This window comes from Mizuhopecten yessoensis, unplaced genomic scaffold, assembly GCF_002113885.1.
Source record: "Mizuhopecten yessoensis strain PY_sf001 unplaced genomic scaffold, ASM211388v2 scaffold716265, whole genome shotgun sequence".
Classification (NCBI taxonomy): Eukaryota; Metazoa; Mollusca; class Bivalvia; order Pectinida; family Pectinidae; genus Mizuhopecten; species Mizuhopecten yessoensis.
This window is the reverse complement of record NW_018480030.1, coordinates 254,980-318,780: the sequence shown is the minus strand read 5'-3', so window position 1 is coordinate 318,780 and position 63,801 is coordinate 254,980. Positions and strand designations below refer to the sequence as shown.

Below are 63,801 nucleotides of genomic sequence, written 5' to 3'. Positions count from 1 at the left end.
AAAAAACAGGCATACAATTTGTATACAGTGATGTAGTGATCAGGGGATGGACAAAACAATATGTGTTAACCTGGAAATAAACAAGTACTCAAATGTTAGTGTGATAAAAAACACAATAACCTAAGGTTGGAATCTAGACCGTTTTAACCAACCTGATTGCAGATATTTTCCTAAATTACACAGCTCTTTTCTGTTATGTACAGCAAGCAGCTGGACAAGTTTGTATGAAGATGGGCGGCTCCAGTAATACTTTTTAATAAACTTTTTACGAATATCAACATAGAGTGGACAAATCAGAACAAAATGGAACTCGTCCTCTACCTGGTTTTGATTACAATAACGGCATAACCTATTCGCCCTCGGAATATTACGATACCGACCTTCTTCTACATATAACTGATGCGATGAAAGTCGTAATTTCGAAATAAGTTTAAGATACGCATCTGGAATAGACTTTGTTAGATAAAATTGTAACGTAAAGTTATCTATCAGGAATTTATACAAATAACATTTGGATGATCTTTCAGCAAATTCATTCCTTGTTTGAATAAAAAAATCTGTCAAACGCTGCTTGAAACAATGTAAAAATACCCTTTCATTATCAACATAATGAGTTAATCAGACATTACCAAAACCAGAAGACAATACTAATTTGGATGGGGGTCGGGCTTCTCCAAAATATGTCTGACCAGTTGGTCGATGTTTCCAACTATTCCCTCCAGTGTCGACATTGCAGTGATGTCATTTCCCGCAATCTGCAGGAAAACTTTGGAGACATCGGTGTCCATAAACTTCTGGAATATATCGTTATGTATGAGTGATAAAGCCGTAGCTCCCCTTTCCTAAAGATCAGGACATCGTCCAGTAATCCAGTCCTGGCCTTCTCCAATCTGGTCACGAAACTATGTCCCAGGATAGCTGAATCCCATCATCAAACTTCTAAGGGACTGGAAAATATCAAATGTTCCCGAGCTGATTCAGCGTTTGGATACCATTCAACAATCGCAGTACTCTGACGTACGTGGATCGTTGCATGGTACCGGAGATTATGAATTGGCCGCGCACGCGCAGCATTTCAAGATGAGCACAGTTGTGTGGCGCGATTTGTCAACGTTTGATAAAGCGCGCAAAGTTGACAAGTTCCTAAAGTATGTGTGGAAGAAAACATACTTTTTAACATCTACGAATGGTATGTTAGCAATACCTAAAACCGCAGCAATCGCCAAAAAGAAACAGGGACGCGAAAACTTGTTCGCGCGAAACGCACGGTCCTGTTAAACAACAAAAGTTGTAACTTAGTTACCTGATGACAATTACGCTAAATGAAGAACTTTTTTACGCTTTCACAACACTTACAAGTGTGCCCGCAGGACGGGATTCAAGATGTGAAAATTATTGACATTTGATTTTTTTATGAGTTTGAACAGAGAAACAGTTATTCTTACGTAGACAAAATGTATTTGATTATATGAAATACCGATATTTACACTTATCCCGCCTCAGGCAAAAATCCTGTAGTCCTATTGGTTAAAACGACGTCACATGATATCCAATATATTTTCATATTAGGTCAGTAGAATCTCGCATTAGGTGAGTATGAAAGAGTTATCGTTCTTCGCCCATAAGAGTCAACTTGTAACAAGATGGCGACCAAGCGGTTTGTGCAGACGACAGCCTATGAAATGTTAACAAAGCGGGTGAAAGTAAATGCTGACAACACTATCAAGGCTAATCAAAAGTCGGCGATAATTTTAACGGAATGTCTGACAGAAATGTGCCAAGATACCGCATTCGAGTCATTTGATGAGGTGAGACTTGCGGAAGTTCTGCGCCATTTTGATATGGACGTGCGTAAACCAGACGGGGAGAAATACAAGTCGTCGTCGTTTGATAATTTGCAGGGGTTTTTTTTATCCAAAGGGCCTTCGACGGGCTAAATTCGTTACACAGTTTGTGAGTGACCTAATACGGAAAAATATTGGGCGTAAAAGAAACTTATATCGGGCGAGGCCAATATTTTTCCGTATTATGTCACTCACAAACTGTGTAACTAATACTGGGTGCCAGATATTTCATAAGAAGTTTAAACCGATTGTATTTTTCAGCTGTACCTTTACAACAATTACCATTAAATTTTAGTGTAGTCTTCATTTAAACTTATGGGTACTAAGGGATTTTTTTAAACACCAACATTAAATCGATCAGTCACACGAACAAATAATGGACCCTGAGTAGAACCACGTCCGTAGGGTAACATGCTCGTTTCAAGAGTGTGGCTGAGAGTTCTACAATATAACCGGTCTAACATGTAGCTTCGTAAAATCGTAAAATTAAATTCACGATTACTCATTCATTTTTCAACAAAACTACCTGAAGTTTGGTATAAAGGTGTATCATAGTTATATGATATATGTTCTGATGTCGCTTACATTATAGGTTAATATTCGTTATATTGTCTTAATACGCTTTAAGATCTGTAGTGTTCGATATTACTTATGATACCTACATTTATAGTATCATATATTTTTTTATCGGGTATAAGATATATTTGATAAAAGAATTGCAAGGAATTAAGAGTATTATATTGATATGGATCGGGCAGGAACGGGCGGTGATTTACAGGAACGGACAGAAACGGGCGACGATTTACAGGAACGGAGAGAAACGGGGGAGGATCGGTCTTATTTATATATATTTATTCTATATATTTAATTATCTTTTTCGGGTATAAGGTATATTTGATAAAAGATTTTCCAATTACATGATCGGAGCATAATCGAACTGAAATATATATATATATATATATATATATATTTATGTCGTCATTACTTCCGATACCTATATTGATATCATTATATAATTTTTATCGGGTATAAGATATATTTGATAAAAAGATTGCAACGAAATAAGAGTATTGTATTGATATGGATCGGGCAGGAACGGGCGACGATTTACAGGAACGGACAGAAACGGGCGACGATTTACAGGAACGGAAAGAAACGGGGGAGGATCGGACTTATTTAAATATATTTGATTATCCTTATCGAGTATAAGGTATATTTGATAAAAGAATTGCAATTACATGATCGGAGCAGAATCGGACTAAATATATATATATATATTTATGTCGTCATTACTTATGATACCTATATTTATATTAATATATATTTTGTATAGGGTACAAGATATATTTGATGAAAAAAATTGCAACGAAATAAGAGTATTGCTTATTGATATGGATCGGGGCAGGATCGGACTCTGTGTTTCCTTCATTCCTTCATTCTCTCTTTCTTTTAACTTTGTGGTTAATCTGTACAGACATAACGGGGAGACGAGATATTTATCTATTTCTGTATCAATTCATTGCATTGATCAACACTAAAATAAACACACCTTGAAACATATTATCGACACTATAAAATGAGACATTCACTATTAAATTATTAGAGTTGAGTTGCATGCAATCATACACCGGTAGAGTATCTCATAATCTATCTGAAATGAAATCTAAAATCATAAAATTAAACATCTCTTTCCTAAAACGTATTCGTTTTTTCATATCAACATATACATGCGACTCAAGCAGTTAGAAATATAATAGTCAGTCTCACTATATTAATTATATTCATGTCACAAAATGGTGTTATTAAGATCACATGTATAAATTTAACAGGAAATATTTAGAAAATTTGAAATTACTTTTCAAAAATGTTAGTTATTCAATTTTGTTAAACATAACAGTATCAATTATATAACAATGCTGGAGAAGAACCTTCAGTTAAATTAGATACTCAAATACTATGAAATTCAAAAAGTATATGGATTGTATATGATTCGAAGCCCTTTCAATTACTTGATTAACTCACAGATAGTCTGTTTTGGACAAGCTAGATATTTTTCCAGATATAGTTCTCTGACCAATCTTATGAAGGATAGACGAGTAGGTTGTCATTAATCAATTCAAAAATTAAATAGATAAATAAAAGGAATTACATTACATCAATTCAGAGACGTATATATTACATATTACGTAATATATACGTATTTGATCATCCGAAAGCTAAATACTAAATGACATGAAAACTTGTTGTCTAATTCCGTGTTCAAACTTGATTCGACTCCCAGAGATACTGTATACATACACTTTTAATAACCATGAGTTTGTGACACTAATTAGGAAATAACAGAAATCTGTTATCTGGAGTACGGCTCCATTCTGGACTCGGGCAAATATCCCGGGTCTGTGCCCCCGGGCACTTAACAATCCAAGTTCCTGAAGGTACACTAATGAGGTGTATACTGGTACCGAATCTAAATCACAGCTACAGGTATATATATATATATTGGTTATGCAATGACGACGAAAACGGAGATAAATTTTGAATAGAATAGAGGATTTTCCCAAAAATTACTTAGTCAACTAAATTAGAACAGATGTTTAAATAATTTTATTATGCAATGAACGTTATAAACGTATTTACGTACATAGTTATAACAACTATCGATATACATGTTTATAATATGTATAAATATAGATTTGTTCCAATATATACTAAAGATACATGCTTGTGAAAAGTAAATCTACTCATACTAAATACTCGTCGAATTTATTTAATCAAATTTAAGTCTTGAAAAACATCAAGTTATATGAATGCATAACCACGGACTTTATCCAATTCCGTGTACAATATCTAATTTTAATTATAAAACATTATATCAACATGTATGTAAGTCCCAGGTATTGTTTATTTAGGTGGATTACAATGTTATAACAGCTTTTTCTCAGAAGTTAATTTAATAAATTGGTTTAGTGATAAAGATACTAAAAATTGTGCAACTGACTGCGATGAGCAACGTTTTACTTTTACGGGAGAAGGTTTTGAAAAGTTTTAACAATTTGTGACCACTACCTTGTACTATATGGTATAAAATGTACATATATGTCTATTGTCGCTATCACATTGTTGTAGTACAATTGTTGAGGAGAGGGCTTTAATAAGTTGTAATAACTTGTGCCCAATCCTCTTGTTTGAATTTAGAAGCAATACAATATGTTTTAATTAAAATGAAATATGTTGAACGAAAAAAGAATCTCAACGATTCCCAACCACTTGTACAGACCAAATCCCGCCTGATATTGAAAGCGAAGTTGATTGGCACACGAGACGTCTCTGACGAGACAGAGCTTACCAGACACATAGGAAATGTTCAAAGGAAATGTGTTCTATTTTGATGCACGTTCATATAAGACCAGAGAATACAAATTTGAAACGTTTTATTGTGGAAAAACGTCTGCGTTGCTGTCCGGTGATATACCATTGAATAATCTGTTCTTGACGTTTTACAGTTTTGAGTTTAGCTGGTGAATTCATTTTCTCAGCTTCATCAGACAAGATAATCATATATGTGTAATTAACCAATCTAAATTGTTCACTCGGCACGCGACGCCAATATTCAAAAGCCAACAAATTAACCATTTAGCTTATGTTATTACAAAGTGTAATCTTAATGACATAGAAGACGAGTGTTATTTTGTTTTAGTTTGCACAAGATATACAGATTTACGACGGAAGTATTTAAAATGTTACTATAGAAATAACCCTAGTGTATATAAGCTTGTTCAATTAGTTAATACACAGAATATTAAAGAATTATGTTATCTTGGAAAGTATCGCAAATAAGCGCCGATCAGATATATGACAGTTTGTATGTGTGTATTGTTCATTCTCCTGTGACCAATGTGGCTTTTTGTACATATGTAAATATCCTGTTTAATATATGTTTACACTGATAAGTCGCAAGACTTAAAGTTAATAAAGAACTAGAACATATGTGTTCACAGGAGGGCGGGGTCACTGATAAGGTGGGGTACTTACCTGTAACGATGATTGGCTTGTGTCGCAAGGTGATTGATGGCTAAGAAATTTGCTGACAGAGTCATCAATGTACGTTTTTGTTAGAACAAGAAGTCTATTGTCTACTATTACGGAATTAGATAATCGGTTTTGACCACACCGGCCTTTGAAAATTGAAACTTAAAGCGTTTCACCGTTTTTCTTTCTACGATACATATACAATTAATATACAGCATTGTTTTTCTATAACAGATAAGGCCTATGTGGCCAAACAATCCAACATATGGACTTCAATATTTATTTACGTAAAACACGTGGACTACACATCCCTGTATTTACATATAGAATAATATTTAATTTTCAGACTGATGTCACTTTTTTGAGTTGGAAAATTGCGTATTTTCTTTGAAAGATACTTAGAAGTTTCATTTGATTGAACTGTTAACCGTCTGCACATCAATAAGTACAAGAACAAAGGATTAATATAATCTTAATGATTATTTTTTTAAGATCGTAGACGTGATTGGATGGTAATCTACACATTAACACCAATTCATTCACTCAAAATATATTCATGCTATTTATTAAGAGTTGAGTATAAGTTATGAAGTTATTAAAATTTGGTTATCATAATGTCATTTCCAATGTTTCATGTGTTATGACATCCCAATAACAATGTCATATATATAAATGAGAAAATAACCCAGATACATATTTATTATATATGTAATATATAATTCTTTGAACAACCTTTTTTGATAGAATAAACCAGAGACATATATTGGAACCTCGGCCTGGCAATTTATAAATATATATAATTTAGTCCGATCCTGCCCCGTTCCTGTAATTGCAATTCTTTTATCAAATATATCTTATACCCGATAAAAAAATACATGATACTAGAAATGTAGGTATCATAAGTAATATTGACATAAATGTATTTATATAATTCAGTCCGATTCTGCCCCGATCATGTAATTGCATGATAAAAGGATAATTAAAAATATACAATAAATATATATAAATAAGTCCGATCCTCCCCCGTTTCTGTCCGTTCCTGTAAATCGTCGCCCGTTCCTGCCCGATCCATATCAATACAATACTCTTATTTCGATGCAATCTTTTTATCAAATATATCTAATACCCGATAAAAATTATATAATAATATCAATATAGGTATCCGTAAGTAATGACGACATAAATATATATATATTTCAGTCCGATTATGCTCCGATCATGTAATTGCAATTATTTTATCAAATATACCTTATACCCGAAAAAGATACTTAAATATATACAACAAATATATATAAATAAGTCCAATCCTCCCCCGTTTCTGTCCGTTCCTGTAAATCGTCGCCCGTTTCTGTCCGTTCCTGTTAATCGTCGCCCGTTCCTGCCCGATCCATATCAAAACAATACTCTTAATTCCTTGCAATTCTTTTATCAAATATATCTTATACCCGATAAAAATTATATAATGATACTATAAATGTAGGTATCATAAGTAATATCGTCATAAATGTATATATATAATTTAGTCCGATTCTGCCCCGATCATGTAATTGCAATCCTTTTATCAAATAGATCTTATACCCGATAATGATACTTAAATGTATCTAATATATATATTCATTAATGTATATAATTATTAATAGATTGCTGCCCGTTCCTGCCCGTTTCTGTCCTTTTCTGCCCGTTCCTGTCCGTTCCTGTAAATCGTCGAACCCCTATAACCCGACTATAAACTCCTACTTTCACTTTCACATACTTCATTTCCGGTTAAGAAATACGAAACCGAGGCTTATTTACTAGCCCGAAAGCAGTTTTTCCCGGGAATCTGGCTCAGTGTGCTAGGTTCTGGCCCCACCACTCGAAATGGCCGCAAACCAGCTTCAGTCACTATTTAAGGACTTCAGAGGATCCGAAGAGGAAGTAAAAGTCAAACGTGTTTTGAAAATTATTACCACTGAAACTGTTTCTCCCATGCCTGCATTCGTCAACTTAGTTATACAAAATAGTAATGCTTCAGATGGAACATCTTTCAGCGATGCATATGTCTCTCTTCGACTAAGCTATGAAAGCCTAGAGGCATTTGAGACAGATTACAGAAGTGGATATCCAAAGAGTGGACTGGTATACATGAAAGACATTTTAAACATATCTATTCTTGAAGAATTTCTGGCACATGGAGTTGACGCTATCGAAAAATGTTCTCGGCCTGACGTTTGTTGGCAAGCATTCTTGACGTTATTGGAGTTTCTGCGTGGTAAGTTTTATTGCAAAATGATCGTGTAGAAGTTTTTTTCCTCTGAGCACATGAAGACTAAGATCCGACATGGTAGAAATCTATAAGCTGATAACCACCTAGTCCGAATTATTCTGACGTTTATCGACTTTTTTCATATCGGTCTGTCGTCGATTAACGTCGTTAATCGACGACAAACCGATATGAAAAAAGTTGATAAAACGTCAGAATAATTCGGACGAATAAACACCATATATAGCTGGCCTGTTTCTGATGTGCATGCATGAAGTCGCACCAAAGGCGTGAAGCCATTCTAGTGGGGTACGGGGGCATGCCCCACCCCCCACCCCCCACCCCGGATTATTTTAAAATCTAGAAGCTCTGTCGTGCCATCTGGTGGTTTTTCAGATAAATATTTGAGTGATTTATTTTATTTTACAGGCAACATTTTTTGGTTGATTCATTCACTTTATTATTGGAAAGCATCGCAAAAATTCAAATGCATTTCAAATGCAAAAGACAGCTCTCCCTTTTTTCTCCAACAAAAATGTGTCAATTGTCGAAATTCCCCGATAATATCCGTTGTGTCGTATCTCTTTTCTGATGAATCTAAATTAACTAGATATTTAAAATGCCTAGAGCCCATATGAACAGATTAATCCCCAAACCCCTTTTAATATCATCGACATTTCTCAGAACATAAGATGACGGTAGCTCCTAACATCGATGTTAACCGTCACAGTACCCAAATCAGGACAGTACCCAAATCGGGACACTTGAAGGAAAAAGTCACAAGAAATTTGCATGCTGTGCAAAGAAGTATTTTCAAATGGAAAATATTGATTTAAAGATGATTATATACAAATAAAACATTATATAAACTTTATTTACTGCCACTTATGGTTACATTCAGTTTTAGTTTAAAAATAATGATGAAAATGTAACGTTCTAAATTGATGCGCCATGCAACGTTATTGATTTTCAATTTTTTAATGTGATTTTTCACATTCCTACTATTTCACAACTAATGGTTGTTTGTAAAAGAAATTCATTCAGAACAACCACTGACTCTTAAATATTCCAAAGATATGCCATGTTCTGCTAAATACTTTTTTTCATCTCCAAATATAATCCAAAACTGGTAGGGGTGTCCCGATTTGGGTACAGCTACATCTGTTTCGCGATTACGTAACCATGATTATATTTCCGGTTCTATTTATAGAACCACGCGCCGGAAATATCAACTTGTTATCAAAATGAAAAGGTAATGATATCTATTTAGGAAAAGTTAAAAAAATATATACTGGGATAGGTACTGTGGTGTTAGATATAGGTTTTGAATATACAGTTAAATTTAATATAATTTTCAATTGAAGCCACACATCATTTAATCACTATTTCTGACTTGAAAAATCATGAAAATATAATCGTACATTTGAATTTTTCATGTGCATGCAACTGCTTATTTGCTTACGTGGCAGCTACGTGCCTGCCAACAAATCATCCCTGCCTTCAACAACCTTAATACGAGGGGAAACTAAATAAAACTGAAAAAAAAGCTATAAGACCAACATTAGGGGAAATGCTTTTAAAAAATAGAATTGTAAATATATTTGGAATCAACTCCCTACAATTGTGGTAGATTCCCCAACCTTAAATGTTTCTAAATCTAGACTCAATGACCATTGGGTCAATCATCCAATCAAATTTTTACCATTGTGCTATTAATATATATAATATCAAATTGTATACGTGTCCTCTGCGCAACCTGTAAATAAGTGAACAACTATGAAGAAGCGTCAACAGAAGCAATGTTTTATGCTTACGAAGACGTCGACCACCATGAACCATGATCAGACCACTGGAGTTTGACGTTCTATCAGTATCAATAAGAATATATATACTGTAATAATCCTGTATACAGGGTATTTTTGTTAAAAATGAGTGAAAAAAAGATGTGTTGTCTGGATCACTGAGGTGGCAATGTTGAAGGCCCCAGTTCAGGCCTGTAGTGATGCATCTTGGTCATAGTGCATTGTATATAAACTTTGTTTAAAAAAACAATATAAATCCTCAGGGTTGATGATAACACACATAGTATGTCCTTAAGGTATAACATATTGAAATTTCACACACTACCAGAAGGAGGGCCTGTATTTGTAGTGGGGGTGTGCTCTCCAATGACGGTTCAGTCTCTCCATAAAACAGTTGATACTAGGCGCTGATATATTACATTTTCCGGAAATGTGTTCCATTAATAGGTCAATAACACGGTTACTAAAGAAGTGGCCAGAACTTTGCAGAAAGGTCTCTTGTACAACTTTTTGGAGTGCCCCCCCCCCCCCCCCTTGTTGCACTATAGCGCGATGGTGTGAATATACTTTCTTTGTCCAGAATATCGTGGTTGCATAGGGATTTTATATTCTTCTACCGCTCTCTCTCTACAAATTTGTCTTTACTCGGGTGTTGGTAATCCCAATGTTTTGAGTCTTTCCTGGTAGGTTTTATTATGGAGAGAGGGTACCCTTCATTTCTGGCAATATCTACAACAAATGATAACCGATTTACTTCAAACTTGGTCACAGGGTTAAATGCCTTAATGGCTCGGCCAAGATTGATGACCACTTTAAGCGGACCCCATTTGGCGGAGTTATGGCCCTTGAATAACGAAAAACGTCATTATCTGCCATTTCTGTTCATTTACTCTCGCAAATATTATCCGATTGTCTTCAAACTTTGTAACAGGGTTCAACGCATTAAGGACTCGGCCAAGTACGATGACCACTTTCAGCGGACCCCATTTGAAAAAAAAAGCTATAAGACCAACATGAGGGGAAATGCTTTAAAAAAATAGAATTGTAAATATATTTGGAATCAACTACCTACAATTGTGGTAGATTCCCCAACCTTAAATGTTTCTAAATCTAGACTCAATGACCATTGGGTCAATCATCCAATCAAATTTTTACCATTGTGCTATTAATATATATAATATCAAATTGTATACGTATCCTCTGTGCAACCTGTAAATAAGTGAACAACTATGAAGAAGCGTCAACAGAAGCAATGTTTTATGCTTACGAAGACGTCGACCACCATGAACCATGATCAGACCACTGGAGTTTGACGTTCTATCAGTATCAATAAGAATATATATACTGTAATAATCCTGTATACAGGGTATTTTTGTTAAAAATGAGTGAAAAAAAGATGTGTTGTCTGGATCACTGAGGTGGCAATGTTGAAGGCCCCAGTTCAGGCCTGTAGTGATGCATCTTGGTTTTTTATCTGCTGGGTTTTGTTTCTAGTAACAGGGTTCAACGCATTAAGGGCTCAGCCAAGTTTGAAAACACTTTAAACAGACTCCATTTGGCCCCTTGATTAATGAAAAAACGCCATTATCTGCAGTTTCCGCTTAATAACTCTAGCAAATATTTGCCAAATTCCTTCAAACTTGATTACAATGTTTGTGTTCCTGTCTTTCCACCCGTCTCGGGCACTCTTTGGTTTTCGTGTGATAATTGCTGTAGATATTATTAGGAAGTTTCAACCAAATTCCTTATTCACATCCAACTCATGCTAAGATTGCTAACCGATGTGATTTGTGCATATTAACGGATAATCAGTGAGGTATAGGGCTTTTTTCTAACCGATGTGATTTGTGCATGTTAACAGATAATCAATGAGGTATAGGGCTTTTTTCTTCTTCAAGTTTCAAGCTATACATTATGTCTCAACAGCACGATTCTCACATGTTTAAACATAACCTCAATAATGTTAACCTACAATATGTCCTGCAAGTTGGGGATATAAATTCCACGAATTTGCTGAGTTTTTTTTTTATTTTCCTTTATTGCGTATGGTTACAATGAACCTCGCATGGATTCGTGGTCAACACAGTATCTTTTATATCGATACTGCTTCATCCAGATCAAATCCTGAATAACATGTAATATATTATGATTGGGGATAATATTTTGCCTTTCAATTTTTAAATTTCGTAGCTGTCTAGAGTGGAATTACTTTGTTCTGTTGTCCGTTAAATGTAATTGGAAAGCATCTAAAACTACATGTATTTCTGATATCTTTCTTACATATCCGTTATAAGTGCGCCGAGATGAGCGAGGCAAAACAAATATAAATGATCAGTAAAGCTATTGTGTTCAGGTTTGTGTTCTTAGAAGAAGAAAAAAGTTGTGAAGTGTATATGTGTGTTCGCCGGTGATGGGGGAGGCATCTGACACGACAGTGTTCTTCATCAGTTCTTTTTCTCATTTTGAAACTCTGTATTCTGTACAGAACGGATCCTAATGAAATTGTACTTTCCTGAAAAATGGTTAAATTACGACAAAAACATATATAAAGCCAGTATGTACGTCTCTGATTACGATAAGAAATAAACTGATCAGATCTCCATATTTGCAATACTTAGTTAGCATATCAGAGTTGTCATAGGTGTTTTTTTCGCGGCATAATACATATTAGGAGATAAATCAGTATTCCTACTAAAAGATCACGATACTTTCTTATAAATCGGTAGATTAAATGTGCACCTTTTTGGGTATAATGTACAACTCTTTGGTGTTTTGATATTTGATCGTTCATCTTATCCTCATATATCTTATTGGTGTAGGTCCAAATATAGCTGTGAGCAATTCTCAGGTCCCTGTGGAGTGGAGAATCGACAAGTACATCAACCAGAGACGTAACAACCAATCAAATGCACGAATATGATCCATACACCAACAAATCTAAGACTAATCCCGATGATTGTGGTATTAATAATACATATTCTTTTTGTTGTGGATTATACTGCGAGTAAAAAATGAAGTAAGTTATAAACAAATTATCTGTTTGAATATAATCTAAATCGGTGTATGTTGTAGATCGTAACATTACTTTGGTGGTGTTCCGTGGAATAACTTGTATGTTCAAAGATGAAATAAATCGTAACATTACTTTTGTGGTGCCAAACTTTCACTTTCGCGTTTTTTGTTAAAACAAGATCGAAATGTATTATATAAGACTGATATAAAGCCGACATTGTGTAGATTCACGGAAATAGATCGCTATTTAAGTCCGTGCTCATATGTAGCGGTAATTTATGACACCCATAGAAAGGAAATGAGAAATACATTTCAGTTAGTTGACAAATACCATTTTAATGTTAGATACGTAAAATACATATCTCTCTTACTTCTGTTTGTATGTTTTGCTTTTCTAGTAATGAAATTGATAAAACATTATTAAAAGAAATGCCACTGACAATAGCTTATCTTCATCTCCTGGCATATCATTTTCCAAGGTAAATAGAGATCGACGTCTCCTCGCCTGAGTGAGCACAGCGAACACGGTGGGTCTTGCTGACGTTTCGTGATCTTTAGCGTACCGATCGCGGAGGAACGCGATGGTTTCCCTTATCATCGCAATCTTTCGTGATTGAATTTTGAAGACCTCCCGGCATAATTGGTGATCATCAAGACTCTTGAAGATCTTTCAAGCATCGTGTATTAGTTACACTTGTTGTGCAGAGATCTGTATACAAGTCATATCTGTCTCAGTGTGTTGTGAACTAGTCATATCTGTCTCAGTGTGTTGTATACAAGTCGTATCTATCTCCGTGTGTTGTATAGAAGTCATATCTGTCTCCGTGTGTTGTATAGAAGTCGTATCTGTCTCAGTGTGGTGTATACAAGTCATAGCTGTCTCAGTGTGTTTTATACAAGTCATATCTTTTTCAGTGTGTTGTATACTTGTCATATCTGTCTCATTGTGTTGTATACAAGACGTATCTGTCTGAGTGTGTTGTATAGAAGTCATATCTGTCTCAGCGTGTTGTATACAAGTAATATCTTTCTCAGTGTGTTGTAAACTAGTCATATCTGTCTCGGTGTGTTGTATACAAGGCATATCTGTCTCAGTGTGTGGTATACAAGTCATATCTGTTTCAGTGTGTTGTATACTTGTCATATCTGTCTCAGTGTGGTGTATACAAGTCATAGCTGTCTCAGTGTGTTTTATACAAGTCATATCAGTCTCAGTGTGTTGTGTACAAGTCATATCTATCTCAGTGTGTTGAATACAAGTCATATCTGTCTCAGTGTGTTGTGTACAAGTCGTATCTATCTCCGTGTGTTGTATACAAGTCGTATCTGTCTCAGTGTGTTGTATACTAGTCATATCTGTCTCAGTGTGTTGTATACAAGTCATATCTGTCTCCGTGTGTTGTATACTAGTCATATCTGTATCAGTGTGTTGTATACAAGTCATATCTGTCTCAGAGTGTTGTATACTAGTCATATCTGTCTCAGTGTGTTGTAAACTAGTCATATCTGTCTCAGTGTGTTGTAAACTAGTCATATCTGTCTCAGTGTGTTGTATACAAGTCATATCTGTCTCTGTGTGTTGTATACAAGTCATATCTGTCTCCGTGTGTTGTATACTAGTCATATCTATATCAGTGTGTTGTATACTAGTCATATCTGTCTCAGTGTGTTGTATACAAGTCATATCTGTCTCTGTGTGTTGTATACAAGTAATATCTGTCTCCGTGTGTTGTATACTAGTCATATCTATATCAGTGTGCTGTATACTAGTCATATCTGTCTCAGTGTGTGGTATACAAGTCGTATCTGTCTCAGTATGTTGTATACAAGTCATATCTGTCTCAGTATGTTGTATACAAGTCGTATCTGTCTCAGTGTGTTGTATACTAGTCATATCTGTCTCAGTGTGTGTATACAAGTCGTATCTGTCTCAGTATGTTGTATCCAAGTCATATCTGTCTCAGTATGTTGCATACAAGTCGTATCTGTCTCAGTCTGTTGTATACAAGTCATATCTGTCTCCGTGTGTTGTATACAAGTCAGATCTGTCTCAGTGTGTTGTAAACAAGTCGTATCTGTCTCAGTATGTTGTATACAAGTCATATCTGTCTCAGTATGTTGTATACAAGTCATATCTGTCTCAGTATGTTGCATACAAGTCGTATCTGTCTCAGTGTGTTGTATGATCGAACAGAGTGTGTTGTATACAAGTCATATTTGTCTCAGTGTGTTGTATACTAGTGATATCTGTCTCAGTGTGTTGTATGATCGAACAGAGTGTGTTGTATACAAGTCATATTTGTCTCAGTGTGTTGTATACAAGTCGTATGTGTCTCAGTATGTTGTATACAAGTCATATCTGTCTCTGTGTGTTGTATACAAGTCGTATCCGTCTCAGTGTGTTGTATACTAGTCATATCTGTCTCAGTGTGTTGTATGATCGAACAGTATGTGAACCAATGGGGGTACAGTATATGTACATTACAATATTTTTACATATCCTACAGTAGAGTAATAGTTCAACACCAAAGTCTGGTTTGATCCGGTTACTGTTCAGTTAGTCCGAGTCTGTTAGTCCGAGTCGGTTAGTCCGGTTGGCATTTTAACTAACCGTTCCAGCACTAGAAACAAGTTCTTTAGATTAACTGAAAGGCAGAGAATTATCAAAGTGAATACCAGGTGAGCGATGCAGGCCTATTGGGACTCTTTTATAGGAAAATGTTTGGCTATATTTTGTTTATATTCAGTTGGAAATTATTCAAGCTTGGATTGAATTATAAGCACAGGATGACAGTTTGAGGATATAGACAAATTGACCTTGATCCATCATCCCCAGGAGCTAAGGGGCGGGGCCAAAAATGGTGAAATTGGCTGAAATTTCAACAATCTTCTTCTTCAGACCCAGATATGTCAGAATCAAGTGCTCTTCAGAAATGGAAAGGTCTTAAGGTGATTTATCAAAATTGTGAAATCCATTACCCTAGGACATCACGTTTCCTCTGGAGAGGGGGTAAAGTATACAGTTTATATAGGGAAATTATATTTTTAGGTCACTAAGTCTCAAGTGATCTATATAGCTATTGCAAAAATTGCCTTTTGTCTTTCGTCGTGCATCGTCCCTCGTGTGTTGTCCGTCCATAAACAATTTACATTTTTGACTTCTTCTCAGAAACCCCTGAACCAATTTCAATGAAATTTCAAACATCTTCTTCTCAAGACCCAGATATGGTAGAATCAATAACTCTTCATAGAATGAAGGGTCTTAAGGTGCTTTACCAAAGTTGTGAATTTCATGACTCTGGGGTCTCACATTTCCCCCTTGGGATGGAGGGGGTAAAATTTACTATATATAGGGAAATCACATTTTTGAGCCTCATTTGTTGAATTGCCATTGGAAATGATTCAAACTTGGTTAGTATTATTCGTTTGGGATTGCAGTTTGATAGTATGCACATATTGGCCCTGACGGACTCCCAGGGGCTGATGAGCAGGGGGCAAAATGGGTAAAATTGACTGAAATTTCAAAAACCTTCTTCTCGAGCCCCAGATACGGTAGAATCAAATACTTTTCAGGTGCTTTACCAGAATTGAGAATTCCATTACCCTGGGGCATCACATGCGCATTCTCCCCTGGGGAGGGGGTAACATTTACTATAGTTTATATAGGAAAATTATATTTTGGCTATATTTTGTTTATATTCAGTTGCAAGTTATTCAAACTTGGATGAAATTATTCCAGTGAGGTAATTGTCCCAAAACTATATTACACGTGTTACTCTCTGAAGGTGCAATGGTGTGATTTGTGTTTCAGAGAAAAGAAAACATGAAGAGTCAATTAAGAAACTTGTAACCACAGCCACTCATTCAACAAATGGAAATAAAGAGACACAAATAATGGCTGGATTGGCACATCACCTATTTTCCCAATTGGTACCAGGCAAGAAGTATGAGGTTGATAAATATGCAAAGCAACTTCCAAAAGAGTGCGTCTGTGGCTGTAAGGCCAAGATATGTGAAGGAGACACTTCAGTAGGTAAGATCAATTTGCATTGTCTATGATTTTATTGTATTGTATGCATAATGAGTCTCGGAAATTCTTGAAGGGACTAATGAAGTTAGGCGACATTATTATGTACACCATTTTATGAAACTGTATTAATTGCGGGTTTTTTAACAACGATTTTAACGTACAGTATATAGGGAGTCTGATTTGTCTCTGTGCGAACGATCATTTCAGATACCAGTGTTCCCATGCATTCTCGCAGTAGAATGAATCATGCACAGACTTGTATACCCTTACATGACTTGCTTGCACATCTTTCTTGTGTTTTTGCATTGAAATTTATCTCAAAATTCAGTTACAATGTAAATATGCTAAACAAGATCTAGATGCTAAAGAAAACAACAACAGATTGCGTGAAAGATCTGTGTTCTTCCATTCCTCTCGCAACAGATTATATGCTTGTAACTATAGTTGATGGCTAATCAGACGTATCAGAAAACAAAATGGCCGAAAGGCTAGCTTTGATAATGTATCAAAATTCCATCCCTGCATGGGACGACATGGTGAACGACGGCCTGCAGGACCCAACAAACACGGTCCACACCCGTAACAGTACTGCCACGTCTCAAACACCCCAAAGCTTGTGTTTCCCCATGTGCACTCAGACACAGAAACTCACAACAATTGGTCTACCCATATCATGTGACTTTCATGTACCTTAGCTAATCATGACTTTGTTTATCGCATAGCTCACAGGGTATAAACTTTATGACTAGAATTAGGCAAAATACATTCCAACACGAATGTTTTGTCACGGGCTGTAACGACCCCCGTATATTTTTAGCCCACCATCTTACTCAAATCGCCCTGCGTCCGTCACGTCCAACGTCCGTCATCTGAAACTTCATATGTAGGTTCCTCTTGATCCCTAGTTGTGCCCATATGATTTTGAGTCTGATCCAGAAAACAAAATGGCTGCCAGGCAGCCATCTTTTATTTTGACAGTCGAAGTTTGCTATCGCTATTTCTTGAGAATTACTGGGAGGATTTTTCTCAACCTTCATACGTAGGTTCCCCTTGGTCCCTAGTTGTGCCCTTTTGATTTTGAGTCTGACCCAGAAAAAAAAATGGCTACCCGCTGGCATCCATCCAAAGCTAGAGGTGCAAAATAACTAAAAGTATTGAAATTCATCAGTATATGTTTTACATAAGGCACCCAGTCGTATATTTTGGACTGTTGTTGACTTCCCTAGGCTGGTGATACGTATCTGAATGATTAAAAAGTAAACAGAAAATCATGTATGTCTTTATTACAATCCTTTAAACTAGATATAAGGATGTAAGTATTTCATTTGTGGATTAATTGATTATCTACTTTCGCCATAACGTGAGACATATTTATGTAGGAATATTCACTGAGAAATGCATTCACTTACCCGTGGCAAACAGTCGAGTACGCCATATCTTAACAAATACCGATCCGTAGAGTCTACGAGTCACACCAGTATCTGGTTCCTGATTTAGTGGTAGATGCGCATGCATATTGGATGCCTCTTGGTTCTGATGGCGGAAATGAATCGTGAGAACGCAAATGCAAACGAAACTGAAAAGAAAACGAACGAAAAACGATCCAAAAAGCAAAAGAAAAATTGTAAATGATTCAGACCGCAAACATTCTCAAACAGTTCAGGGTCTGTAAATGACTGACAGGCGGCCATTTATAATTTTGACAGTTGAAGTCTGTTACTGCTATTTCTCAGAAAGTACTAAATGGATCTTTCTCAAATTTCATATGTAGGTTTCCATTGGTCCTAGTTTTGCATTTTAAATTTTGAGACTAATTGAAAAACAAAACGGCTGACAGGCAGCCATTTTGAATTTTGACAGATGAAGTTTGTTACAGCTATTTCCAGTTGTGCATGTTAAATTTTGAAACTGATCTAGAAACAAAAAGGCCAACAGACCGCCATCTATGATTATTTTTTGACAATTTATGAGAAACAAATCAATGAATATGCCCAATATCATTTGTGAATTCTTCTTTGTCACTAGTTGTACAATATATTGAGACTGAGGAACTAAAAGCACAGTAAATTTTTGTCAATATGACATACATGTCAAGAGATAAATATGAGGAAAAGAGAAAAAAAAAGAGAAAATATCAATCTTACCAAGAACCAATAAAGAACTTTCAATGGTGGGCGCCAATTGCAAAATCCCTCTGGGATATTTTGTTCTCAGATTACATATATGTAGGTTCCACTTCCTTTCAAATGATTCAGAGGAAAGATTAGAAAAGTAGAGAAAATATCAGTCTTTCAATAGACCAAATAAACATCATTCAACGAATGGTGGGCGCTAAGATCCCTCTCTTGTTAAGGTGATCATGATCGGCTCACATGTTTTTCCTGAGCTTTAATAATATGACCTTTTTAAACCTTTCACCACTGTAGACCATAATGGACTCATCCAGATCAATGCATGGTAGAGTCAACTAAAGTAATATAGGGGTGAAAGGGTTAAAGCCTGATAGTTGGCCTCGGCCGTTTACAGTTTATGTCTATATTTATCAAACAGGATCACAAAGAACATGGCATGGCAGAGTAGATGTCATCTTGAACCATACGATTGCTGTGGCATTTGGGAAGGGACAAACTGATGATGCTGAAGAGGATGAAGATGATGATACAGATGAAAGTGAACCACATAGAAAACAGAGAAAGGTAGAAACCCAATTGAAAAACGGTGATATTTGTGAAGAAGTGAAAGTCACCAAGAAACATGAAGGTGAACTCCTGGATCTAAAGGTCTTGCAGCAAATCTTTGCTGAAGCTATAACAAATGGATTTGCTCAAGTTAACCGAAATAGGAATACACTATCACATTTCCTGATTCCAACTTTTGGAACCACATCTGATCATGTTTCTATCTGTCTGTATGATCCTGAAAGTGACTGCTTACTACACATTAGGGAACAGCTCATGTTATGGTGTTCAGATGAGATGCCAGACCGACTAAATCTTTCTACCATAATTGTTATTTGGCTTTTCTTGAACTTCACTATCTTTACCCAGAAAAAACTGGCTGCTGTAGTAGATCTTGACAAGTCAGGATTACATGAGAATTTAAAGCAGCACCTGGACTATTACAGAAAGGCAGAAACAAAGACAAATTTTGTTTCTACAACACCTGTTGGACCGCCATGGAAACATGTGTACCTACAACCCAAAAGTTGAAAGAACCAAGCATGATCCCAGAGTACTAAATACAATGAAATGGTGACTATATTGTTTAATATATAAAACTATATAGAGATACCCATCTTTGTCTCGCCTGCGACTTAAGTTTTCATTTCATGTTTTACAATGCATTAATGTTGATACATAACATATCTGTGGTGTTTACAGATGGTGGGCTGTTCAAATCGCCCTCAGTTCAAGGTCTGTCGCCTATCTGTCCGTCCCTCCATAAATAATCCTTGTTATCGCTATTTCTTGACAGCAAGGATCTTTCTCAACTTTTATAAGTAGCTTCCCCTTTGTTGCTAGTTGTGCACGATGAATTTTGAGACTGATTGGAAAACAAAATGACTGACAAGCGGCCATTTTGAATTTTGACTGTTGAAGTTTGTTATTGCTCTTGCTCAAATTTCATATTTAGGTTCCCCTTGATCTCTAGTTGTGCATATTGAAAAAAAAAATTGAGACTGATCAGAAAAGAAAATGGCCGACAGACCGCCATTTTGAATTTGAACTGTTGAAGTTTGTTATCACTATTTTTCAGAAAGTTCTACCTGGATCTTTCTTACATTTTATATTTAGGCTCCCCTTGGTCTCTAGTTGTGCATATTGAAAAAAAAAATTGAGACTGATCAGAAAAGAAAATGGCCGACAGACCGCCATTTTGAATTTTTATAGTTGAGAGGCGGCCATCTTTGATTTTGACAGTTGAAGTTTGTTATCACTCATTTCTTGAAGTACTTGAACGATAATTCTCAAACTTGATTTGAAGGTTCCCGTTTAGCCCTAGTTGAGCATACATGTTCAATTTTGAGACTGATCAGGAAAACGTCACATACGATGACTAAACATTTTAACGGTGACACATTGTGAAACAAGAGTCGATGTACCTGGGTAATGCCCAAATACCAAAAGTCTTAAACAGTATATATCATAAAAGACTTACTGCAATTTTGATTTAGATGGCATGGACACAACAAGTAAAACACAGGGACATTCAAAGAAAGTATTTTTAAAACGTTGTCGTTTAAAGGAAAGACAACACTTCAGTCTTGTGGAACAGCCATCATCACTTGTGGGTTGCGTGTAGTATTATTACTGTATAACCAACTGCGGTTCTCAACAAAGGGTAAATGAAAGTACTCCGGAGTGAGCTGCCAAACATCATGTAATGTCAAATTATACAAGTTAAATTTGTAGAAAATCCTGGACCCGTGCATCACGATATCGGGAGGCTCAACAGCCCCAACAACATCATCTGCAATCACAGTGTGTAGGATATCCCCATCCAGCCATCCATTATGTACCAGTGAGAAAAAGCGTACAAATGGCCACTCGTGAACCTGTTAAATTAACAAGAAATTGGATATACTTTATAGTTCTGGTGATATTTTTATACACTCAGTAACACATTTATAAATACATTTTCTTGCTCTAATTTAAAGATATGCACAATCACTCAAATCGTCAAACTTATTAAAAAGAATTTTAAAAACATGAATTTGTGTAGACTGGTAAATATATTTTAACAATTTCAAAAGAAGCAAAACAAAACAAAAATAAAACAAAAACAAATATTTTCTGAAACAAAAACAAATAATGAGGCAATTATGCCAAACACAATACAGCCATGTTTTTCCAAACTCAGAAAATATGTTTATAAAATGTACCTGAAACAGACGTTTGGAGATTTTATTTTTAAAAGCCAAGTTGGGAGAAACACAACTATTAAATTAAACTGAAACTATATACTTACAACGGCAGGCAACATTCTTGAACCATGGGCAATTTTTAAAAACTGCCCTTGGTTATAACTGTAATATTGCAGTGTTCAAAATCTTGTTACAGGTATATTTAGAAAGTATAAGTTTTTAATCTATATTTCAGCTCAGAATTATACAAGATGTTTCTAGTACATTCTGTAACAGATATATTCCAAATAACATGGGTACATATTCAATTTAATACCTTTTTTTGCGAACAGACTGATCCTCTGTGATGGGCTGGTCCTCTATCATGGACTGGTCATCTGTAATTGGTTGGTCTACAGGCTGGTCCCGAGTGACGGATTGGTATATGGGCTGGTCCGCTGTGACGGATTGGTCAATGGGCTGGTCCCCTGTGATATGCTGGTCTATGGGCTGGTCCCCTGTGACAGATTGGTCTACGGGCTGGTCTGCTGTGACAGGCTGGTCCCATGTGATGGGCTGGTCCTCTGTGAGGGGCTGGTCCTCTGTGACGGATTGGTCTACGGGCTGGTCTGCTGTGACAGGCTGGTCCCCTGTGATGAGCTGGTCTACGGGCTGGTCCACTGTGATGGGCTGGTCCCCTGTGACATATTGGTCAATGGGCTGGTCCCCTGTGATATGCTGGTCTATGGGCTGGTCCCCTGTGACAGATTGGTCTACGGGCTGGTCTGCTGTGAGGGACTGGTCCCCTGTGATGGACTGATCCTCTGTGAGGGGCTGGTCCTCTGTGACGGATTGGTCTATGGGCTGGTCTGCTGTGACAGGCTGGTCCCCTGTGATGAGCTGGTCTACGAGCTGGTCTACGAGCTGGTCCCCTTTGATGGGCTGGTCCCCTGTGATGGGCTGGTCCCCTGTGACGAGCTGGTCCCCTGTGATATGCTGGTCTACGAGCTGGTCCCCTGTGATATGCTGGTCTAGGAGTTAGTCCACTGTGACGAGCTGGTCCCCTAGGATATGCTGGTCTACGGTCTGGTGCACTGTGACGGGCTGGTCCTCCAGTGTCTGGAAACTTAATTTCAGACACATACATTTAAAATAAATTGTACACATACTTGAAAGCAAATTTCCTATTTTTAAATGCACTTTAAAGGAAATAGGTTTTATCAGTATTGTAGACACTTGCAAGAATGGTTATGACTATAATATATGTTTTAGGTCTACTTTTATATCTAGTTACAAACTCACGTTTGGTATGACAGGAGAGTATGTGATGTCTTCTAGGTCCATGGTGTTCTCTTCCAGTCAAGTGTCATCACTTCAATCTGGCATCTGTAGATATCCCATGCTTATTGTACAAATGTTCAATAGGGAAACAATTCAGACTGACTCACATTTATTGTATATTCACGCTACCCACGACAAATACATTTTGCTTAAATTTCTATTGTGTATCATTAACACTATTCATGAAAAGAAAAATACCATCTACTACTATATATATAAATATTACCAGATAAGATTATTAAAACCTTTTTCGCATAAATGTGAAGATAAGAAAATATCCTGTGTGCATACCTTGTCAAGGTCCCGCAGGATATCGCTTAACCCAGATAACTCACATCAGGTTATATGTATACCCTTCCTCACTAATGTTGGAGGAACTGTCATTCACCACATCAGGATGTGCCAGGATGTGCTACCGGTACCACACAACTCCCCGGTTCTTCCATATGGTCATAAAGGTCTTGGTCAGAATCAGAGTCAGGGTCTTGGTCAGAGTCATCCAGTATGCTACTAGTACTTTGGTTGGAGATTTCAGAATCTGAGGGAGAAAAGTACATTGATATTAAAGACTCTAGACTATAATCTATAAATTTGACTTTAAACCCTTGAATAAGTATGATGTCATAAATATATCGTACACATTAATTATCATATTTACTGTGATATCATTATCTAACAATTGTCACTATGCACCCGAAGATTTGAATACAGGAAAAACGTTTGTGTGCAAATGCAACGCAATGTGTGAAAATACATGTACTAGAACATTTGGGAATGCCAGCTCACCTTCATCAGATTAATCTTGTCCACCCCGAGTTCTCACTCCTCTTCCCCCTCGAGCAATTGATATCCTTCCACCTCTAGTCCTTACTACTCCCCGCTCTGTAGCTCCTCTACCTCTGGCCTGTCCTCTATTTCTTTCTTGTCCTCTTTCTGCAACCTGTCCTCTACCTCTGGCCCTTCCTCTACCTCTGACCTGTCCTCTACCTCTGGCCTGTCCTCTACCTCTGACCTGTCCTCTACCTCTGGCCTGGCCTGTCCTCTACCTCTGGCCTGTCCTTCTTCCTTTTGTCTGTCCTCTACCTCTGGCCTGTCCTCTTTCTGCAACCTGTCCTCTACCTCTTGCCCTTCCTTTACCTCTGGTCCTTCGTCTACCTCTGACCTGTCCTGTACCTCTGGCCTGTCCTCTTTCTGCAACCTGTCCTCTACCTCTGGCCTGTCCTCTTTCTGCAACCTGTCCTCAACCTCTTGTCTGTCCTGTACCTGTGGCCTGTCCTCTTTCTGCAACCTGTCCTCTACCTCTTGCCCTTCCTCTACCTCTGACCTGTCCTCTTTCTCCAATCTGTTTTGTGACCAAGTCCTTTCTCTCCCAATCCTGGACATGTAACTTATTTTCACACTCCAATCCATCCGCATCGTCATGATGGCTTGTACACGAACAACAAAAACAAGACAAATTCCTTGTGAAAAGTGTGAAAGGTCTTGCCCCAGATTTTATGCTTTGGACTTTTCGGGTTCCTGATAAAGTTTTTGTTTTACTTCTTCCAGGTCGGTCTCGACTGATGTTGTTAACCAGAAAGAATGTCCTCTTGTGGTGAAGGTGGTCATTTTTTTTTTTCAGTTTTCTCCAACTTTTCTATTCCAAAATTGAATAAATCTTCTGCATTATTGATTACGCGATTCATTCCCATCACCGACCGTTTTGCTGATGCTTTGACGACTGCCCCTGCACCGTCCGATGGCCCTTTACCATATTGGGAACCGTAGAAGTGATGTTAAACCGGAAATCCGTGGTCATGATCGGCAAAAGAAATGTCCGTAAAGGGCGTCTTACTCTTGTATTGGGCCGGGCAACCATCAGTCAGTTGTCAGACCTCTCACATTTTGCAGGTGTTCATTGGCAAGAGAAGTAAATTTAGCAACAGCGTGAACATCGTGCTGCAAATCATCCGTCTTCACCAGTCCCGAGAATTGAACTTGCTGCCAATTTGCCACAAAGATGTGTTCCGCTAACTTTTCCAACTCATTGGCGAGCTCAAGCACAACCAAATTGGCCCCTTTCTCGTGTGACTTGGACATGACTTTTCTGACTATCGTAACCCTTTCCCATTTTGTATAGGTTATTTTTCTGTCTGAAACTATGGCAATGAGTGGGGTGTAGAATGCTACAATGCCGTCGGTTCCACAGCTTTCACATTGCCTCCTAATACACTGTTCCTTGTGCCATTTTTTGCCTGGTCTGGCACATATTTTTTTTCTTTTGCACTTGATCACCAACTGTGACAGTGACCGTAATTTTAACTCGTCATCGGTGCACGATTCGCAAAGACATGCATTCCATTTTTGTTTTTTTGTTGTTTTTGTGGTTTAGACTAAGCACTAAAGTAGAAATGCATAGAAAGGAGGATCATTCCTTATTTAAGGTCATAGGAGTGTATTGATAAACGGAAATAGGAAGTACATCCCTAGTTGAAAATTCAATGTTGGGAGACAGTATCACAATTTCCGCATATTATAATGTTTAATATTAAACTGATGAATATTGTATGTTTATTATTGACAGAACAGTGAGCACTCTCAATATTAAAGTATTTTACAGCAATCCAGGCATTAATTCAGTTGGTTTTATCAATGAGTCACATGTGTCTATTTTTCTGTACTACCCAAGAAACTGGCTACCTATTTCACTACTGTGAAGTTTTTCAAGAAAAAATTCACAGTAGTGAAATAGGTAGCCGGTTTCTTGGGTAGTACAGAAAAATAGACACATTCACTGATTGCCATTCTGCACGTAAATGCTCATATCACATCCTTCGAGGATGCTAATTAATGAAAATTACAACAATGCGTCACAAAAGAGGGTGAAAAAAGAGGAGAGGGAGAAATGTTTTTAAGGCATCATTTAAGAGGTGATTGATTTTGGAGATTCCAAAGGCAACATCATCACATGACCTGATTTTCAATTACCAGAATACAGAACGCATATCTGAGGTAGTATAGTAGATATTGATGCTCAACGAGTTACTGAAGCAATTAAATTTAAAGTGGTGAGCGGCTTTAATGTCACACGGACATAATTCTATTTTTTTCCAAATTCACTCCTTTTTACATAAATTTTCATTTAAAATTCTGACAACCTATTTTTTTTTGTGGCAGAAAATTGTCTTTACTTCAAAACACTATAACTACAAAATTTGAAGAAATTCTACTGAGAAATGGTGACAAAATCATATTACCTTAAGACACCGATATGGTATAAAAAAAACACCACCATAACTATTGGAATTAATGACATTTTCCACAAAAATTGGTTCAATAAGGGGATTGCGATTATCAATGATTTAGTTAAAGATAGTGTTGTTCGATTAATTGATCCTTGTTTTCCATGATTGATTATAGTTTGACTAATTTAAGTATTAACAAAAAATAAACTCGGATACTGTTGTAATATAAATTAGTCAAACTATAATCGATCATGGAAAACAAGGATCTATTAATCGCTGACAGCAAGCTGTTCGCTCGTGGGCAAAACAACTTGACCGAACGTCTCACACAACGACGACGCTGATTGGCTAGCCGGTCCACCCGACAACCAATAGAAATGATGCATGGCTCAGTCAGTGCGTGACAATATGGCAAACCAGGACATTCCGGAGATTAAACTCTTTGATCATCCGGGGGCTACTGATTTTAACGTTTGGAAGGTATTGTTTGTCCTTAGCTGTATATAAATAAACGCTTTGTCGAAAGTGTGGGCTATCTTACAAATAAAATGTTAAGTTTGACGGGGTGTCATCGGGTGAAAACCAATCCATCGCAGCATTTCTGAATACGGGATATAGCTGTCACAGCGCAATTAACATTGCAAACATCATCAATTTCATTTCCAAATACATATTTTTCAATAATTATAAGGTTCTATAAACAACTTATTGTTTTTTGTATGAAAGTTGTGTTATTAGCAAAATTCTCTAACGTCAGGGTTTCCCCGTGAACGAAAGAGAAAGTAGATTTCGGAAAGCGAATATAACCTTAAATTACTGAATTTAAGTTCAATTTGATCGATCATTAGTCGATCATCAGTCACTTGATTGGAAGTGGTGATCGAGTATGAATTTACAAGCGATTCCCAACACTAGTTAAAGATATTAGAAATTGTTTTTTTTTCTCTTTCAATGATTTTTTTACTCCTGGTTTAATAACAAATTATCTTCAGTATCAAGAAGTGATAATGAGCATATTTATTTTAAGATTGGACTAATAAATAACCCTCTGTGTTTTATGTTTTATGGAAAGGGAGACAATTATTCATATCCTATGGGAGTGCACTGAAGTACAAAGCTTTTTGACAAATTTTGAAAATCTCTTATATGGACTTGCCATTCCCTTTTCAATAAATAAATAAAATATTATTTTTGGATGTATCTTGCATACAGGATTTTTTAATAGAATTCACAATGAAATTGTTCTTTTTATCAAACATATATATACAAAACTAGATGTTTGTACAGCTCACTTAATGTTATGGCTCTGGTAAATTTGATTAAAGAAGCATGCTGCGATCAAGGGCTACACATTTTGTTCAAATAAATGACCTGCACCCATATTTAAGGTCACAGGGGTCAAATATGTTAAAAACTTTAAACAACCTCTTCTGAATAACCAAAATGCCCAGGTCGATATTTGGATAGTAGCATGCTGATATGAAGAGCTACCAAGTGTATGCAAATGTATGACCTTCACCCATATTCAAGGTCACAGGGGTCAAATATGTTAGAAAATTTAAACAACTTCTTCTGAATAACCAAAATGCCCAGGGAAATAATATCTGGTCAGTAGCATGCTGATATGAAGTGTCAATATTCACATTATCATCGACGTCACTTCAACCTCCAGATAAAAAATAACAAGATGAAGAAATATACAGTTGATATAAATGATAGTAGTAGTAAATCCTATTATTGCACAATAGTACACTTACTGATTACCAACTCAGATTCCATTTCCCTGTGTAGACTTTGGATAAGCAGTTCATAAACTCTATTACAGTAATCCTGATAATAAATAACGATAAGTTGTACATATTTCCTTACTATAAATCATCTAGAACAGTTCCAAATGTGCCAAGTAGATATCTTAAAAAAGAGGTTCACAGGGCACAATATTAAGTTACGTCTTCAATCTGCCACGTTCATCACAATCATGGTGACGGCTATCCAGCCAAGCATAATAGACTAGTTACATCACAGCTCCCCTGCGGCTGCACATGTGCATAGTGGGTTTCGCGAGTTACCTTCCCTTACCAGAGTCCGATCAACATTACTGTATCAGCTGTCCAGCCCGGTGTTGCATAACAGGAAACAGAACACTGTCACAGCTATCCAGCCCAGTGTTAATATTCACGGAGAGTTTTACATCATACCATGACACTGTCACAGCTATCCAGCTCAGCGCCAATATATACTCAGGAGTTTACATAACACCACAACAGCTATCCAACCCAGTGTTAACGAATGCACATTACTACAACCGTTGACAGTATTACTCCACCGTTCCCCGGCAGTATAATCAGACTGTATAGCCTAGACTACCTACATTATGTAGTATAAAGTAGCTTCCACAGCCTCAGACATCGGGCCTAGCGTCGGGTTTTCTGGGACCAACCCAAACCCCCTGAAACAAGCACAGTGCCCACCATATGTATTAAATATCCCAAACACGTTAACATTAACAAAACGCGCCTCGAAATATACAACATACAAATACACCGACCTATGACCAAAATATACAACACCTACTTTAATATTGGGGTCCATGGCCTATCTCGGAACTGCATCTCCTGACCACCTCCTCCTGCAAACTCGCAAACGCAACTCGCTGACAAAAATATCTTGCACGCTCCCTTTCGTTAACTGTTGATAGATAATATTGTGACTAACAGCCACAAATTAATAGATACTGATATTTCTTCAGTTTGTTGAATATTGATAGAATTCATTGATACTGACTCATCAAATAGTAGACACTGACAGTTCCTATGTTTGTTAACTATCGATAAATTTAATAGATGCTGACGGCATTAAAATAGTAGATACTGACAGTTTCTCAGTTCGTTAACTATTGATAGATTTAATAGATACTGACGGCAATAAATAGTTAATACTGACAGTTCCTCAGTTCGTTAACTGTTAATAAATTTAATAGATACTGACGGCAATAAATAGTTAATACTGGCAGTTCCTCAGTTCGTTAGCTATTGATAGATTTAACAGATACTGACGGCAATAAATAGTTAATACTGATAGTTCTTCAGTTCGTTAACTATTGATAGATTTAAGAGATACTGACGGCAATAAATAGTTAATTCTGACAGTTTCTCAGTTCGTTAACTATTGATAAATTTAAAAGATACTGACTGCAATAAATAGTTAATACTCACAGTTCCTCAGTTTGTTAACTATTGATAGATTTAATAGATACTGACCGCAATAAATAGTTAATACTGACAGTTCCTCACTTCGTTAACTATTGATAAATTTAATAGATACGGACGGCAATAAATAGTTAATACTGACAGGTCCTGAGTTCGATAGCTATTGATAGATTTAATAGATACTGACGGCAATAGATAGTTAATACTGACAGTTCCTCAGTTTGTTAACTATTGATAGATTTAATAGATACTAACGGCAATAAATAGTTAATACTGACAGGTCCTCAGTTCGTTAACTATTGATAAATTTAAAAGATACTGACTGCAATAAATAGTTAATACTCACAGTTCCTCAGTTTGTTAACTATTGATAGATTTAATAGATACTGACCGCAATAAATAGTTAATACTGACAGTTCGTCAGTTCGTTAACTATTGATAAATTTAAAAGATACTGACGGCAATAAATAGTTAATACTGGCAGTTCCTCAGTTCGTTAGCTATTGATAGATTTAATAGATACTGACGGCAATAGATAGTTAATACTGACAGTTCCTCAGTTTGTTAACTATTGATAGATTTAATAGATACTGACGGCAATAGATAGTTAATACTGACAGTTCCTCAGTTCGTCAGCTATTGATAAATTTAATAGATACTGAAGGCAATAAATAGTTAATACTGACAGTTCGTCAGTTCGTTAACTATTGATAAATTTAAAAGATACTGACGGCAATAAATAGTTAATTCTGACAGTTTCTCAGTTCGTTAACTATTGATAGATTTAAGAGATACTGACGGCAATAAATAGTTAATACTGACAGGTCCTCAGTTCGTTAACTATTGATAAATCTAATAGATACTGACGGCAATAAATAGTTCATACTGACAGTTCCTCAGTTCGTTAGCTATTGATAAATTTAATAGATACTGAAGGCAATAAATAGTTAATACTGACAGTTCCTCAGTTTGTTAACTATTGATAGATTTAATAGATACTGACGGCAATAAATAGTTAATACTGGCAGTTCCTCAGTTCGTTAACTGTTAATAAATTTAATAGATACTGACGGCAATAAATAGTTAATACGGACAGTTCTTCAGTTCGTTAACTATTGATAGATTTAAGAGATACTGACGGCAATAAATAGTTAATACCGACAGTTCTTCAGTTCGTTAACTATTGATAGATTTAATAGATACTGACCGCAATAAATAGTTAATACTGACAGTTCTTCAGTTCGTTAACTATTGATAGATTTAAGAGATACTGACGGCAATAAATAGTTAATACTGACAGTTCCTCAGTTCCTTAGCTGTTCATATATTTGTATTGCCATTGCAGGGTTTCGTTTGGTTTATTATTGTTTAGTGTGATGAGTGTGTGTTTTGGGAGTCTGCGGTATGTTCGTGTTTGTATCCTTGTGATAGCGCGAAAGTAACGTCGACTTTATAGTTCTACCTCACTGAATCATACTGTCGAAGATACCAAGCAGGACACCCCACCAGGTCACATTATACTGACAACGGGTGAACGAGGGCGAGTCGGGTTTCACCTAAAACTGGGCCCAGCTCGCTCATGTTACATCCCCTATCCACGGAACACACTCATGTTTGATTATTTTTTCTCACATACTTAAAAAACCAGAACAAGATGTAAGTTCTGAAATTTATTTATCGAGCCAACATTAATGTCCCATGAAATGTGCGTCGACATTGATGGCATTATCAATTTTCGACTTGGTTACGGTACATAATATGATGACGCTATCCTATTGTGAGTAGCGTCATAGCACGTGCCAGCTGTCTTTCCCTACCCCGTGAAAGATGGAGTTCATCCCATCTCTAGGAACTACGGGATCACCCTGTGAAGTATGTGAGAAATAACATTAAACCACGGACAGAGGTGATTTGTGCGGCAGTTAGTTTAGAATTCGAAGTTTGAAATGTTCAATTTTAGTCACTTATGGTTATTAGTAATTTATTAAGCAATCGAAACTTGGTTGAAAATATATTGATTGTGTCCTTAAAAGCGTCTTATTGTTGAGATATATTGGTGGAAACACTTCTTTATCCGTAATTGACATAGAAATTGATAAGTGTATGGCACCTTCTCATGTAAAGGTGTAATTGTAGTCAGTGTGCATGTTTACTTTTTACTTGATATTTAGTTGCCTGCAGGTGGGAGAGGGAAATGTTTGCAGTGGCCGGTGTAACAGTGCGTATCTACGATGGCTGACAAGAGCCTGACACTGAATACCGCGCACAACCCATGTTGTCCGAGGGCACCCTACCGGATACCAATCAAATGTGCATTAGCGTCGACGGAGTGGTAGACCACGCTAGGTGTTGCTTCATTAGCACAGTCAAAAAAACTAGATATCGGACTTTAGAACCAGAACGCCCCTTTTTCCAAGAACCGACACAGTACTATCCACTGTCGGCATACGGCATAATTATTTTAATTTGCATATCTTTTCGCACCACTTATGATAATTCAATTCAAACTTAATTAGCTCTATTATAATTACAAGTATAACAAGAACAACATGGACATAACAAGATAATACATAATACTAATTCAAACTGGATGCAGGCCTGTCTTCCTCAGTTCTAATGACTGTTTATTAAATAAACAGATATGAAGTATGATGTTCGTATTGGGTGATATTTAAAAACAAATATCTTATATATCCTATATGACTTATATTCAGACTTCAATGAAGCAGATTCATGTTGCTTCGATGGTGGGTTGGAGTACATGGAAACCCAAATTATCGGTTTCTACTCCATAGTACTTTTTAAATATGATCAAATTGACACCCCGGTAGATTTTAATTCCAATAAGGGTCTGATGTACACTGTCTACATTATAGTTTAGACAAGCATTTCTTGTAGGATTAAAATTCAAAAACAGAAATAAGAGTGTAGCGTAGCTTAGTATATTGTAGATTGTGGTGTAGTGTAGGGTAGTGTAGTGTAGTGTACTGTGGTTTGGAGTGTAGTGTAGATTGTAGTGTAGTGTAGTGTCGTATGTACTGTAGTTTGTAGTGTAGTGTGGTTTAGTGTATTTTAGAGTGTAGAGTAGAGTAGTGTAGTGTGTAGTGTAGTGTAGTGTTATATCGTGAATTGTGGTTTAGTGTATTTTAGAGTGTAGTGTATATTGTAGTGTATTGTAGAGTGCAGTGTAGAGTCGTATGTACTGTAGTTTGGAGTGTAGTGTAGTGTAGTGTAGTGTGGTTTAGTGTATTTTAGAGTGTAGTGTAGTGTGGTTTAGTGTATTTTAGAGTGTAGTGTAGTGTATTGTAGAGTGTAGTGTAGTTTACTGTAGATTAGAGTAAAGTAATGTAGGGTAGTGTAGTGTGGTGTGGTGTAGCGTGTAGTGTATTGCAGTGTTGTAGTATATAGTGTTAGTATGTAATGTGTAGCGTATTGTAGTGTAGTGTAGTGCAATGTAATGCATTTTAGAGTGTTGTGTTGTATTAAGTAAAGTAGTGTAGTATAGAGTGTAGCAAAGATAATGCATTCAAACAAGCATTGGTATATATATATATATATACTCCTCGTATTGGTATATATATATACTCCTCGTATTGGTATATGTATATATACTCCTCGTATTGGTATATATACATACTCCTCGTATTGGTATATATATATATACTAATACGAGGAGTATATATATACCAATACGAGGAGCATATATATATATACCAATACGAGTAGTATATATACATATACCAATACGAAGAGTATATATATATACACATACACGGGGTATATATATATATAGGGTTGTATAGAGTAAATTAGTGTAGTATAGAGTGTAGTGTGTAGTGTAGTGTAGTGAAGAGTGTAGTGTAGTGTAGAGTAAACTAAAGTAGTGCAGCGTGGTGTAGTGTAGTGTAGAGTGTAGTGTAGTGTGTAGTGTATGGTAGAGTGTAGTGTAGTGTAGAGTATAGTGTAGTGTGTAGTGTATGGTAGAGTGTAGTTCAGTTTCAAAAAGTCTCTTATCATTCACAGGTCATGTGAACCATGCAATGACTTTTTTTAAAGCCATGCAATGATATTTTATTTTAAGAATTTGTTTTCTATATCTCAGAATTATAAAAAAAAACACATTAATTATACAAAGAATGTATTAAATAAAAATAAAAGAAATACATTATCATAAAAAAATACCAAGAGAATGCCATTTTTTAATAAAACACAAATTTCTTATAAAAAAAATCCTGGCATTGCGTCGACCTGTGTGCCGATAGAAAACGACAAAAAGAGGGAAAACATAAAATGTGCATTTAGTCATATCAGATAAAATTCCTAATTACGAAGGCTACAATAGGGTTAAGTCATGTGATAAAAGCAAAACCACACATTTGTGTTGTTTCGCCTATGTAGTGTAGAGTGTAGTGTAGTGTAGTAAAGTGTACTTTAGAGCAGAGTGCAGTGTTGTGTAGCGTGGTGTGGTGTAGCTTGTAATGGGTTGTGTAGTGAAGTGTAGAGAAGTGTAGTGTAGTGAATTGTATAGTAGTGTAGAGTAAAGTAAAGTAGTGCAGTGTAGTGTAGGGTAGTGTAGCGTAGTGTGGTGAAGTGTACAATAGTGTAGTGTGTAGTGTAGTGTACAATAGTGTAGTGTAGAGGGTAGTGTGTAGTGTATTGTAGAGCAGAGTGTAGTGTAGTGTAGTGTAGTTTGTAATGTGTTGTGTACTGAAGTGTAGATAAATGTAGTGTAGTGTATTGTAGAGTGTAGTGTAGTGTAGAGTAGAGTAGCGTATTTTAGAGTGTAGTGTAGTGTAGAGTAGTGTAATGAAGTGTAGTGTAGTTAATATAGTTTAGTGTAGAGTAGTGTGGTGTAGTGTAGAATAGTGTGTAGTGTAGTAAAGTGTATTGTAGAGCAGAGTGCAGTACAGTGTAGTGTAGTGTAGTGTATTACAGTGCTGTAGTATATAGTGTTTAGTATGTAGTGTGTAATGTAGTGTAGTGCAATGTAGTGTATTTTAGAGTTTGGTGTAGTATAGCGTTAAGTTGTGAAGTGTAGTGTGTAGTGTGTAGTGTAGTGTAGTGTAGTGTAGTGTAGTATAGAGTAAAGTAATGCAGCGTAGTGTAGTGTGTAGTGTAGACTGTACAATGTAGTGTAGAGTGTAGGGTAGTGTATAGTGTAGTGTATTGTAGAGTGTAGTGTTGAATGTAGTGTTGTGTAGAGTGTATTGTAGACTGTAGTGTAGTGTAGAGTAGTGTAGTGCAGTGTAGTGTATTGTAGAGTGTAGTGTAGTGTATTGAAGAGTTTAGTGAAGTGTACTGTAGAGTAGTGTAGTGTAGAGTGTAGTATAGAGTAGTGTAGTGTAGTGTGGTGTAGAATGTGGTGTAGTGTAGTGTAGAGTGTAGTGCAGTGTATAGTAGAGTAGTGTAGAGTAGTGTAGTGTAGAATGCAGTGTAGTGTAGAGAACATTAGTTTAGTGTAATTAGAGTGTAGTGCAATGAAGTGTACTGTTGAATGTAGTGTCGTTTTTTGTATAGTGTAGTGAATTGTGTAGTGTAGTGTAGTGTAGTGTAGTGTAGTGTAGTGTAGTGTAGAGTAGTGTAGAGTAAAGTAAAGTAGTGCAGAGTGAAGTGTAGAGTGTACGGTAGTGTAGTGTATGGTAGAGTGTATTGTACTGTAGAGTAGTGGTGTGTAGTGTACAATAGTGTAGTGTGTAGTGTAGAGTAGTGAGGTGTAGTGTAGTTTGTAGTGTAGTGTAAAGTAATGTAGTGTAGTGTATTGAAGACTGTAGTGTTATGTGGAGTAGTGCAGTGTAGTGTAGTATATATTGTAGTGTAATGTATTGAAGAGTTCAGTGTAGAGTAGTGTAGTGAAGAGTAGTGTAGTGTAGTGTGGTGTGTAGTGTAGTGTAGAGTCAAATGTAGTGTATTGTAGAGTGAAGTGTGGTGTAGAGTACTGTAGTGTGTAGTGTAGTGTAGAGTGTAGTGTAATGTAGTGTACAGTGTAGTGTAGTGTATTGTAGAATAGTGTAGTATGGTATAGTGTAGTGTAGATTAATGTACTGTGTAGTGTAGTGTAGAGTGTAGTGTATTGAGAAGTGTAGAGTAGTGTAGTGTAGAATGTAGTTTAGTGTAGAATACATTAGTGTAGTGTAATGTAGAGTGTAGTTTAATGTAGTGTATTGTAGAATGTAGTGTCGTGTAGTGTAGTGAATTGTAGATTGTAGTGTAGAGTAGAGTAGTGTAGTGAAGTGTAGTGTAGTGTGTAGTGTAGTGTAGATTATAGTGTAGAGTAGTGTATAGTCTAGTGTAGTGTTTTGTAGAGTGTGGTGTAGATAAATGTACTGTGTATTGTCGTGTAGTATTGAGTGTAGTGTATTTGAGAATGTAGTGCAGTGTAGTGTAGAGTAGATAAGTGTAGTGTAGAGTGTAGTGTAGTGAGTAGTGTAGAGTAGTGTAGTGTAGAATGCAGTGTAGTGTAGAATACATTAGTGTAGTGTAATGTAGAGTGTAGTTTAATGTAGTGTATTGTAGAGTGTAGTGTCGTGTAGTGTAGTGAATTGTAGAGTGTAGTGTAGAGTAGAGTAGTGTAGTGAAATGTAGTGTAGTGTGTAGTGTAGATTATAGTGTAGAGTAGTGTATAGTCTAGTGTAGTGTTTTGTAGAGTGTGGTGTAGATAAATGTACTGTGTATTGTCGTGGTAGTATTGAGTGTAGTGTATTTGAGAATGTAGTGCAGTGTAGTGTAGAGTAGATAAGTGTAGTGTAGAGTGTAGTGTAGTGAGTAGTGTAGAGTAGTGTAGTGTAGAATGCAGTGTAGTGTAGAGTGCATTAGTTTAGGATAATGTAGTGTATTGTAGAGTGTAGTGTCGTCTTTTGTATAGTGTAGTGAATTGTAGAGTGTAGTGTAGTTTAGTGTACTATAGTATAGTGTGTAGTGAAGTGTTGAATGTAGTGTAGTGTAGCGTAGTGTAGAGTGAGTGTAGTGAAAAGTAGAGTAGTGTAGTGTAGTGTACAGTTTAGTGTAATGTAGTAGAATTTAAAGTGGTGTGTAGTTTAGTGTAGAGAAGTGTAGTGTCGAGTGTAGTGCAGTGAATAGAGTAGTTTAAAGTCTAATTTAGTGAAGTGTAGTGTATTGTAGAGTGTAATGAAATGTAGTGTAGTGTACTATAGTGTAGTGTGTAGTGGAGTGTTGTGTGTAGTGTAGTGTAATGATAAAAGTGTAGTGTTTGTGTACAGTTTAGAGTAATGTAGTGTAGTATAGAGTGTAGTGTAGTGTAAAGTCTAATGTAGTGTAGTGAAGGGTAGTGTAATGTAGAGTGTAGTTTAATGTAGTGTATTGTAGAGTGTAGTGTAGTGATTGTAGAGTGGAGTGTAGAGTAGTGTAGTGTAGTGTAGAGTAGTGTAGTGCAGTGTAATTTGTAGTGTAGTGTTGAGTTAAGTGTAGTGTATTGTAGTGTATTGTAGAGTTTAGTGTAGTGTAGAGTCTAGTGTAGTGTATTGTAGAGTACTGTAGTGTGTAGTCTAGTGTAGTATAGTGTAAAGTGTAGTGTAGTATATTGTAGGGTAGTGTAGTACAGTATAGAGTGTAGAGTATAGTGTAGTGTAATGTAGTGAATTGTAGAATGTATTGTAGCGTAGTGTACTTTAGTGTAGTGTGTAGTGTAATGTTGAGTGTAGTGTAGTTGATAGTGTAGTGTAGTGTTGTGTAATGTAGAGTAGAGTAGTGTATTGTATTGTAGAGTGTAGAGTTGAGTAGAGTAGAGTAATGTATTGTAAAGTGTAGTGTAGAGTAGTGTAATAAAGTGTAGTGTAGTTAATAGTAGAGTAGGTGTAGTGTAAAGTTTAGTGTAATGTAGTGTATTTTAGAGTGTTGTGTAGTGTAGAGTAGTGTAGCTTATTGTAGAGTGTAGTGTAGTATAGTGTAGAGTAGTGTAGTAAAGTGTAGCGTAAAATTGTGTAGTGTAGCGTAGTATAGTATGGAGTGTATTTTAGTGTAGTGTATTTTAGTGAAGTGTATATTAATGTACTGTGTAGTGTAGTATTGAGTGTAGTGTATTTTAGAGTGCAATGCAGTGTAGTGTATTTAAGTGTGTAGTGTAAATTGTAGTGTAGTGTAGAGTGTAGTGTAGTGTAGTGTAGTGTAGTGTAGTGTAATATGTAGTGTAGTGTACTGTAGTGTAGTGTGTAGTGTATGGAAGTGTAACATGTACTGTAGTGTAGAGTATTGTGTAGTGTGGTGTAGTGTAGTGTATTATAGTGCAGTGTGGTGTAATATGTATTTTAGTGTAGTGTAGTTCCTAAACTGATGATACATTACGTTGATACTGACCGCTGTCAAATAGTAGATAATGTCAGTTTCTTAGTTCGTTAAATGTTGATAAATTTAATTGATACTGACTTTGATATACAAGTAGATACTCACAGTTCGTCAGTTTGTTATATATATATTGTCATTGCATTAATTGATACTGACGGCAATAATTTGTATATACTTACACTTCCTCCGTTCGTTAACTATTGGTAGATTTTATTGATACTGACGACAATAAAATAGTAGATACGTACAGTTTCTCATTAACTATTTATATATTGTATTGCCACTGCAGGGTGTGGTTTGGTTTAATATTGTTTAACGTCTGTTACGGCACGATTTCTCACCCCGACACGATTTCTCACCCCGACACGATTTCTCACCAGGGTGTGAAATTATGCAATCTATATGGGCATAGGCGACACGCTTTCTCACCCCAGCTCTATATCTCAATCGGGGTATTGTCTGATGTTTTTCATCCGGGGTGTTTGATACAATAACAAAACTGTTTCTTAACTTTTTAAAATCGTCGTTTCTCTGTTAAACAACTGGAATCCATACATCAGTTAATTAGGAAAAAATGTTTGCTATAGGAATTACAATAGCATCAATAGTGAAGCGATAACTCCTAACTGATTACACACGCATTCAGTGAGGAACAAAAAAGCGCGATGAATGATCACTTTGCCTCGGCTAAACAACGGATAAACGCTTAGCCCTGAGAATGTCCTGCAGGTACATATGTGTTATGTAGATTACAACAAATCCGAAATAAGTCTGGAAAATCTACTTATCAACGTGGAATGAAGAATGCAAGCTATTGATTAGATGGGAATACCGAATTGATAACAACACGAAGTCAAATTGTATTTAAAGTCTTTTGTAAATAAAGGTACCGTTATAATTAGAAAAAAACGTATCCCCAAAATAAAGACCGTCTTCCTTTCATTCGACAGCTTACATATGCTGCTTGTTTAATCCCTTGTTTTTTCTGACGTCATCTCTCATTTTTGGAATAGAGCGAGCTTCTTTAAACTTGCCTAAGTGTACATGTTATAGATGAGCTTACATGATATCAAATGACGAGATGTTCGATGTACAGCATACCTAATATTGATTGATTGATTGATTGATTTATCTATCAATTTTTTCATTCATTCACTTCTGAAATACGCAGCAGAAGTCTTCAAATATCTTCACATATTCAATTAGACTGAAAAAAATATTGTTGCTCGATTACGTGGTATGTAAGAAGCAAAAATACGTCTGTCCAACGTGTTCATACACACCTGGACGCATACGCGTGCAGCATACAGGCACAAAATAACATGATAGAATCACAGACACATGACGACGGTGTCCATGTCATACATGATAGAACGAGAGACACATGTCAACGGTGTCCATATCCAACATGATATAATCACAAACACATGACGACGGTGTCCATGTCTAACATGATGGAATCACAGACGCATGACGACGGTGTCCATGTCTAAAATGAACGAATCACAGACACATGACGACGGTGTCCATATCCAACATGATAGAATCACCGACACATGACGACGGTGTCAATGCATAACATGATAGAATCACAGACACATGACGACGGTGTCAATGTATAACATGATAGAATCACAGACATATGACGACGGTGTCCATGTCATACATAATAGAACGAGAGACACATGTCAACGGTGTCCATATCCAACATGATAGAATCACAAACACATGACAACGGTGTCCATGTCTAACATGATGGAATCACAGACGCATGATACCGGTGTCCATGTCTAACATGATGGAATCACAGACACATTACGACGGTGTCAATGCATAACATGATATAATCACACACACATGACGACGGTGTCAATATATAACATGATAGAATCACAGACACATGACGACGGTGTCAATGTATAAAATGATAGAATCACAGACACACGACGACGGTGTCCATGTATAACATGATAGAATCACAGACACATGACGACGGTGTCAATGCATAACATGATAGAATCACAGACACATGACGACGGTGTCTATATATAACATGATAGAGTCACAGACACATGACGACGGTGTCAATGTATAAAATGATAGAATCACAGACACATGACGACGGTGTCCATGTCTAACATGATGGAATCACAGACACATTACGACGGTGTCAATGCATAACATGATATAATCACATACACATGACGACGGTGTCAATATATAACATGATAGAATCACAGACACATGACGACGGGGTCCATGTCTAACATGATGGAATCACAGACGCATGATACCGGTGTCCATGTCTAAAATGAACGAACCACAGACACATGACGACGGTGTCCATATCCAACATGATAGAATCACAGACACATGACGACGGTGTCTATATATAACATGATAGAGTCACAGACACATGACGACGGTGTCAATGTATAAAATGATAGAATCACAGACACATGACGACGGTGTCTATATATAACATGATAGAATCACAGACACATGACGACGGTGTCCATGCCTAACATGATGGAATCACAGACGCATGATACCGGTGTCCATGTCTAAAATGAACGAACCACAGACACATGACGACGGTGTCCATATCCAACATGATAGAATCACAGACACATTACGACGGTGTCAATGTATAAAATGATAGAATCACAGACACATGACGACGGTGTCAATGCATAACATGATAGAATCACAGACACATGACGACGGTGTTAATATATAACATGATAGCATCACAGACACATGACGACGGTGTCAATGTATAACATGATAGAATCACAGACACATGACGACGGTGTCCATGTATAACATGATAGAATCACAAACACATGACAACGGTGTCCATGTCTAACATGATGGAATCACAGACGCATGATACCGGTGTCCATGTCTAAAATGAACGAACCACAGACACATGACGACGGCGTCCATATCCAACATGATAGAATCACAAACACATGACAACGGTGTCCATGTCTAACATGATGGAATCACAGACGCATGATACCGGTGTCCATGTCTAAAATGAACGAACCACAGACACATGACGACGGCGTCCATATCCAACATGATAGAATCACAGACACATTGCGACGGTGTCAATGTATAAAATGATAGAATCACAGACACATGACGACGGTGTCCTATCTACCATGATATAATCACAGACACATGACGACGGTGTCAATATATAACATGATAGCATCACAGACACATGACGACGGTGTCAATGTATAACATGATATAATCACAGACACATGACGACGGTGTCCATGTATAACATGATAGAATCACAGACACATTACGACGGTGTCAATGTATAACATGATAGAATCACAGACAGATGACGAGGGTGTCCATATCCAACATGATATAATCACCGACACATGACGACGGTGTCAATGCATAACATGATAGAATCACAGACACATGACGACGGTGTCAATGTATAACATGATAGAATCACAGACACATCACAACGGTGTCCATGTCATACATGATAGAACGAGAGACACATGTCAACGGTGTCCATGTCCAACATGATAAAATCACAGACACTTGATAACGGTTTCCATGGCCGTTTTTATGATGGTTTGAATCGTAAGAGAACAGTTACAATGCCATTAGATATATGACGAATATCACTCAGTCGGCTTTGACTGATATACAAACAGAGAACAAAGGTGAGGGAAAGGCGTGGAGGCGATCCTTGGTGAATTATCTATGCCTTTCTAATCCGTGTAAACGTACTACTTCCCCTGTAAGTATATTATGTATATCCTGCAACTCTTCTATCTGGCTGAAATAAGAACATGGTGTGTCTTTCCAGAAACGTTTATGATTTCCATTTAAATACGACGTTGAATATGATACAAATGGTATAACAATAACAACTGACCGACGTCAGGAATACATACGTCTAAATTCGGTTTACACAATTTTGCAGTAAGGTTGAGAAAAGGATTATGGTTTCCCGCACATTATGAGCGATGATGAATTCATGAATGTTTCTAGCGTGAAAGGTCAATGGGGTCAAAACGAAGGTAGTTTAAATGAAGTGAGATTAACAAGCGTTTTTGGTATTTCATTTTTTGGTGCGTTTGTATTTTTCAATTCATTTGTCAAGACACTTCGTTATGTTTCACACACGTGTAGATATGGAAGGTTCTATCACAAAGCTCAACTAACAAACGTACTAACTCGAACTGATCGGTAGATATCCAATGATGAAATCGATGAAATTAAACAAGAAATATATATATCTTGGCGCCGCCACTTGATGCTGCAGTTCTCTCATATGAATAACAGAAAGGAAGAAGCGAACGCAATCACTTCCTAGCGCCTTTCAATAATTAAACATCTCTTCAAACGATAAACTGGTGACATGAATGTAACAACCATAGGACAGGGAAATATCTATAACAGATAAAGTCAATCTATTAAATTTCCAATTTCACTTTAAATCGGTTTTAACTATAAAACAGAACTACAGTTCCTCTAGCCAACATAACAACCCACCACATCTGATCGTCAGTTAAATGTTTCTTGAAACAACCACAGAAAATCCACCCATCCAAATCCCTCAAAAAGATTATATGCTTATAACACACTGATCTAAACTGGTGTTAATCTGATTAAAGTAATACTGTTTATGAGTATCTACCAGATTGAAAAAAAAACTTATTGCTAGAACTGATCCAATCTACAAAAATATGAAAATAAGACGAAAAGAAGTGACGTCATGTCTTTTAGCGTCTATCTCGTGTAACTGTAGGAACATGCTATTTTGCAAGTTTACATAGCATAAACATTTGGAATTGAAAAAACACACGAATCCAGTTTATTCTTTGGGTATTGATACGACAAAACCCGCTAGTTATTGTAAGCATCTTTAAACGAGGGAATCAAAGCAGAAACTGTACACATTTTAGCCGTCTTAAAAACATTTGACTATTTTTCAAATAGCAAACGTCTGAACATTACTATCGTATAACTGTAATAAATAAAAATAAAAATGAGTCTTGCTACTTTTCTATTGGAACCCCATGACATAAAACCCTGTCCCATTATTTTACTTGTGTCATATCAGTTATCTACCCGTATTGCTTTCATTGCAGGCTAGACTTGAAAAATGAGATAAAATGATCGTGCCAATAAGAAAATATAAGTGATGGAAACTTAAAACTGTTAAAACAATTGTGATAAATAGAATGCTTTTCAACTTAAGGGATGAGAAAAAAACTCGACTCAATAGGTAAAACCCATAAGTGTCAAGTACGAGAGCAAACAGTATTATTTTGGATAGGATCTTTCTGTTAAATACTGTAAGTAAAAAAAAATCATCGCGTCTGGAATTAACAGCTTTCATATAAACTTTAAAATCATGTCAATGTGGGTAAATTATTTGAATGGGTTAGGACATTATTATCAAACAGAAATCATGGTGATCCTCTATATACCTGCTACAAATAATTTATCTGTAGGAGCTAGAAAAGCACAATATGTGGTACATCTCACAAACTTCCATAAAATAAATCACAACTTGAAAGATTACAAACTTGAAAACAGAATCATAAACTAACTTTAAAAATCAGAAAACACTAAACAACAACATAAGATTAAAGATTATTTATTCTTGAATATTAGCATTATTAATATTAAATACATCAACAGACTCTTAAATACCAAAGAATCGAGAGCTAATGAATACATGCTTGTACAACAGATGGTCGTCTATTGTTTTATTAAGCCTTATGTATTCTTTTGTTGTTTCCCCACATACTACACGATCGAGTGATAATAGTAATCTCTATTCGCAAGAAAATCAAAATCAACTGTGTTTCTCGACTTTTTTATTGATTGTGTTCCAAGAAAATTAAATAGAGTTCTATGCAAATTTGCAATAATGTAAATGGTTCGAATCACGACAAATGTCAGGATCATCTGATCAATGATTCTACATTCGCTTGTAAATACTGAACCTTTATTTCTTGTCAATGTTCACTTTAAACTTACATCACTTATCGTATCACTTCTGTTTACAAATTAATATGATACATGAATTGACAAAATTTGATAGCAAATTCTAACTGTGGTAAATAAAATCATGCACTTGTCTATGTTGATTCATAAAAAAATCATTCAAATGATTATGTATATATAATTAGTGCATCACAACAGGTACAGTAAATTCAGTTTTAATTTTAAAACAGAATAAATAGTAATTTACTATTTATTTATTATTTTGTGATAAATTAGTGTGTACTAGTAAAGTACATGTAACTATTCAGTAAAGCTGTTTGAAATGTTCATGTTTATTGACAAGGTGTAGTAATGAATACTTCGTGATCAACCGTATTTGTATCAATGGTATTTCTGTTGTTGTCATGATTGTACCATTCCCAGATTTCCTCAAGCTTCTGTGGTAGTTCTCTCCCTTTCGTTTCCGGTAGATACCGGATCAGGAAACAGAATATCAGACATAATGAAGCGAATAGTAACGATGGCAACCATAGAGCCACTTCCATCTATAACACATGTGAAACAAACGAAATAACAAAATAACAAATTAAAAAAATATATATATAATTAATATCTTCCATCTGGTCGCTTATTAGCAAAAGGGCTAGGTTAGTTACAGTGAGTTTTTATGATATGCGCCTTTCAAATAACAAAATGCAGGAGCTGATTCCTTTAAATGATCGCTGAAAAAATAATAAGGCAACGCTCTTGTGGTTAAAATAATGCAATACACATACCATATAGACGCAGAATGGTGCTATGATGCCAGATAGTCTTCCAGCGGCCGATGCTACACCGAGACCTGCGCTCCTGTAAATGGAACAAGTTAACTCATAGACAGTACAGCTTATCATCAATACGATATGACTTTGTTACCTTCGCGATAGATTCATATATGTATGTATCGTGTTCCACTGTGATCCGGGTACATGAAAAACCCCGATGTCTTTATCTTTGTATGTCGGCATTTATATTACTAGCTTATCATTCATGTTTCGTAGAATGTATGTTTTATCAGTTGAAATAGCGTGTACCTATTCCTTTGCAATATTTATGGTCAATGAAATATGTTGACACTTGAAAATGCTATATACCTTACCTGAGATTTGTGGGGAAAAGTTCCGGAGTGTACAGGTAGATAGCATTAAATGAGTTTGATATCGATCCCCGAGCGACGGCAAACAGCACCACCTCAACAATCCGGACAACATCACCTGTCAATCGTTTTGTAGATAATTAATATCATATGTATATTATATATTTATCTCTAACAAGAATTCATATAAACACTCTGTATAATGTAAACTTCAAGAATCACTTCGTTATTGTCTGTAATGTCAAATAGAATCGAAACAATTTCAATAAGCATTTTCAAATCTTAATCGATTAATTGGAAACTCACAGTACCATGTTTTCTTGACCATCGTCAAGTGAACAAGAACAAAAACCATCTTGAAGTTTTGTAGTCATATAAGTTGTTCAGAATGTGACCTCTTTATTATTACATATGGCAAGAAAATGACACGGGAATGATAATAATAGCATAGACATACGTAAACGGCATCGGTCAGGTAATATTGTTACATTCTTATTTTTTAAACGAATTTTTAATATAAGATATTCAACAACAGGTTATTCGTGTATCTGCTAGCTTATAAAATTATTTCATTCACACGTTGACCTTTTGCTTGTGATATACGGTTAGTTAAAGGCCAAATTCCAATATCTTCAATAGTATTCACAATGTAACACTACGGGATGTTTAGGAATATTCATCTGGAATTATCTTTTTAGGAATGACGTATGACCCAGTTAGTGTTATATTACTTCACTTACCGTCAAAGTGGATGGTTATGATAGTGAGAAGTAGTGCCACACTGCCTACAAATTGGAATATACTTATGGTCGTTTTCCGGGTGAATCTGTAATGATATATATACAGTTTGATAAATGTATCATTATATGTTCTTTGTCTTCAGATTGAAAAAATAATGGATATCCCGCTAAGTAAACACACACCAACATATTCTACTCTTACAACACTATCAAGGTATACCACGAGAAAATATAATGGAAATTCAGGTCCAAGTACATGTTCACTTATAATGTGTGTTGAGCAAGGATTTTCTTTTTCATGAACTATGACCTGTAATTACATCACACTTCAGGTACAACAAACAGTAGCTTAATCATAAGTCAGTTTCCTTGAACTATAAATCGATTATTTTGCAAATATCTAACGTCTAAATTAGACTGTGAATTTTTAACGAAAAGGTTTAACTATCAAAGTCAAATTTTGTTCGCAAATAGAGTATCCGCGACAATAGGTTTGCCTCATTCGCATATTGCAAGAGGAACGAACTATTGTCCTGTTCACTCAAATTCAAATGATATGTCTCAATATATGTACTTTAATTATTTATTCTTCTCTGTCGAACCTTACAAATGCAAATTACCGTTTAATCAAAAACAACAAGATGAAATTGCCAACCATTTCCGAAATACTTCCGAGGAAGAAACCGAGGTAGCGACCAACAGCGAAACTGGGAGTCATCATCACAATCCCGTAGTACGTGAGGTTGTTGGCTACCCTATACAACATAGTATATTACCTCTAATTAGATAAGGTAGTAAGATACCGTAGATAGCAAAGTATATTGTATTGCCTTATACAAAATGAGGTAGTAAGGTGCACTTTAATACAATTAATATTATCATGTATTAGGTATCATATGCAACATAGCTAGTATATGGCGTGAGTGTGGCGTTATGAACAGGCTTAAGTTATTGCAATATGTATATTTCCATTATTTTAGAGTCTGAACTAATCAGCCACTATATTATCACTCCTTATTTCGTTTCTGTTTCTCTGCAATACCAGAAATATTCTCCCTAATGTCTTTTATTGCCGGTATAAATACAGAAATGTTTTTAAATATTGGGGATTGAAAATTTCACTAGCGGATTCTGCAAGTATAGTTGCCTTATTTTTTATGTATTTGTCATTCGCATTTAAAAAGAAAATGAAGTGAAACAGCCTATTATTACATGATGTTAAATCATATCACATTTTTATTTAAATATCTTCGCCGGGAAAATAGTTAAAGTAATAATAATGTACACGTTCATTGGAAATCACACACACAATCTACAACATGTTTTTGTTTGGTACATATCTAAACTTTAAAGTACGCACCACAAACCCCATGTAATCAGTGAATGTCTCCGCAGTATTTTGTCTGTCACCAGTTGTGACCAGTGTTCCTCTACCATGACAGTGGTTTGATCCGTTAACGAGTTACTTCGTAAAGGCAAAATTACTTTTCCAACCGCCTCAGTAGACAGAGGTTTCATGTCAGTTTCTTTCTGATCAGCTTCCGATAAGATCTGTTTGTTCCGTTTATTTAGTGTCCAAACTTTTTCGATGAGTGCGTGACACTTTTTCATCTTGTTGTTTGCAATTAGCCATCTCAGCGATTCATCCATCATGCTTCAAAGAGTGAATAAAATAGTTTTTCTTATCAATGCATGTATATATAATATATACATGTACATCAATATTTCAAATGGTTGCAACTACTTGTACATACAGGTTATGTGATAGTCTCTGTGGTTATTTAAATGAAAAATGGTACGTGTGAGAAGAAACACACCATGCAGTTTGAGGGATTGACATACATATGCTAACACAATAACGAAGACTTTTTCTTGCCAAGAGTGTAGGATATGAAAATTCCAACCAAGGGGTTTTCAAATCGGGTTTTGCACCAATTTGAAGATGAAGATTGGCATGAAAGAGTATTTTTCTCTCATTTCAATCATCAGAATTAGCTCACAAACCCACAAAAGTCTTCATCATCAGAATGATGTTTTAATTTTATGACGTATCGTCGTTGCCGGCGAAAAAACTTGGCAGTTTGTTACAATCAGAAAAAGAAAGGGGTTAAGAGGTGATATACTAGTTATAACATGTCGGAAAACCACAGCTGGAAGCTACTTTTTTCTGGTGGGAATGTTGATAGACTTATTGGTAATGCATTTAATTCATTTAGTACTTACAAAATTTCTACCAGGCTGAGAACTGAGAAAACAGACAACGCTAGTTGAAGGATTCTCCAGTCGTAGTCTCGAAGCAGGAATGCAACGAGAGTAAGAACGTTGACGGAGCTTGCCCACATGAAGCCGTTCACAATTCCCACGTCCTCACGGGAATCAGTGTGAAATAACTCCAGCCAGAATGTCACTACTGTAATCAGCATTCCCTGTATAACACAACATAGCCATTGTATACCACAACAAACCTGTATAACAAAACATAAACAATGTATACCACAACAAACCTGTATAACACAACATAAACAATGTATACCACAACAAACATATATATCACAACATAAACAATGTATAGCACAACAAACTTGTATAACACAATATACACGATGTATACCACAACAAACCTGTATAACAAAACATAAAAAATGTATACCACAACAAACCTGTATAACACAACATACACAATGTGAACCACAACATACACAATGTATACCACAAAAAACCTGTATAATACAACATAACCAATGTATACCACAACAAACCTGTATAACACAACATACACAATGTATACCGCAACAAACCTGTGTATCACAACATACACAATGTATACCACAACAAACCTGTATAACACAACATAAACAATGTATACCACAACAAACATCTATATCACAACATAAACAATGCATAGCACAACAAATATGCATAACACAACATATACTATGTATACAACAACAAACCTATATAACACAACATACACAATATATAGCACAACAAACCTGTATAACAAAACGTACGCAATGTGTTCCACAAAAAAACCTGTATAACACAACATACACAATGTATACCCAGAAAAATCTTGTATAGGACAATATAAACTATGTATACCACAACAAACATGTATAACAAAAATACACAATGTATAGCACAACAAACCTGTATAACACAAAATACACAATGTATACCACAACAAACCTGTATAACACAACCTTGACAATGTATACCACAACAAATATGTATAACACAACATATACAATGTATACAATAACAAACCTATATAACGCAACATACACAATATATAGCACAACACACACAATGTATAGCACAACAAACCTGTATAACACAACATAAACAATTTATACCACAACAAACCTGTATAACACAACAAACACAAAGTATACCCAGAAAAATGTCGTATAACACAACATAAACAATGTATACAACAACAAACCTATATAACACAACATACACAATGTATACTACAACAAACCTGTATAACACAACATACACATTGTATAACACAACAAACCTGTATAACACAACATACACATTGTATAACACAACAAACCTATATAACACAACATACACAATGTATAACACAACAAACCTGTATAACACAACATACACATTGTATAACACAACAAACCTGTATAACACAACATACACATTGTATAACACAACAAACCTGTATAACACAACACACACAATGTATAACACAACAAACCTGTATAACACAACTAACCTGTATAACACAACATACACAATGCATAACATAACAAACCTGTTTAACAGAACATACACAATGTATACCATAACAAACATGTATATCACAACATACACAATGTGTACCACAACATACACAATGTATACCACAACAAACCTGTATAACACAACATGAACAATGTTTACCACAACAAACCTGTATAACACAACATTCACAATGTATTCCACAACAAATCAATATAACACAACATAAACAATGTATACAACAACAAACCTATATAACACAACATACACAATATATAGCACAACAAACCTGTATAATACAACGTACACAATGTATTACACAACAAACCTGTATAACACAACATACACAATGTATAACCCAAAAAATCTCTTATAACACAACATAAACAATGTATACAACAACAAACCTGTGTAACACAACATAAACAATTTATACCACAACAAACCTGTATAACACAACATACACAATGTATACCACAACAAACCTGTATACCACAACAAACCTGTATACTACAACAAACCTGTATAACACAACATACACAATGTATAATATAACAAACATGTATAACACAACACACACAATGTATAACACAACAAACATGTATATCACAACATAAACAATGTATACCACAAAAAAAATGTATAACAAAAAATACACAATGTATAGCACAACAAACTTGTATAACACAATATACACAATGTATACCACAACAAACCTGTATAACACAACATAAACAATGTATACCACAACAAACATGTATATCACAACATAAACAATGTATACCACAAAAAAAAATGTATAACAAAAAATACACAATGTATAGCACAACAAACTTGTATGACACAATATACACAATGTATACCACAACAAACCTGCATAACACAACATACACAATGTATACCACAACAAACCTATATAACACAACATAAACAATGTATACCACAACAAACCTGTATAACACAACATTCAAAATGTATACCACAACAAATCTGTATAACACAACATAAACAATGTATACAACAACAAACCTATATAACACAACATAAAGAATGTATAACACAACAAACATGTATAACAAAAAATACACAATGTATACCACAACAAACATGTATATCACAACATAAACAATGTATACCACAACAAACCTGTATAACACAACATAAACAATGTATACCACAACAAACCTGTATAACACAACCCACCCAATGTATACCACAACAAACCTGTATAACACAACATAAACAATGTATACCACAACAAACACGTATATCACAACATAAACAATGTATACCACAACAAACCTGTATAACACAACATAAACAATGTATACCACAACAAACCTGTATAACACAACATTCACAATGTATACCACAACAAACCTGAATAACAAAAAATACACAATGTATACCATTTTTTTTTGTATAACACAACATACACAATGTATACAACAACAAACATGTATATCACAACATAAACAATGTATACCACAACAAACATGTGTACCACAACATACACAATGTATACCACAACAAACCTGTATAACACAACCCACCCAATGTATACACACAATGTATAACACAACAAACCTGTATAACAAAAAATACACAATGTAAACCACAACAAACCTATATAACACAACATAAACATTGTTAACAACAACAAACCTATATAACGCAACATACACAATGTATACCACAACAAACCTGTATAACACAACCCACCCAATGTATACCACAACAAACCTGTATAACACAACCCACCCAATGTATACCACAACAAACCTGTATAACACAACATTCACAATGTGTACCACAACAAACCTGAATAACAAAAAATACACAATGTATACCATTTTTTTGTGTATAACACAACATACACAATGTATACCACAACAAACCTGTATATCACAACATAAACAATGTATACCAGAACAAACCTGTATAACACAACCCACCCAATGTATACACACAATGTATAACACAACAAACCTGTATAACACAACCCACCCAATGTATGCCACAACAAACATATATAACACAACATGCACAAGGTAAACCACAAAAAACCTGTTTAACACAACATAAACAATGTATACCGCAAAAAACCTGTATAACAAAAAACACACAATGTAAACCACAACAAACCTATATAACGCAACATACACAATGTATACCACAACAAACCTGTATAACGCAACAACCACAATGCATACCACAACAAACCTGTATAACACAACCCACCCAATGTATACCACAACAAACATATATAACACAACATGCACAATGTAAACCACAAAAAACCTGTTTAACACAACATAAACAATGTATACCACAACAAACCTGTATATCACAACATAAACAGTGTATACCACAACAAACCTGTATACCACAACATACACAATGTGTACCACAACATACACAATGTATACCACAACAAACCTGTATAACACAACATAAACAATGTATACCACAACAAACCTGTATAACACAACATTCACAATGTATACCACAACAAATATGTATAACACAACATATACAATGTATACAACAACAAACGTATATAACACAACATACACAATATATAGCACAACAAACCTGTATAACAAAACTTACGCAATGTGTTCCACAACAAACCTGTATAACACAACATACACAATGTATACCCAGAAAAATCTTGTATAACACAACATAAACTATGTATACCACAACAAACATTTATATCACACCTTACACAATGTATAACACAACAAACCTGTATAACACAACATACACAATGTATAACAGAACAAACATGTATAACACAAAATACACAATGTATACCACAACAAACCTGTATAGCACAACATACACAATGTTTACCACAACATACACAATGTATACTACAACAAACCTGTATAGCACAACATACACAATGCATAACATAACAAACCTGTATAACACAACATAAACAATGTATACCACAACAAACCTGTATAACACAACATACACAATGTATACCACAACATACACAATGTATACCACACCAAACCAGTATAACACAACATAAACAACGTATACCACAACAAACCTGAATAACACAACATACACAACGTATACAACAACAAACCTGTGTAACACAACATACACAATGTATACCAAAACAAACCTGTATACCACAACAAACCTGTATACCACAACAAACCTGTATAACACAACATACACAATGTATAACAGAACAAACCTGTATAACACAACACACACAATGTATAACACAACAAACCTGTATAACAAACAAACCTGTATAACACAACATACACAATGTATACCACAACAAACCTGTATAACACAACATACACAATGTATACCAAAACAAACCTGTATACCACAACAAACCTGTATACCTCAACAAACCTGTATAACACAACATACACAATGTATACCACAACATACACAATATATACCACAACAAACATGTATAACACAACAACAACAATGTGTACTACAACAAACATGTATAACACAACATACACAATGTATACCACAACAAAAATGTATAGCACAACATACACAATGCATACCACAACAAACATGTATACCCCAACATACACAATGTATACCACAACAAACCTGTATAACACAACATAAATAATGTATACCACAACAAACCTGTATAATACAACATAACCATTGTATTACATAAACAATGTATACTACAACAAACTAGTATTTCACAACATACACTACGTATACATTGTATCCCATTACATGTACATTGAATACCACAACTAATACATTGTGTATCACAACATACTCAAAATATATACCAGGAATATAAAGTGTATACCATAATGGACATTGTTACATGCAAGCCACATTAAACTGAACTAGAACACTGACAGGTCAGTATTTCCGCTTTTCTACCAGGAACCAGAGGTGTCGTTTGGTCCAACAGGCAGACCAAGTAATATGGACGAAAATGTTAATCTTCAGCATGACATAGATGTGTTGCTTGAGGAAAATAGTGCAGAACACTTCACCACTCGACATAATCAAGAAAATTTGACAACTGCGTCAAGACCTGAAATAGCCATAGAAGAGCGCATCATTTACGATTGAAGACGGAATTGTATGTTCGACCTCATGGACGCATTATTAGAGGATAAAGCGTTACAACAAATCATTACGATTGTCTGCACGCTGGAAACATTAGAAAAGGAATTAGGATCAGGAGATGGTGTGGTAATGGATTGCCTCACTTATATTTTTAAACAAAATTGATATTTATTGAAATTGCTCAAGTACTTTGCAATACAATTTATCTTTTGAATTTGGTAGCTCTGGAGTAAACTCCCCTTTGCGTCTCTGAACTACTTAACTTACTGAAGAGAGATGACTATCATACGCGATACAGAAAAGAGAACTTAATAAGAAAAGGTGTATTGAAAATGCCTATTTGGTATAACTAGAACACTGACAGGTCAGTAAGTGCCCCGTCCTGTGGCAATATATCCCCCATAATCATCAAGAAGCAATCTGCCCATATAGCTGAGTTTGACGTTTGACATTTGGACTTCAAAAAGAATCGCAATGAAGCAAAATATATATTTTTCATGTATTATGATGTGAGTCTTGTTTCCTTCCACCTCCATATTTGCTGGGCTAACAGAAATGTAAATACCTGTGTAGTACTCATTTGTTAGCTTTGATTTGTTTTATTTCACCTTATATAACTCCTCCATCAAGAGCCAGGGTCAAAGTCAGAGATCCACTATGTCTTTGACCTTTGGACCCAAATGACCTTGACCATTAACCCAGTGACCCTGATCTTTGGTCAGTTCACTTATTCTTTAATTCCTTCCAACTTTGCTTCATAATATCATAACAAAATGTTCATCAGTGAAAAATGCAAAACATGACCTTGACCCTTTGGACCCGGTAACCTGAACCTAAGGTCAGTTGACTCTGTGTTAAGTTCTGAACAAGTTTGCTACATAATAACATAAAAAAGTTCATCAGTAAAAAGATATAATAATTGACCTTGACATTGACCACATGACCTTGACCTTAAGTCAGTTGACTCCTTTTTAAATTCGGACCAACTTTGCTAAATAATGTCATAACAAAATGTTCATCAGTGAAAAAATACAAAATTTGACCTTGCCCTTTGACCCAGTGACCTTGCCCTTTGGTCAAATGACTCCTTGTTTAATTCCCACAAACATTGCTTCAAAGTGTCATAATGAAATGTTCACCAGCAAAAATATACTAAATTATACCTTGACCTTTGACCGAGTGACCTTAAGTCAGTTGACTCTTTGTTAAATTTCGACCAACTTTGCTTCATAAAGTCATAACAAAATGTTCATCAGGGAAAATATACAAAATTTGACCGTGATCTTTGACCCGGTGACCTTGACCTTTGGTCAATTGACTCATTGTTTAATTCTGACCAACATTGCTGCATAATGTCATAACAAAATGTTCATCAGGGAACAGATACAAACTTTAGCCATGACCTTTGACCCAATGACCTTGACCTTTGGTCAATTGACTCCTTGTTTAATTTTGAGCAACATTGCTTCAAAGTGTCATACCAAATGTTCACCAGTGAAAAGATAGCAAAATTTAACCTTGACCTTTGACCCAATGACCTCGACATTTGGTCAGGTTGACTCCTTATTTAATTCTTATCAACTTTGCTTCATCATGTCATAACAAAATGTTCATCAGTGAAAATATGGAAAGTTTGACCCTGACCTTTGGACCTTATTACATTCACCTTTGACCTTGACTTTTTAACTCAATGTGTATTTTTTGAATTGAACATCTTGACTAAGTTTCATGTACATCGGTCAATAAATACCAAAGTTATCAGCCAGGAACAAAATTTGTGGCCGGACAGACAGACAGACAGACAGACAGACAGACAGACAGAGTGATTACTCAGATACGGGGCCCTAATTATATATACTGTATAACACAACAAACACGTTATACCAAAACATATATTTAATACCACAACTATACGTGGCAACAAAATATTGTATATCATAACATACACTGCATCAACAACACACACTATACACCACAACATATCATCCGTATCACAATAGAAATTATAAACCACAATATATGCTATACACCAAATCATAAGTTGTATAGCACAACATAATATATGTAACATATACACACTTTATATAAACAATACCACTTTATTCAATGTGTAAGACATTATACAGTACATAACACGACATACACTGCATACAACAACATACCATCTTTATTCAACTCTATACAATGCCTAGCGTTTAATTGGTTATATTTATATTGTATAAAATATGGTAAATCATGCAGGTGCATCATCTGAAACTAAAAACGTGTTTATGGTAAAACTCAAATTCTGTTTTCAAGCCCGATTTCTTTTTCCAGTGATAAAGTAATAAAAAATTCACATCAATGATTTGGGGGAAAATAGGAAGCTCTTAATGAACTTTTTGGTGTTTACGCTTGACTGTTTACCATGCCAGATGATTGAATGGAGTTAAAAGAAAGTTGGTTTGATCACAGAATCTTTTCTCTAGTTGAAAACATTTTCATTTACAAGATCAACCTTTTAAAATCAATTTGATGACTTAAAAAGCCCCTTTCGCGTAACCGGTTCAGTCACATACTCGATATCCAGGGGTTACGCTCACTTCTGCTCTATGCACCCCTGGAATATGTCATTGCAAAATTGAAGGCACGTGCCAGCTATTCGATTGGTCGCAGGTGGCTTTCAGTTTTACTATGACATATTTCAGGGGTGCAGAGAGCGTAAGTGAGTCTAACCCAGTGATATCGAGGATGGTTCAACCGATTTGTCTGTTTTTAAATGTAACATTTTCAGGTATAAAACCTGGCAGACCTGCATATGTTTATGCAAGCCTTGCAAGGCCTTGTTAAAGCTCGCCTGAAAGCGATATCAATTTACTATGTTCTACTTTATTTCATAAAAGAACAACTCAGGTCCAATCGGTTCAACCGTTTGGATCAAGATCACGATTGTGGCCTAAATACACTTGGTTAGCGCAATGATATTTTTGAAAATGGGATTCCAGTAGAATTTTGATAATCAGTTTTCGATTCAGTATCCAGTGCAACAAATAACACTAATATTCATACCTGCTGAAAGGTACCAACAAAGAAGCGCAGTACAAGAAACGTGGTAATGTTCTTTACAAACGCCATTGTGAAGGTGACTGCCAGTAAGCCGATGTTGAAGGCCACGTGAACTGGCTTCCTCCCGAATTTATCGGCCAGTGGTGCGGCCAGGGCCCCAAGAAACATTCCACCAAGCACGAGAGACTGGGACAACCGACCAATCGTGTCCCTTTCACATACAAGATCCCACTGGTAAATCACACGATTTTTACTTTCATTAAATGTGAAAATGTAATGGGTATGTAGAAGATGACCACAAAGATGGCTGTTGGATCATTACACGTTTATGTTATAAACAATGTATGTAATGCGAAAGTACTGGTAGTTGGTGATGAGAAAGAACGAATGTTTCAATGGCATGTTTAATTTTGTGGAATTACCACAACAATATCTTTATTTTCCTACACCAAACGTGAAATTGCATTAAAAAGATTGCTGATAAAACCTTAAGTTGCAAATTAAAAGTTAAACACTAAAATGCATATATTTATCTGTACTACATAATAAGCCTGTTACCTCTGATACAAACGTGGACGTTTTTGACAATGTGTAGTTGACTCCATACAAACAGCCTGTTTCTTCTGTAACTAAATTCCCGTTCACATTCCGCTGTACGAGGATATTACATGTGTCGGCAGTCACATTGATGACGTCATTAATCCTGTTATTGTCTGTTACGTCTGACAGTTCTACAGAACACGTGTGTTCAGGTGTAAAACCTAAAAATACATTAAAACTGTCAAAATACATTATTTTCATAAATATCTTTGATAAAAATACATAAAAAAATAATTCTTGAGACAGGTATAGTTTAACTTGAAACTCGTTATCTAGAACCGTATTTCCTAGTCTTATTTGTTTGGCATCTTGAATGGCTAGTTAACGCGTATTTCAAAGAAAAACGTATAAATAAATAAATACGTGTACATAAGCGAAATAGATAAAACAAAAACCTTTATAAAAATCACAACATACCTGTGTATACACATAAATATGGTATATTTATATACACGTTTTCGTTTCATGACTTTTTAATTCATTCTCTTAACAAGAAGTCAGATGTATATCATGTTGAAGTTAACGTATCATTTCCTCTGAAGTATTTTTGAGTATTGTTAATTCGTTGTTAAAAAGCCTTAATAGATATTCATAGTCAATATGTAAGTGTGTTTACTTCACATGTACGTGAAATTGATCAACAGTTTTAGTCTTTCTATACTACTTACCGATAAAAACAACGGATACTATGTGAAACGCCATTGGAAGGGTTGCCAATATAGTCAGTGTAATTTGCTGGAATTGGTACACGCCAAACCTTCCTAAACCATTCCACACGTCATCAATGTCGACAGGACGTAACATGATTACCTTGAAAAATGACTTTGAGTGGTTAAAAGGTAGGTATACTATCGTACGAGGATCTCTGCATGTTCAAAATCTTTTACAACACTTGCATTACGTTATTGTAAGTGCGATTGCCTACAAAATTACAAAATATTGAAAATATACTGGATAGCTACACATGAAAAGCTGCACTCTGGTCCGCGATAAACGAATGCGGCTCAAGCATCCTGATTGTTAACATATCATATGTATGATTTAGTGAGCGATTACTGTACATGAATATTCCATGCATGTGTCTGTCATAATTTACAGATATACATTTATATGTCAGTCGACCTTGATGTTACATTGTACTGCATTCTGACAAAGGCAAGTATAGTATTCGATATCATTGTTTCTCGAGACAGTATCAATCAACTAAAACTGCATTTACATGGAAAGACTAATTATGTTATTCATAAGAAGTTTTAGATTTTTTTTTATAAATAACATTGCTGAAATATTAACATTAAAAGTAAGACTTTGAATTCACCGATGGGGTGATATTTCTACAGCAGTTAAGAACTATCACTCTAAACTTGGTCATTGTACCTTGTATACATGTACTTTAATCGTGAATCGTGACAATGCATAAAGGCAAAGAAAGCAAAGTTAAAAGAATCAACACAAGTAGTAGAGTAAAAATAAATACAACCAACCTGCAACATCCACCTCCTTTTCTATTACTTCTTTTACTTTTCATTCATTTATTATAAAGAAAGATTCAATTAACACACACACACACACACAAACACACACACACATAGCGCATAGCACACAAGCTTAGTCAAAACTAAACAGAATAACTTCCACCAACACCACTTACACTACATACAAATAAGCACGAATAAAGAATTTCGAATGATCTTGCTATGCAAATCCATGTAAAAACACCTTGTTGTTATCATGGACCCGATAATACGATCACAAGATTGGATTTAATTATAATCAGTTTTAACCTGGACTTTATCATATGAACAATACATCAAAACTCGTGAAGCGGACAACATTCAGAGGATAAAATAACAGATATATTTGTACAAATCCACGACACACAGACATCCACGGTAATAGTTGCCAATGGATCTGCCGCGATTAGAGCCATGTTCATTTTCAGATTAGAGTCTAAATGGGACTTGAACACTTCAGGTAATTGGTGTAAGTGGCACGTCAAGAAATATTCATGAAAATGACAATGGGCCTGCATCGCTCACCTGGTACAGATGTATTAATCTCACACTTGTAATTTTAAAAGTGGACTAAAATACAGCTACAGTCATAATATCAGAGTTTGATTCATAAGAACCTATTCAAAGATTAACCATGTGACGCATGTGACCTTGAATGTCGAACAAGGACATTAGGTTGGAAATGGATAAAGATAATTCATATAAACAAAATTAATACATATATGTTTTATATATGAATATATGCAAAAGCTTTACACTAAAGCTATACAAGAGACATTAGAAATAGTACACACAGCTTCTTCAGCGTTAGAAGCGTTAGACAGTCCAGAGTCAGTAAACTTGTCTGGATGGGTACATACTTTTTAAATGGGATGCTCATGTATTCCTTCTTATTTGGGAGGGGGGGGGGGGGGGGGGTGGATACACGAATGCGGCTCAAGCATCCTGATTGTCAACATTTTATGTGTATGATTTAGTGGGCGATTACTGTACCTGGATATTCCTATGCATGTATCGGTCATACTTTGCATATCTATGTCAGTCGACCTTGATGTTACATTGATGCTGCATTCTGACAAAGGCAGGTATAGTATTCAATATCATTGTTTCTCGAGACAGTATCAATCAACTAAAATTGCAGTTACATGGAAAGACTTATTCTGTTATTCATATGAAATGAAGTGTTAGAGGGGCGATAACTCTGTTATCGTTCCTCTGAACGAAATGTTAACACGGCTAAATGTAGCTAATTTGCCGCATATAACAGAGATTTGAGTACGAAAATAACGGCTCCATATCTTTTGCTGAAACTTTCCACGTTTGTAGAACTCAGCGCGGTCTACCTCCTTGTATATCTGTTATATCTGGGAAAAATCTAGTTATGGAGATATTTGGTGTTAAACACGCCAAAATCGGCATTTTGACCATTAGTAGCTGTATAATTCACCCTGGAGGATTAACGCTTAAAGCTGAAACTCCAAACATAAGTAGTCCAAGTTATTCTGAAGAAAACGATATATTTGATGTTTCTATATCTTTCAAAGAACGGCCCTGAGAGGGTTTTGAAAATGGGGTGTATTTCTGGGGTTTCGTGAAATTTTCCAGAAGATCCGATTTCCCCGTAGTCAATCGCCAATTTGGGAACCCCCTCTAGGCTACAATTGAGATAAGAGCTCGTTGCGCATGCGTTAAATACGAAGAAATGTTCTAGCCGCTTATCCGGTTCAACTTGTAGCGGTGAGTTGGATGGAATTTTGATTAGTGCCAGCAATTTCTACCATTTTACGATATTCAACGTTATGGCTATGATCACAATCATGCATGTAAGATATGACCAAGCGTTTAAAATCTCTCGCAAAATCCCGTAGGCCTACATGTCTGTTGACGTTGCGGAACAGTTCGCGTTTCTTCAATATTTACTTTCGTTATTTTTTGTTTCTACGTTTAATTAAATTAATATCTCGGTGTGTGAAGCCTGTTCAGTGTTTGTGGTAATCTCTCATTTGTGATAATTTGTTTACGTCTAAAAATAGCAACGGTAATCCCAGCTTGAGGAGACATCACTACACGCTTGACTAGCATATTACCTGAGCATTTATTACAATGATTGTAGGGTCAATTACAACGATGACTGTAATAAGTCATTATCAGAAATTATCACATATTTTGGAAAAGGAAAATTCGAAACAAAGTCCGGTGCTGTTACTGCATTCTTTTTTTTCATTTACAGTATAAACACAGCAAATGAATTTTAATAAACATTTAAAGTGTTATTTCCTAAAAATTGTTGTCTTGGTAGCCTAGGTATAACTAAAAAATACCACACATATTTACAAAATTTCCATCCTGTTACAAATACCATTAAAGATTTTAACAAGAAAAATAAAAAATAAATAGATTAACTTATTCTTGTGATAAAATATCAAAATTCTAATTAATTTCACATATTATTGTTTCAAAAGCACTGTGGTCGAACGGCACTGTACAGATTCTGGAAATAGGGATCACCGAAGCGAGAGCTAAATAAATCACGTTGTTGTACACCTCCAGTCGAGGTAAATTGGATTATTTTAATCATTACCCATGTTGTATAATTAGTCAAAACGGACGAAGCAGTTATTTTTGCAACTTTTCAACCCGATAAACTGTAATATATGTTTATATTCACTTCTTAATCTTACATAATCGATCATTAATCACAAGCGCTGACATCCGAGTCGATCTAATTTCTACAATTCTGATAATAAATCTGATAAATTTTGATTGAACTCAGAGACGATGATGAAAAAAGAGTGTATGAGGAGACATGCAATCAAAGCAAATTCCTGTTAAGTTAATGTCTGAAGTTTGAACAACCGTGGCTCTTAATCGACGACTACTGTATGGTTACTTGCTTGTTTATATGATAAAATTGACCATGATTACTAGTGATTGTACTGTTGATTACTTGCGATTTCCTTGTATAACTATTACATGGTAACAAGTCGCTTCCGATTGTTTTTACAGAGGTTTTGCAACCTTACGGGTACATGAGAGCTACAGTACGCGTACAACTATATTTTATGATTACATAAAGGACCGTCCACATGTATGTGTAGCATGTAAGCTGTGACTTTTCAACTTTCTATCGTAATATGAAAAGGCAAAGCCTAAAAAGAGCGTTGCTTTTGTTGATATCTGATATTTAAAGGGGCTGGTCGGGGAAAAATGTCATATTTGCTAAAATGGCATAAACATGTTTAAAATACCTTCTTATGAAATATACCGTTTCAAATTTTGCTGAAATTCACTCCCTAAGATCTACATGGCCAAATGTAAACATCGCGGCGAAAGAAAAAAATGCATGCAAAGTCATGACAGGCACGAGGTATCAATACCGTTATATATAACAACAACATATAGGTAGGAATACTATACTTGCATCATGCATGACCTTTGAAAACAATTATTTACGTATAGTATTGTTGTCTTGTCCGCTGGTTGAGTCCGACAAGGCACATGACGGCGTGCTGTTGTTGTTATCCTCACTGCCTAACTTTTGAAACAACCACGTGACATATATAAATAGGTCTGCGCTAAAAAATTTGCAGGGCTTCCCCGAGATTTCAGTGGTCAAAACTGGACATTGCAAGCAGAACTCGACCATCATATTGCCGTGGTATAACTTTTTGAAGGTCAGAGAACGCATTTAGACCCATTTATTTTGTATTTTTCCCCCGACCAGCCCCTTGAATGATTTAGAATGAGATAATACTGCTTTCAGAATGAGATCATTATAAGAAGACAAGGTCAATGAGATTTTAAGAACGTCATAACAATAAGGGGGAGATCTGGGCAAATTCGGCCCCTTTTATTTAAGTTTGTTCTGGGAAGTAGGGCAGCATGTCTGTTTTTGAAGAGTTATCTTAACTTTTCCTGTCAGAAGATTACTTGGGAACAATCTACAAAAAACAGACAAGGAAAAAGATATTGGCGTTACTGTAGACTCGGAATTGAGTTTTGAAAACCATATCAGCGAAAAAGTAAAAAAGGCAAACCAAATTTTCGGACTGTTCAGAAGAACTTTTAATTTTATGAATTATATCACCTTTCTCCCGTTATACAAATGTTTAGTAAGATCACAACTTGACTATGCTAGTTCTGTTTGGGCACCGTATAAAGCAAAAGATATTGATAGAGTGGAAGCCGTGCAGCGCAGAGCAACTAGGAGTTTACCGGGGATGAAAAACTTAACATACCAAGAAAGACTACAAAAGCTGGAACTCTCAACACTATCACACAGAAGGGCTAGAGGGGATATGATTGAACTATATAAGATAATAAGCGGAATGTACGACAGGGAATCCTGTAATTTTATTAAACGTTGGAAGGATGTAACAACGCGTCACAGCAGTAGGAGGAATTCAAAAATGATCTTCCCGCAACAATTCAAAACTACACTAAGGAAAAACATGTTTGGTATTAGAACTGTAAACATGTGGAACGGTCTTCCCGAGGACGTTGTATCGGCACCTAATATAAACACTTTCAAGAATAGACTGGACAAAATATGGAAAATTCAGGAATTACTTTATAATTATAAGGCAACCATAGATGGAAGTGAACTCTAATATTTAAACATGAGAACATATTACATGTATAATAGAGTCCGGTGTAGAGGAACATATTGTTCCTGTACTGGAAAATAACTATAACTATAACTATAAGATCGGATGGCCGAACGAGCCCCCTATGGGGTAATTTCGGACAGGTATTCAGGTAAGTTAGGCCCCCCTTTAAATCAGCTTAATTACATTGTCATAAAACATGCAACTTCAGATTTTCCCACCAATTTTACGAATTTTTAAGTGTTGCATGGGCCCAACCTGTCCGGCTCAAATTGATATTTCAATAAATTCCTATAGTACAACAATATGATAGTAAGAGTTTGGCTTGGCTATTATGTATATCATTTGAAGCTGTCGGAGTTTTACACGCTTGACCGTCAAAAACGTAGCAATTCCGTTTACAGAAAGTTAGCATAACTAGAAAGATGATGATTTTCTTTCTAACATGTCAAA

General features: G+C 35.8%; 4 protein-coding genes across 8 annotated transcripts; 1 reads left to right on the top strand and 3 right to left on the bottom strand.

Moving 5' to 3' along the window:
• The first annotated feature begins 7,647 nt into the window (after positions 1 to 7,647).
• On the top strand, positions 7,648 to 21,280 carry LOC110442443. Of its 3 annotated transcripts, none has more exons than XM_021486054.1 (4): positions 7,648 to 8,124; positions 16,741 to 16,962; positions 19,510 to 19,655; positions 21,134 to 21,280. In XM_021486054.1, exons 1-4 carry the CDS (start codon positions 7,734 to 7,736, stop codon positions 21,185 to 21,187), a joined length of 813 nt encoding a protein of 270 aa, XP_021341729.1. In that variant the 5' UTR covers positions 7,648 to 7,733; the 3' UTR covers positions 21,188 to 21,280. The 3 variants fall into 3 exon arrangements, with proteins under 3 accessions (XP_021341729.1, XP_021341727.1, XP_021341726.1); XM_021486052.1 differs by having other exon boundaries at positions 19,510 to 20,210; positions 21,134 to 21,166; XM_021486051.1 differs by lacking the exon at positions 21,134 to 21,280 and having other exon boundaries at positions 19,510 to 20,542.
• LOC110442437 lies at positions 21,207 to 23,146 on the bottom strand. The gene is made up of 6 exons (XM_021486044.1): positions 23,105 to 23,146; positions 22,526 to 22,828; positions 22,413 to 22,447; positions 22,140 to 22,358; positions 21,928 to 21,985; positions 21,207 to 21,514 (listed from the first exon to the last, which is right to left on the bottom strand). The coding sequence occupies exons 1-6, from the start codon at positions 23,144 to 23,146 to the stop codon at positions 21,218 to 21,220; spliced, it is 954 nt and encodes a 317-aa protein (XP_021341719.1). The 3' UTR covers positions 21,207 to 21,217.
• An 867-nt stretch (positions 23,147 to 24,013) lies between these two features.
• LOC110442436 (myb-like protein X) lies at positions 24,014 to 24,565 on the bottom strand. Its single transcript, XM_021486043.1, has one exon. It carries the CDS (start codon positions 24,563 to 24,565, stop codon positions 24,014 to 24,016), a length of 552 nt encoding a protein of 183 aa, XP_021341718.1.
• A 19,579-nt stretch (positions 24,566 to 44,144) lies between these two features.
• On the bottom strand, positions 44,145 to 58,578 carry LOC110442431 (solute carrier family 22 member 8-like). 3 transcript variants are annotated; one of them, XM_021486038.1, is made up of 11 exons: positions 58,546 to 58,578; positions 57,896 to 58,037; positions 57,186 to 57,388; positions 56,631 to 56,858; positions 47,973 to 48,175; positions 47,110 to 47,403; positions 46,370 to 46,504; positions 45,750 to 45,835; positions 45,013 to 45,127; positions 44,651 to 44,723; positions 44,145 to 44,419 (listed from the first exon to the last, which is right to left on the bottom strand). In XM_021486038.1, exons 2-11 carry the CDS (start codon positions 58,029 to 58,031, stop codon positions 44,207 to 44,209), a joined length of 1,686 nt encoding a protein of 561 aa, XP_021341713.1. In that variant the 5' UTR covers positions 58,032 to 58,037; positions 58,546 to 58,578; the 3' UTR covers positions 44,145 to 44,206. The 3 variants fall into 3 exon arrangements, with proteins under 3 accessions (XP_021341713.1, XP_021341712.1, XP_021341711.1); XM_021486037.1 differs by lacking the exon at positions 58,546 to 58,578 and adding an exon at positions 58,190 to 58,274; XM_021486036.1 differs by lacking the exon at positions 58,546 to 58,578 and adding an exon at positions 58,179 to 58,271.
• Positions 58,579 to 63,801: the final 5,223 nt, after the last annotated feature.

Coding starts and splice junctions, on each gene's coding strand:
- LOC110442443 (XM_021486052.1), top strand. CDS start 7,734: ATGGCCGCAAACCAGCTTCAGTCACTATTTAAGGACTTCAGAGGATCC. Junction 8,125..16,740: donor GTTATTGGAGTTTCTGCGTG/GTAAGTTTTATT, acceptor TTTGTGTTTCAG/AGAAAAGAAAACATGAAGAG. Junction 16,963..19,509: donor TGAAGGAGACACTTCAGTAG/GTAAGATCAATT, acceptor TTTATCAAACAG/GATCACAAAGAACATGGCAT.
- LOC110442437 (XM_021486044.1), bottom strand. CDS start 23,146: ATGGACCTAGAAGACATCACATACTCTCCTGTCATACCAAAC. Junction 22,829..23,104: donor ACTCTCCTGTCATACCAAAC/GTGAGTTTGTAA, acceptor CTCCTAGACCAG/CATATCACAGGGGACCAGCT. Junction 21,515..21,927: donor CAAGAATGTTGCCTGCCGTT/GTAAGTATATAG, acceptor TTAATTTAACAG/GTTCACGAGTGGCCATTTGT.
- LOC110442436 (XM_021486043.1), bottom strand. CDS start 24,565: ATGACGATGCGGATGGATTGGAGTGTGAAAATAAGTTACATGTCCAGG.
- LOC110442431 (XM_021486036.1), bottom strand. Junction 45,836..46,369: donor TTGTTGTTTTTGATTAAACG/GTAATTTGCATT, acceptor ATATCATTACAG/ATTCACCCGGAAAACGACCA. Junction 44,724..45,012: donor CTTTTCCCCACAAATCTCAG/GTAAGGTATATA, acceptor TTCCATTTACAG/GAGCGCAGGTCTCGGTGTAG.